This window comes from Citrus sinensis, chromosome 7, assembly GCF_022201045.2.
Source record: "Citrus sinensis cultivar Valencia sweet orange chromosome 7, DVS_A1.0, whole genome shotgun sequence".
NCBI classification, from domain to species: Eukaryota; Viridiplantae; Streptophyta; class Magnoliopsida; order Sapindales; family Rutaceae; genus Citrus; species Citrus sinensis.
Genome location: NC_068562.1, coordinates 25,440,393 through 25,501,328, shown reverse-complemented (window position 1 = coordinate 25,501,328; position 60,936 = coordinate 25,440,393). Strand labels below are relative to the sequence as shown.

The window sequence follows — 60,936 nt, the reverse complement described above, 5'->3', positions numbered from 1 at the left end:
AAGAATACCTCTTTTCGATTGGGCCTCATCACCAACATAGGCATCCTTCTGCCCCATTCCAACCATGACTCCAGTGTGTCGAGGCCTACCAACAATACTAGGGAATACTGCCCTTGGAGCATCATCTCCAGCAAATCCAGCCTGCAATATTGACAAATAAATGAGGTTAGGTAAACTCTTAACACGAGTACCAACAAATAACAGAACAGCTCATAACAGGCACCAGTGAATAAGCATGAAAAAAACAACTAACCTTCACCATTCCAGTTCCATTGTCACAAACAAGGGGTTGAATATCCTCAGCATCGGCCATTTTTTATAAAACTGCAAAAGATACACCAAGCAAATTAAAACATTTCACATCATACCGATCTCTAGCATCTAAACTTTCATGTGCTTAATCTGTATCAAGTAGAAAAACATTCACTTCAACAGGAAACAAAATTTGAGCAATTAATTAGCATTCCACTCAATCTTATTCTGGTATATATGAGTTTTCTTATAAAACTCATCAAAAATGCATGTAGTTAATCAAGTTTTAACAACAATTTATTAATAACTAATAGTCAAAAGAAGCAATTTTCTCTCTCAAACAAAAAAAAAAAAAATCGAGCTTCTATTAAAGAAAGTCTCTTTCAACAGATCTGATCACTCAGATTATCCAAAATCACAGATCCATAAAAAATCAACCCAGATCAAACAATCAAATCAATTAAATCTCATCATCAATCACTCAAATCAATCAAATCACAATATATAATCCAGATTCACTTCATATGCAACAATCAACCATACTGAACTCTAGATCTCAGCTCTAACACCTCAAATCAGCCGTTGAACCCTAGATCGGCCACAAATCAACCTCAGTCTAGCTCAAAAAACGGCGCCGTCTAACATACGAAAACTAGACACGCAACTAAACAGCCTTCTTTATCGAATAAAACATGCAGATCGATGAAATCAAAAGTTTCGAACACAACGTCTTTTTTTTTTAAACATCAAATTAACAAAAAGCCAAAAAAAAAAAAACACTAAAACGAAAAAGCAAAAGTAAAGAGATCGAGAAGCTTACGTTAGATTGAAGAGACGACGAGAGAAAAATTCGAAGATGGAGTCTAGCTGAGAGTGTCGATTCTCTCTATCGCTCTGTATTTGGTACTGCCGAGAGATTAAAAATGTAGTAGTGAGAGAAGCGGAAGAGCCAAGGAATATAAATATATATCATGAGAGGAGGAGAAAAGATTTTTAAAAAAATTAAATTAAATTTAAAAATTTTTTTATAAAATTTATAAATTTAAATTCACATGAAATTTGGACCAAATTTTGGAGGAATCATTGGCACCACGAGAAAAAGATAGGCTGACCTGGCTGACAGCTTTATTCATTTTTATCTACTCATTTATTTATTTTGTCTACCTTGGGATCTTGATTGTTTTTAAATCTCAGCCGTCCGATCGGCTTGGGCGGCTGTGAAAATTTTTAACGGACTGTGAGGAATTATTAGACTCTTGTCTTTGGTTGGTGGTAACAGTAACTGTGAGCCGGTAGATGATTTGGCTAAGCCGAGCCGGGGGAACTAGTGTTTTCGGCTTGCATGGGGTTGGTACTGGGTAGTTTCCTCGATGTTTTCAAATTTCAACCGAGAGTCTTTTGGGCTTGGGCTTCGGCTTTGAAAAATAATGCGTGAAATTCTGATTTTTGTCTCTTTGTTTGATTTTATTTTAAATAAGTCCAAGAAACTAGAGAAACTATAATCTTGAGTTCCTTACAAAAACACACCTAAAATGACGATAAAAATAAATAAATAAATAAAATTTCCCAAAAGAACTTTTTTTTAACTGTGTTTTTATCAAGATTTTTTTAAGGATTAGTTTTTATATCAATGCTCTATTTTCTAAGTGAGGAGAAATATTCCCTCTTAAGTTTATTAAAAAATTATCAAGTAGGTGAGAATATTTAAATACCATCTTATTGAGATCTTTTATTGTCAATATCCCATGAAAAAAAATTGAATACTCATCTAATTCATTAAAAAATTATATTGTTATACATTGAAGAATTCTATCACTATATCTTATCCCTTTATTAAGATTGTTCTTTTTGTATTCATGATTTATATTTTGTTTTAATTGAAGGTTTTTATGCTATAAAATTTTTTAAAAAGATTAATGCGTGAAATTCTGATTTTTGTCTGTTTCTTTGGTTTTATTTCAAATAAGTCCACGAAACTGAATATTCTTTGGAGGGGAAGTTTCAGTAAGCACCCTTTAAGTCTACTATAATCATCAATTATATGAAAATATCAAAATACTAATATATGAATTAGAAGATGAGTATTCTTTTTCATATATATCTTTAGATTAAATTTATCACCTTCATTAACATATGTGCTATCCCTGTTGTTTTTACTTCTCACCAAAATTAACTACTAAATGCCATAATGCAGATTTCGCTTTCCCATGCTTTTTTATTTTATTTATTAATTTTTCTAATTATTTGACTTAATCACTTAACCATAAATAATCCTATTCTCTCTCTATCTACGTTAGTGGCATTCCAACCCAAAAATCTTATTTTTAACATAAAATTTTTTTAACACATTATTTATTTAGATGGCACACACCCCATTCTTCTTAATCTTCATTCTCTTTTAGAATAATAAACTTGAATAATATTTGAGTATTAAACTAAATTTAAGTGTCTAAAAGAATTATAATTGTTTCGAAGAAATCATCTCAAAGCAATGCTCTGATAATATCTTTCTCATTTTATTATTATTATTATTATTATTCTTTTACTCAATTTTAAAAGTACAACTGTTAAGCATTTAGTTGAAGAATACTCATATTATTCATTAAAAAAAATTAAACTATTAAATTGAAGAACTATGTATGTATCTCTTATCCTTTTTATTATGTGTTCATGATTAATCTTCTGTTATAATTGAAGTCATTGTTTCCGTTATTTTAGGGTTAAGTTTATCACCTTCATTGATACATGTGCTATTTATAGATCAACTCCAATAGTTCTGGAATTTGACAAAATAATTCCCTGTTGTTTTTACTTCTCATCAAAATTAACCACTAAAGGTCATAATGCAAATTGACAATAATACATTAAGAAAAGGAAAACAAGACACTTTATAATAAAATCTTTCTCATTATATTTATATTTTTACTTGATTTGAAAATTACATCTATTAAAGCAGTTGATAGACACTCACTACTTTTATTTATTAACCACTCATTCCATAACTATATTATTTCATTTTTCTGTAGCCGTTTGCTAGACAATATGCTAGTTTTAACAAACTTGTTTTGAAATAAAATTTACAGTATCTTAATTCTCAACACCATGCACACCTTAATTTAGAGAGCTTTTAAATAATAATCCCTCTATTTGGTCAAAAACTGAAATATGGATACATATTAATAGCTCATTATGTAATAAGTGCCTTCACTTATATATTAGAATTGACACTTGTATATCATTCTAAAAACGCCACGATTGATGATGATGATTATTATTATTATTTTTATCAGTAACATGATGGTAATTAATTTTTTTTTAATTTATGTGACAGAAATTTGAACTCCAAACTTTTCTTACTACCTAAAAATTTCACCAGTTGAATAGATTATCATATTCACTTATTTCGCATGAAATATTTGATTGCAAATATTCTTAGTCTTAGGCCCCTAAAAGATTTTTATTTTGATTGTTTTTCAATTTTTACTTGGCCGTATACTTTTTTTAATTCGAAAGGGGATGTAGTGATTCCATTGCAATTGATTATATGCACTCGTGAGTGTGGTGAGAATGAATAATTAATAAATTAGTATTTATGCTTTATGGCTCAGCTGCCTGCAAGATTCCATGTGCATACATGTGCTAAATCCACCCATGTCTTTCTACTTATATCAATGAAGTTGGAAAGTGGTTGGTCATATGTTGGCACCTAAAAAAAATAAAAATAAAAATAAATCAATTTAGGGGCACATAATTTACTAAAATTATTGAGAAAATAAAAGTCCAGTTCATTTTAGATTTTGCATTATCTTGTTTAAAGTTGTCATCTTTATGCCACGCCATAATCCAATGAATAAACACATTTTTTCCCCTTTTTTTGATCAAAGGATCATTGATCCTTAATCCTTAGTGGGAGACCATAGTTGTGTGATATGTAAACCCTTTGCTTTTTTGCGGTCTGCAAAATAATAAGGAAATTATATATTAATTATTTTAAGAAAATTCTATCCCAAAAGATGTGGCATTTATTTGCTGATTGATGAAATAATATAATTAATTCACCTAAACTTCATGAAAAATCGTCAATCACTTAATGAATGACAAGTGATCACATACCATATTGTTTGGAATGAAATTTAGGATAAAATTTTAAGTTGCCTATCCATTGTTATATTTTTAAAAGTAATTTGTTAAATGTGAATAGGACAATTATTAAAATTTTCATTTATGACAATCTTTTTTTCTATAATAGTGTCATGAAGGTTAGATTTTAATTTCCATACTCGTATGATGAGTTGTTAGCTACTTAATTAATGTAACATTTACTCTAAAAAAAAGAAAAAGAGGGGCAGTTTCTGAGATTATTGGTATTTTTCATTTTTCAACTCTAAGTTATGTCCATACCTTTCAATTTTCTGACCTCATTGCAACGAACAATTGAATCTATATATATATTGTCAACGGATTAACTAATAACAATGAATAAAGAATTAATTTAGGACCATAAAACGCAAAAGTAAATTCTAAGCGAAGACATAATTATCATCTGCAGTAAGTAGACTCTTATACTCTTGCTGTCAAAAAAAAAAAAAAAAACATTCTAGATTTGTAAAGCAGTTGCTTTTGCTGGCCAATAAAGTCAGTGTACATATTGAAGTAGAGTGCAAGTCTGGCATTGGAAAAATAAAAAGACAGAGAGCAGCCAGCATTCAAAGGGGAAGAGAAAAAATAAATAAATAAATAAATAATTTTAGCATCTTTTAAAAGGATTTTTAAGATATATATAAGATCCAATTATAATTTGATAGAATTAGTGGGGATCAATTGAAGTCGATTAAAATACTATATTGTATATTTTGTTTTCCAATTCATGCAATAACTAAGCTTGATTTCATATGATCATAATTATTAACTTGGAAGTAAGTTTAAACCACAAAAGCAAAAGATAGTGATCACTGATCAAGCAAGCAATGCAACTGAATTTCTAACTAGATTCATGATTAATTATGGTAAGAAATGGTCAATCTTGTTACGTTTCCACTAAGTGAGCCTTGTCCTTAAAATTAATATTCTTTTCTTATACGAACTTTCATTTAGTAAACATTAATTTTCATGTATATATAAAAAAATACGCGAATAAATCATTCTTAAAAAATAATTGGATAAAAAATATATCTTAAAGTGATTATATGTGTTTAAAAATTTACGCTGTTAATTTCTTTACAAGAAGGTAATCATTTTTTTTTTATCACCAAACTTAAAAAGAGTTTTATCACCTTTGTTTGTGTTCGTGATCTTACTTGAGATATCTGTCTTTTAATAACTTTGTCAAGTTTTTTTCTTTCTTTTTATAAGTAAATGTTTTTCTCATTCAAGATTTAGATTTCATTAAGATCTTTGTAATCTATAATGCTTGGGTCCAACGTAGTTCACTTTAACAGCATGATAAAGCAATTATAATTATAAGATTTGATACAAAGAGACTATAAAATGAAAATGCAAGACCAACAAGCGCGTAGATCAGTTGGTATGAGACTGTTCTATCTTAACTACGGATCTCAATTCGAGACTTGTGAATGCAGCTGCGTTAAATTCTTGTTGGAAGAGTTTTTCTACCCTAGTGGTCATATCCGACTCGAATGTGAATTAACTGGGGTCCAATGTGGTCTTCGAATACCAAATGGTTTAATACACAAAAAAAATGTAAGACATATTAAATTGAATAACCTATTTAATTGTAGGAGTGAGGTTTTCTTAAAATAAAGTGATCAACTGAATACTCAAGTTAAAATATAAAAAAACTAAAGGAATTAATACAAAAATTTAACATATATATCAATCACCATAATTTAGAAACTTCTTCCATGTTTGCAAGACTATAATGGCTATATTTACATGAAATAATGACAATGATTTACCTAAAAACGAATTAATAGCAAAAAATTAACATATATATCAATCACCATAATTTGGAAGCTTCTTCCATGTTTGCAAGACTATAATAGCTATATTTACATGAAATAATGACAATGATTTTGGCTTATAATTGACTTAATTGAGAAGCTTCAATGTCATATTTTAAGGATCTCAATGCGAACCTTATCAACATAAATCAACTAAATGACTGATTCTGAATCAGTTTCAATATCCAGTAAGAGAAACATACAACCCCAAGTCAGAAATCATGAAAATGGGTGGCCATTTAAAACCTCTTTCATACACTTCACATTTATTAAATAAATGTAAACAACAGAACTACTATATTTTAATTCTCCTGATATTGACATGGCTCTATTGAGTTGTCCTTTTAGACCGTATCAAAATCTGAGCTTTCCAAAAAATCACCATCGAACAGAACTGCTGGAGCAAGGCTTGCCATATTAATTTAATTTTAAAATTCTTTCAAATAAAAAGGTTTGTGGTGTAACGTGGAACAAATAGTAGCCTCTCTCTCTCTCTCTCTATATATATATAATATCCTCATTTTATTAATATGGGCATATTACTAAAATTAAAAAAATCACAAGTTTTAATATATTAAAAGTTATATTTTTTAATCTATTAGTGGTATCTTTATTTTAATAAATAAAAGAATATTTTTACTATATATATACGGTAATAATCTAGCCCATGATCCTAAAATTAATTAATTAAACTTCAAAAAAAATTAAATCATATGATTTAATAGTATAAAATCATTGTATTATGAAATTATATTGTTTAATATATTTTACAGTTATTACACTATTAAAACATATAATTATTAAAACATATAATGTAATAATTTTTTCAAACTTTAACGTATGTAAAATCCTGAACAACAATAGTTCAGAACATTTATATTGGGTTTATTTATTAGTGAAGTGATTTTGAATGGGAACAAATCAAGCAAATTTTTGGGGTTTCTAGTGCTATTTGTTTGTTGGACCACTGGTTGTCTAGTCGCCACTAACTTTCAAAATTTTATCTTTGCATGGGATTTGATGAAAATGAGACTGGTGGCACTGTGGATTTGTGGCTCAAATTTCCATGGTACGTTTGTCTTGTTTGTGACTTGGTTCGAATTTGGTGTTTTTGAAGTATTTTCGAAAAATATGATGGTGTTTTGATTTTGTTATTATTAAGATATTGGAAAGTATTTCTGTTATGTGTTGTTCTAATTAAGATCACTAGATTCTTTATATTATATATATATTGCATTTGAACCTTATGTAACCTATGATTTATTATTAATCAATTTTATTCTTTTAATGCAATTTAGGATTAAAAAAGTTTTGGTAAGCTGGTTCAAATTAGAAAATAAAAATAATTGGTATGACTATTTCTTTTTTTGAATGAGTGTAATTAATCCTTTAAGAAGGGATTTAATTATAAAGAGAGGGAGGTCGATGCCCTTTCACTTGAGCAACCATTTGTCACTTGTTTCATTAATCAAATTGTTTTTTTCATCACTTAGAAGTGGACCACAAAAAAAAAAAAAAAATTGGCATTTTTGAGATAAACAAATTAAAGGAGATCAGCAATAACCATGTAAATTTGATAATGGTAATGGTACAGTTATGAACATGGTATTCGATAGATTAACCATGACATTTTTCACATCCCTTTGGCTGCTTGATTTGAACATGGTACTTGAATACAGAGAAAATAAAGGGCTTCTTGCATCTTATTAAACAATTCGTTACTACACACATGCACACAAACTAAGATTAAGAAGAAGAAAAATTATGGCCTTAAGAATCAAATTTTGTAAACTGCAGCAATAACAGGATTACAACACTAACTATCAAAATTTTTTTCATGATAACATAAGACCCCTTTCCTTTCGAAGCACTTTTTATAGCTTATAACTAAGCGCTTTCCTTTAGACAATGCATGCACTTCCAATAGGACATGGACCAAGTATAAAACAATTAATGAAAATTAATTTTTGATAGCGAAGACAAAATTGAGTTAAAAGATAATAAAATCTATGGTAATGGTAATGGTACAGTTATGCCAACATCCCAAGATGACGTTATCTCTTCTGATTTCTATATTAATTATCGGTTAAAGAATTAAACAGTCAACCAATCTTACTCTCCATATTTAGTGTAACTTACTTCTATGTTATATTTTGTTAGTATTAACAAGTCCTAATTTTTTTTAAAATTACTTATTTAGTGTAACAAGTCCATATTTAGTGTAACTTACTTAAATGTTATATTTTGTTAGTATTAACAAGTCCTAATTTAAAAAAAAAAAAATCATTAACCGAAGATCTCCAACTCTTCTCCGTAACCGTAGATGACAATCTGTTAGAAAGGTCCCAGCAATTTTATCTCCAAATTCACAATTTCATTACCAACTTCTAGTTAAGAGGCAGTGCATATATATATATAAATGTGTGTGTGTGTATGTGTGAATGAGATTCCGACATTAACTCAAAACATTTGCACTTTCGGATTAATTCTTGTATAATTGAGAACTAGAGTTAAGAGTGTTAAATGGAAATGGTTTCTATTTTAACTCACCTAATTTTTTTATTTAGTTTCTACGCAATTGCTGTGACAGGCAATGAGATTGGCGCAAATGTATTACAGACGTACATTGTTCGTGTGCAAAAGCCAGAGCACGTTACTTTTTCCACGGAAAAAGATTTAGAAAGCTGGTACCATTCGTTCTTGGCAGCTACCATCATAAAATCATCAGTCGATGATCATCATCAATCACGCATCCTGTATTGCTACAAGAATGTGATGTCAGGTTTTGCTGCCAGGCTGACGGCAGAGGAAGTGAAGGCTATGGAAACAAAGAAGGGTTTTATATCAGCCCATGTTGAAACGTTTTTGGGAACACATACAACATACAATCCTAAATTCTAGGGTTTGAATCAAAATTCAGGATTTTGGAAAGATTCAAATTTGGGTAATGGAGTTATTATTGGAGTAACAGACTCAGGAGTGAAACCTGATCACCCTTCATTTAGTGATAAAGGAATGCTTCCACCACCACCAAAGTGGAAAGGGAAATATTAGAAAAACAATCGTGATGATCCTGTACTCAATTATTTTATAATAATCATCCAATTCACTTTCTTGTTTGACATTGCCTATTTATGTATATCATAATTTTCCTATTTTTTATACTTGACTTTCTTTGTAATCCATCAGTAAAAAATAATACAGCTTCTTCATTCTTCAATCTATCGAAGACCATACAGTATTCCTTTGTCTCAATTTTCTTTTTCTAGATCTGACATGGTATTAAAGCGCTACTGATCTTGAAAAACTATAAGCATTTATGGTTAATTTTTCAGAATCTTCATACATAAAAGATTTGGATGATCCATTCATTGTACAGCATTCAGATAGCCCCACGGCTATACTTATTTCACCTCTTCTCACAGGGGACAATTACAACACATGGGTCTGTGCGCTGACTATGGCCTCACGTCTCTAAAAATAAATCAGGATTTGTTCATGGGGCCGTCAAAAAACCTGTAGGTTTCCCTGCAGATTTTCAGAAGTGGCAATGAAGCAATGATTTGATTAGTTCATGGATTCTTCACTCCATCACTAAAGAACTAGCCAGTAGCATTTTGTATACACAATCTGCACATGAGATTTGGATAGATTTAAAAGCAAGATTTGTGCAAATGGATGCACCAAAGATTTACTAGTTGAAATAAGCCATCTCAACACCACGGGAAGCAGATGCTCTTGTTGCAGTCTATTATACTAGATCGATTGAAAATCCTTTGGGAAGAAGTACACTCTCTTATCTATATAAAACTATGCTCTTGCGACCATGCCAAAGCCACAACGAATCTTATGGAAGGAGATCGAACTATGGAATTTCTTCAAGGGCGACATGATAGGTATGGTCTACTCAGAAGTTAGATTTTGCTTATAGATCATTGCTTTCTCCCAATAAGATATATTTTTTAGTGTGCCAAGAAGAAAAACAACAAGAAATTCATGTGTCTTACTCTTTACCTGAAGGTGCTACACTTGCCACTCAAAAAAGGGCCTATAGCAAAAGTCATCAATTTGATGGTAACTAGTATGATGGCAAGAAAAGTAGGAATAAGCCGGCTTGTGAACATTGTGGTAAAGAGGGCCATACGGCCCATACCAAAATTGGTTGCTACAAATTACATGGTCATCCATCTAAACGACAGGGGCCATCATCTCAGTCAAATCAACATGAGTTCAATAAAGCAAAAGCAGCAGTAGCCACGCCTATAATTGAAGAAAAATTTCACCTCTTACTACACAAGAACAGTACAATAAAATACTCGCCAGGTTATCTACAGGTAGTGTAAATTCAACAGCAAATCTATCTGTTATAGCAATTTCGACCCTTTTCTTTCCACTTGGATTATCGACATAGGTGCCACAAACCATATGTGCTCCTCTTTTAGATCTGTTATCTTCTTATAAATCAAATCCAGAGTGTCCTAGAGTATAATTACTAGATGGTACCATTGTTTTTGTTACACATGTTGCAACTGTCGCTTTTTCTTTCGACTGGATAATGTCTTTTACATCCCATCCTTTAAATTCAATCTTTTATTCTGTCAGTCAATTAACCAAATTCCACTTCTGTTCAATAACCTCCTTCTCTGGTCATTGTGTTTTTTAGGACCTACGTGAAGAAGAAGATTGGAGTGGGTAAAGCTCATATAGCCTTTATTATTTTCAGCAATTAACGACTTTACTCACCACCACCGCCTTACCAAATTTCGATCTTTGGCGCTGGCGACTTGGGCATCCATCTTCGAACAATTTGCAAACTTTAGTTCATCTATTTCTAGTGTGCATGATTACGTTTGTGACGTTCGTCCCCAAACAAAACAAACTCGTTTATACTTTCCAGCTAGTGTTGTTCGCACAAATAAACGTTTTCAATTAATTCATTGTGATTTTTAGTTTTTTTCCCCCTCAGTCTTCAATTTTTATAGAGTATTATTTTTTATCTATTGTCGATGATTTTCTCATTGTACTTGGTTATATCTCATGCATTCTAAAGCTAAAACGATAATTCACTTGAAATCATTCTTTGTTCTCATTAAAACCCAATTTGATTCACAAATTCAAGAAATTAGAGCTGACAATGGTACTTAATTCCTTTCTAAGGAGTTGCAATCTTTCTTTTAGATGCACGGCATTATTCATTAATGTAGGTATGTGGCCACACCCCCAACAAAATGGAATGGTAGAGCGAAAGCATCGGCACCTTGTTGAAGTAGCTTGCATGCTATGATTCCAAGAAAATTTACTAATAACACTTTTGGGGGGGGGTGTGTTCTTACATATACATATCTCATTACTAAGATGCCATAACTATTATTGTCAAATTCCCTCATGACATACTTTTCAAGTCCAAACGAAAGTATTCTCACTTTCATGTTTTTGGGTGTCTATGCTTTGCTCATAATCATAAAATAAAAAATAAATTTGACCAGCGAGCCAAAGCTCGAATCTTTATTAGATATCCATGTGGCCTAAAAGGATACCGGGTGTATGACATTGAAACTAAAACTATTTATACTTCACATGTTTTTATCTTCCATGAAAATATTTTTCTATTTCATAATGCATTAGCCACCCATGATCAAGAACCTGTTTTACCAAACCTACTTCAAGACTACTTTGACTTTAATTATCCTCCGTTACCTACACATGATCACCAACTACTACCAGATACAAACACCAACGACCCCCTAACTGAGCAAGTTGAAATACCCATACTTGATACCAATTCTAATACCCAATTTGAACCAATTGTTGAATCACAATCTCAATGTGATTGCCTTCTTTGAACTTACCTTCAAGATTATCATTGTTCATCAGCTTTCCATGAACTTTTTGCCTGCTGCATTCATCAACTTCCTATGAACTTTCGCCTACTGCATGTTCTTCTAAGCAAACAGGTAAGTCATATCCTTTTATCTTATTATATTTGTTATGATAAATTTTCTACTGCACACAAACATTTTCTTTAAGCTATATCTTCCACATGTGAACCAGCACATTTGGCCAAGATGTGAAAATTCCAGAGTGGTGTGAAGCAATGGCTACTGAAATCAAAGCCTTCGAGCAGAACAATACTTGGATCTTAACTAAACTTCCAGAAGGCAAAAATCCGACGAGAGCATAAAATTAACACTACAAGCCGTGTCTTGTGGTAAAGGGTTACACCCAAAATAAGGGACTAGATTATCATGCTACTTTTGCACCTATGGCAAAATTAGTCAGTATTCATGCTTTATTATGTTTGTCTGCAATTAAAGGGTGGCGTTTACATCAACTTGATGTTAACAATGCATTTTCACATAAAGATTCTGATGAAGATGTTTACATGACCCTGCCACTAGGATTTTCTCACAGGAGGAGCCACTTGTTTGTAAATTAAACAAGTCATTGTACGATTTAAAGCAATCACGAAATTGGTTTGCTAAATTCTCAACCACAATTCAAGCAGTTAGTTTTTCTCAATCTAAGGGATATTACTCACGTTTTACGATGATAACTATTCAACTTTTTTTCTGATGTACGTTGATAATATCATAATTGCTGGTAATGATTATTCTGCCATCAACAACTTGAAGGCTTCTCTAGCGTTTCACGTTTACAAGACATGGGCATGCTTGATGTAAGAGTTTCAGCATTTTATATGGAGCAACAACTTCGCTTTAAGCCAACTGATGGTGTTATATTGCGCGAGCCGTCATGATATAGGAGATTGATTGGTAGAATCATTTATCTCACCATCATAAGAGCTGATATTGTTTATGTTGTACATAATTTGAGCCAGTATATGCACAAACCATGGTCTAGCCATATGGATGCGGCTTTAAGACTTCCACGATATTTGAAGGGATCTCTAGACAAAGGAATACTTCTATCTTCTTCAAGCAATTTACTTATTTTATGGTTATTGTGACTTTGATTCGGCAAGCTATCCAACCATGTTTCGATCCGTTAGTAGTTATTGTACAATGCTTGGCTTTGGTCTAATCTTTCTTGGAAGGTCAAGAAACAATCCGTGGTATCTCTTTTTTTTTATTTATTAAAAACCACCAAGATGGTGGGGGTTAGGCCAGACCCCTACTTGTAAAATAAATCAACCAATGAATGAACATAAGGAGGGGGACATAAACCAAAATCTCCCAAGAGAAGCAAATGTTTTAGCGATCAATATACAAACAGTCCAAGTCAAAATGATTAATGTCGAATATATGGAGTCTCAAGGGTGTCCAAATGAAGAATGTCAGATAAGTCAGTTGGAAGTTCCCCAGGATTGAAAAATCGCAAACAAGTCTGATGAGTACAAGCCTAATTGGCCGTAAAATCAACAGCAGAAGTAACCTCTGGAAAAATATGCCTGATAATAATTGCCAATGCTCGAACTCGACTAAGAAGATAACCAAAATTCCATTGTACGAATCTATTTGAATTAGCCCAAGAAACCATCGTGGTTGAATCAAATTCCACCTCAAGAGTAGAAAAATCAAGCTGAGCAGCAAGGTCTAATCCCTCTAATAGAGCCGTTAACTCAGAAAAAAGAATAGGTTGGTGCCCCAAAAAGGAACCAAAAGCAGCTAGCACCACTCCTTAATGATCTCGCAAAACACCACCAGTAGCAGCCATACTAAGGTTTCCCCTAGAACAACCATCTACACTCAACGTCATTACCCTTTGCGGCGGTTTCATCCAAGAAATCAATCGAAGAGGTCTACGAGGAGGCATGATAGTCCGTAATCCCTCCCCAATATGGGTATCCAAAACACCCATCAATGGAGATGACTTGAAACCAAAAGCGTCACTGACCAACTTAATATCTATGAGCACCCTAAAAATAACAACGTTCATATTAAAGGTAATAGAATCGAACCTGAAAGTGTTTTGAGCCTTCCAAACATGCCATATAATGAAGCATGGGAGAATGACTCAAATATGTCTTGAAGAATGGCAACACCATCTCCAGTAATTAAGCAAAGCATTAGGAGATAGAAAAAGAAGATATTGAAGACCAATCATCGCATAAAACTGACGCTAGATTAGTCTAACCATCGAGCAATCTAAAAATAAGTGTCTGATAGTCTCAGCATCTCGATTACAATGACATCAGGAAATCATGTGAAAACCCTTCAAGCATACGGCATCATCCGTGACCAAAAAACCATGCAACAAGCGCCATAAGAAGAAAGAGACCCACGAAGGAATGTGCTGCTGCTAAATTAAGGAAAAAACCTCACTCTTACTACGGGACCTACGTATAAAATCCTAACTACTCCTTAGAGAAAAATTTCCATCCCTAGATAAGGCCCAACAGAGTATATCCGACCCAACACCAGAAATAGGTACCAATAAAATCTTATCAACAACTAAAGATGGCAACATTGATAAAAGCTTCCCCCTGTCCCAAACCACACCACAATAAAAGAAGATATCAAGGCCATAGAAGTTACCGTTATGCTGAAATTTGAATAGTCGGTTCATCGTTTGGAGTTGTCAGTTTGTCGTTTAATTTTAGAAGCTAATTTGTTCAAAGTCAGCTTATCGTTTGCTAGTAATCGATTTGTTGATTAATTCCAGCAACTCTACAAAGGGATATTAGCTAACCATTTTCAATAATCGGTTCACCGTTTTCAATTAAATTACTCTTTAGAATTTGTTAGTTAACTATTTCTAATTAACTGTTCATCGTTATCTTCCAAAATCAAAATTATATGATATACATGTGACTCACATGTGAATGCTTAAGTAAGTTTAAAACAGTAGTGCAAGATGTTGTTTCGAGGAGTTTTAATTTTGTATATCACATGAATTGTCCATGTCTAACTTAATGGCTTTGAATGACAGTATCATAGATGTCAGTTTGGCTTAAAAAACCCAGCAAATAACAACTCATATGAATATTTTATCTCATAACAACATGTGGGACAATTGAGTTGGGTTCATTTTCAAGAAAATGTTTTACTACATTGTCATTTTTTATTTTTTTTAGATGTATAAAATGTTGGAGAAAAATCCGTTTTTTAAAACTTTTTATAAAAACCTTTAAGACAGATTTCATATAATACAAAGGAATTTGTAATATAGAAAATCATATCTTTACAATCTGACTTTGCTTTTACACTGAAATAATCTTGGCTCCCAGATCATGATCTGTCACCACAATGCTTGTTAGATCACGATCCGTCACCACCAATCTTATTAGATCACTATCCACCATCAATGATCTTCCATGTTATGACTCAAGATTAATTTGCACTGGAAGTGTGAACGTCTTTATCACCACTAAAAACAACTAATAGGAGAAAATATTTCTCTAAAGATTAGAGAGAAAAAAATCTCTTTCTCTGATTTGTATAATGTGACTTCATCTATTCTTTTTGAGAAAACAAGCTTTTTTATATCTCTATTTAGTGGAAACCCTAAGATCCATATTTATTTATTATTTTAATTCTATTAAATCACATTTGATTTAAATTAAAAAATAGTAAAACTAAAAGTAACATTACTTTTTCTTGTTATAGGGCCCCACCTTGTAAAATAACACAAGACCCTTTATACAGAAGTATATTCTATGGAGTCTCCCACTAAATAATATATTTAGGCTTTTAACCCAAATAACTAGTTATCTTGCTTATTAATCCAGTAGCAGCGCAATCAATTAAATGAGCTAACTCGGGGATCATTTGGGTACATACAATAGTGGCTACAATAATTAGGCCTGTAATTAAACTACCCCAATTATTTAATTCCAAATCTACTCCTCTAAAAGATTGGAACTAACCTCCATAATTGTATGTTATCCAGGATAGTGTTTTCGAATAATAATTCGACTCATGCCACATTGATTTCTTTACTACGTAATCCTTTGTACCATATCGTTAATTAAATTGATATCTCAACTGTCCAATCAATTTAATTACATCTTGTTCCCTGATACTTACTGGTTTTTCTCTAATGATCATTTTCAACATACTAAATATGTTGACACACTCTGACCAGAGAATTCTATGATCAAGTGCCGAAAATCCATGAAGAGATGTGTTGTACAAAAGTTAATATTGTTAATCTATAACTCTAATACTCATAATTGCTTCCACCAAGATACCGGGTAATCTTAACTGCAAGTATGTGACATGCCCATTTGTAACTCAAATGGAATAACAATTATAATCATGAAATCATAGTTAACTCAAAATTAAGATTACAGTAAAATTAATGCCTATGAGATTTAATAAGTCTGACAGTTATTACAAAATTAATTAAATCTCATATATGATTATGTTCAATGCAGTCGTACTACATCAATAAATTCATACATAATTAAGACAAATCATTCAATGAATTTATTACAGTCTAAATATAAATGGAGCACCCAACTCTATTTATCAACTACGAACTAAATTTATTTAATCATAAGATAACTTTTATTTATGTCTTCTGTGAATCCATATGATGATCACATAAATACATATAATATGATTAAACGGATCTTATTCAAAATATTTATGCAATTGAAAATATCTCAAATATTTTATTAATCAGAAAATTAATATGCTTTAAAGAGCACATAATCCCAACATAAAATCATTTAAATTTCACACCAAAAATATTTAATTATTTACTAAACATGTTCATATCATTGAACACATTTTTTTTTCTTTTTACTGTAATTCCATGGGAATATTTGAAGTTATTTGATTGAACAAAGTTATTTTTTAACAACATTCTATCGATCATGAATAATCATAATAATTCGTATTCACAAGCTAACCAAGAAAATATGCAAGGTTTAACTTTTATGAAGTTAAAAAATTTGAAGTGGAAAGAAAATGGCAAATCGAAGTTTTGATTTTATTAGCGCTTCAAAGAATAATATAAATAAACTCGTCTTAGTAGTAAATTAAATTAATGGTATTTTAGTATTTTAGTAAATTAAACTGAATGAGAGAAATTTTTGTAGGAAGTGCATGATCAGTTGTTGTTTCTTTTCAAATTGATTTTTTTTCCTTTTTCATACATATTAATCAACAATAAATTCTACCAAATGAAAAACTATCTAAAAATTTTTCTTATACAATTTGAAAAATTAAAAATTTAACAGTAGTATTCCTAATAAAAAGTTTATTTTCCATTTGTAATCAACTGTTTTCCTTATAGTATATATATGTTTTACATAATTGATAATTTATGTCATTTATTTGAATTATGCAAAGTCATCGAGGTCAAAAAATGAGAATAGTTATTCCGAACCGAAAAGAAAATGCATAAGTAAGACGTCTTGGTCCACAACACGTTCAAACTTACTTACAATAAAGTAAAAAAGCATTAATGTCGCCTCAATAATGCTCTATTGTGCGAAAGTTGGCCACACCACATCCATCTACAATAGCAACAAATTACCTTAAGCCTAGGCAAATCAGATTTTGGCGGCGGGGGCTAAAATCAGTGTGGTTAGTCAGCTCCCTCTATGATACAACATCTTCCACTTACTGCAATTGCTTCTCAATTCAAATTAAGTACCTAGAGCTAGTGGATGCAGTCTCAGCTTTCATTTGGTATGATACATGCTCTTTCGACTCGCCCACATGCCGACTTATTGAACATTTTTTGCCTAAAGTCCATTTAAGGTCTCGTTATATGAATCAAGCTTTTTCACCACTAGTGATGGGCGGGTCACTCGTATTGATTTGTATTTAAGGCCCGCTTGGAATTTTTGTTGAGAGGGTAAAACATGATGTTGAAAAATTAAAAATTTGATATTTAATAAATTTTTTTAAAAAATCACTTTTAAAAAAATCATTCCATCCAAAAACAAATTTTGAAAAGTTGAGAAGGAGTAGCATTTTAAAATCTGATTTTGAACATCACTTTTATACTTAATATAATTTCATATATATCTTCACATATTTTAAAAATCCAAAATTATCCTTATTAATAAGGGAATAAACTCATTAAATTAAAAAGAGTATTATTATTGTCACTTATATTAAGATAACAAAATAAAAAATAAATTAATAATATAAAATATTTATTTTAGTTTTCAATTATTATATATACACAAAAAAACTATACATACACACATACGTACATACGTACATACATACATGCACGCGCGCGCGCGCACACACACACACACACACATGTAGTAATTTAATAATAAGATTTATGAAATATATACGATTGCTTTCAAAATCCATGGCACTTTCCGAACATTTAACTAATTCTCTTCACAACTGATTATTTCTATAACACAGCTAACAATAATTTTTTAAAAGTTACAATATTACCAAACTTCCTAGTGTTGAATTGAGTTTTGAGCTTAGCTTTTTATAATATTGTAATTAATTGGTAGTTATTGAGTAAGAAATATTTGTTATTAATTAAATCATAATCCGACACTGTTATATAAAGGCAAGTGTGTTAAAAAATTATAAAAAAAAATCAAAACAGCTTAGCTTAGTACTACATTCAAATTTCCCACTAACATATGATATATTGATGTGTTACATTTTGTTAAAAAACCTTTCAATAACCTCATCAAACCATGCACAAATAGTATTGGCCATTCTAAACAGCCCAATCTCAAATTCCTTGAAATTAATTTTTCTTTTTTTAAGATAAGTAATAGGTAAAGTTTAAATTAATTTTTGAACCCCTTACCTCTTACAAAATTTAAATTTAGAAGTCAACTGAAGAAAATTGTCTGAACACCAATCAATGAGAGGCAATTCCTTGAAATAACCGAGTGGTAATTCTTTGAGATAAGTTGTTTTGCTGCCGTCATCACATTAAATGTTGTATCCGAAGGAGTACAAGATATTATTATATTCTGTTGAAATGTGAAACGCATCCTTGACACACAATCTCCCTAACGTAGTATATTATTGTGGTTAAATGCTTTTTATAATATACAATTAATTATGCATGATATATTGAAATTGGTCCAAAAAGTAATGTTTTTAAAAGAGAAAAAAAAATGCTAGCTGCTTCAGTAAGTTGATTGACCTCTCCGTTAACTGGCATTTTTATTTCTTGATTTTGCCTTCACGGTTGATCGTATCGTCAGTCACTATTGAGTAATCTTTCTACTTTTATTCTTTTGTCAACTAAACTAGGTTTTGTCGGGATGCTATCAACTTTCTGGCCCATTCAATTTGAAGTTTTTCTTATTTTAATTATAATATAAACTCTATTACACAATTTGGGGCTGAAAAAAAAAATCAAATAGCTCATCATTTAAATTATTATTACTTTTTCAATAAACCGACAACTAATTGAGGAGACCCAACTGTACAATTTGCAACTAATACCACTACATTTTTTTGAGAGCTTAAGACACAAAGAGTAACTAAATCTAAAACATAATACAATTAAAAGACTAAATTATTATTAAATACTAGCAATCTAAAATATAATACAATTAAAAGACTAAATTATTATTAAATACTAGCTAATTCCCCTATAATTACGTATCAAACCTTCAGGTTCCAGTGGAGTTATTGTAACAATAGTTTCTTGAGCTGTTACGGGGTTTTCTGATGAGCTAGCAGCTTGACTGCAACCAATGATCTTCTGGCAAGTTTCTATCAAGCAATGTCTGCATTTAGGGCAAGATGAGTGTGAGCTAAGCCACTTATCGATGCACCGGACATGGAATCCATGGTTGCACTTAGGCAGCAGCCGGAGACGATCTCCAGCTGCGAACTCCGATAAGCATATGACACACTCTGTGTCCAAACCTGCGAGGTTCAGCTCAGCTGAGTAGCTCACTACCGGAAAAGTCTTTAAGGCCTTTTGCTTGATGCCTTTGTTGGGTAATATGGCTGCCGAGTTGCTGGCGCCGGACCTGGAGGCTACCAAACTTGAGCATCTGACAACACATCTGATGATGGAGTTCAATCCTAGTGAGCAAATTAGGGCACAAAGTAAGACTGAAAGAACCATAACAACATTTGCATCAAAGGTATTATTGCCTGTGTATACTTCTGCTGGATCATGGCTTTTTCCGGGGACCGGAGGCGGAGCAGTTAGTAGCGATCTTCTTGAGTAAAATTCCCCAAGAAAATCCTGAAAAATTTTTCTGGAAGTGGAAGAAGTGATAGACATTGATGGAAGTTTAAAGAATTTCTGAGAGTTCAATTGAATTAGATTAATTTGCTTATATAGAGGGAACAAAAGGTGGAGAGTTGAGTTAGTTGTAACAAGATCATGTGTCATATTATTAAATTGTTAATTATAGTAGGGAATATTCTGAGGTTTTCGCCCGCAATAGGTTTTTAATTAAATATTATCTTGCAGAAATTATAGAGGGTTTCCAACATGGATCTAATGTGATCCTCCACTGAGCTTTTGTGATGTTTAATGGACTTGCTAATCAAAGTGGGCCATCCCACTTTAATCCCCAAGTGAGAATCAGCTATTCAGCTAAGTTGCATTTGATATTAGTCATTTATAAATGCTTTTGGGGACCCAGTTGCCCAGGAAGGAGCCATGAACCTTCTTAATCTGAAAGGACCTACGTCATATATTTATTTTTCTTGATTGCTTTTGATTGGCTTTTGTAACACTTGTGAAAATTTCTTAATGCTTTTTTGAATCTGCTATTGAGGTACTATAGAAATGTACACGCCAATTATGTTTTAGATCACACTACTAATCAGTACCCAAGTTAGTATAGAAAAATATATAGTCTTTCCTTTGTCTCGAGGCTACTAACTGAGAATCATTTCCTTATTAAGAAGGATCTTTAAAAGAGTATATATGTGAATACTGAAATCGATTGCATGTCGAGGAAACCCTATTGATAAACTAGCCAAAGAAATTAAAAAAGAAAAAAGAAAAAACAACAAGAGTGTGAGAGCTTTCGTATATATTATGAGTGTTAACAGGTTTAATTAGTAAAAGTTTTTAGAGCAACTAGCGTGCAATCATAGGCAGAATTTACAGTTATTCATAACTAATTAAATATTATTTTTAGATTAAAATTATAAATACGGTATAATTTTTTTTTAAAAAGTTATAGTTAGTGATAGGAAAAATATCCCACAATAACTGAGGTTAATTAATAAACTTATACTGTAAGTTTGATGTAACTTTCAACTCTTGAACTACTTTTAAAATACAGGTTAGATCATAAATTTTTATATAATATCATATCCAGACTCATGTACGAATGAACCAACACAATCACATCGGCTGACATTAATTATTCATAAAGATTTCAACTCTGTAAGTTAACATTTCAACTTTCAACTTGTTTGATGCCGATTGCCTTGTCATTATCTTTCTCCCTCTAAACACTCTATAAACATTTGCGCGCTGAGTGCTCTTCATATTTTTAATCATTATCAATTTCCGATGATTTGGCAAATGTTGCACTCCCATCTGTAAGCCACAATCCTTCACAACATGTATCACCTTTTATGCCCATCTGTCAATTCTTTTTCAATAATTTTATTGTCACTTTCTTATCTGTATAAGCTTGGCAAATAATATACTGACATTTATATATATGCTGTATCCATCCGCTGCTTTAACACTATAGATTCATTGAAAAGGTTAATTTCTGTAGATATCATGTGTCTTTACTGCTATGCAACTAGCTGATCGCGATCTACTAGAATCTAATCAATTAGGGAAAAAAATAGCGAGGAAAAAATTTAGGCCAGCTTCTTCTTGTGGCTATGAATTAAAGCGACATTCCCTATAAAATCTTTGCTAATATTAATTATTCAAAATTCAATTGGTATATTTGATTGAAGCATTGAAAGGATTTAAGCTGCTTTTGAAATGGATGATAACATTGGTTGATTTATGTGCAAAAAAGGTTAGGCAATACAGTGGAGTGATATTTCTTTTTCTCTTTTGCAATCATTCTGGTAATAAAGATCGGAGATAGGCCAATGTTAAAGGAATTAATGCTTGTACAGTTGTGCTTTTGCATTTGTTTGTATTAGAACTAACAAAGACTGAATTGATGAAATATCATCTTCTTAATCTGGCTGGATTAGTTGGTGCCAGTTGAGATCAATAAACAAATTTGCTGACACTTGCTGATAAAAATTTATATCAAAGATTCTTTCCAAACAACATATTTATGAAAATACTGGGTAAATAGTAGAAATTAATAAGTGATTTCTTCACAGGTAAGGAAAGTGACAATCTCCCACTTGCATATATCCAATAAATTTATAATTTTGGGATCATGAAAAATTTATTGATTGAGTAAATTCTTTTATTACCGATAAATTAATAATTATGAAGATATTTCATATTTTGAAAAATATGACAGAATTTTTATTTTTTATTTCGTGGTTATTATATTGTATTTGAATGGTAGTTAGCTGCCTTGCATTAATCAGTAGTAATAAGAATATTATAGAGTTTTTATTTTTTCGTGTTAAAGATTATAATTATACTATAGAAGATGTCTCGTGTAAAAAAGTACTTAAGTAAACAACACTGAAAACATATTTTACAAAGGCCACATAAACATGTCACAATGATTTAGTTTCAAATTAAGTAATTATTAATTTGTATAATAAATGAGTTCCATACGAAATTTTAACAAATCTTATAAATTTATTGAAGTATAAATTTACCATATTGGCCCCAAATTGGGGCCAAAATTATTATTTGATTGAGGTTATCAATTTATTTAGGTTTTATTACATATGGTTAGAATAATTGTAGGAGATTGACCAAGTGATTTTCAAACCATTTAATTTGACAAGTGACTATAATATATTGAATTAAAGAAGCCAAAATTTTCAAAATTTAAGTAAATTAATGGTAGAAACTAGAAAATCTTCGAGTACTAAAGCACAAGTCGAAAAGTCGAATTAAAATGGCGTCGCCAACATGAGAAAAGAGATTATTGATTACAAGGAGTAAAGAGTGAATATTATAAAAATGTTCCATAAAGTAAGAAAGTTAGAAAAACAAAATAAAGAACCAAGACAAAAGAGTATAAAGCGTTATAAAAAAGAAGCTTATCACCTGAAAGTTTTGAGGATGCATGCACTAAGATTGCTTAGCATATTTAAACAACTTTAATAATTTGAAGCAGGTGGAATTAAAACACACGCTCCAATAACTTAAAAGGGAAGAGGATACTAAAATTCATAATTTATAATCTTTTTAGGGTTGAATGTTAATATTTTGTGGAGTGTACTTTTATTGCTTACGAGTCGTAGGGGGTTCGTGTTGCTTGTCGTTTATAAAAAAATAATACTGATGCATGTTTTTATTACACTTCTTAGGCGGTTAATATAAGGATTTATGCAAAGGATAATATTTAAAAGAAACAAAAATAATCATAATTCTAGCAGATTGTCCTATCTTCAAAGTACTAACTGTTTTTAAAATCTTTGGCTAAGAAATTGTAGCGCGAATCACTTTCTGTGTTGATCAGCAGATTTCCATATTTGCTGATAATATCTATATTTGGCTAAGAATATAACTTTGAGACAACTCTCAATTTATTAGTTAGTTTTGCAGTACAAATAAAGTCTTCAGCTTTTATATGATATTATAATTAGATTTATGCAAAACTGGGCTCATATTATCTTTTCAAGTGATGTGATAAGACTAGATAAAAAAGATGGCCTGCACATTGTTAGAAAATTGACGAGTGAAACAAACACATAACTAAAGTGAAATTAAAAAATAATGATCATACAGGAACGCTACAATTTACGTGGTTCAACTTTTAACTTTAGGTCAACAGGTGAAGACAAAAGAATCAAACATTATTAGTAAAATGGAGATTACAAATATTGAAGTATTTTAGCTTATTACTTAGAACCTTAGTACACCAAATCTGTCACTCACTAATCATTCAAGAGTTCATTAAAACTCTGAATTCTCTAACTCAACTCTTGACTTCTTTATGAAAGGAGAGAAAATGAATTGAAGAAAATAGGATGCTTTCAAATGAAAATTGCTTCTCTATTTATAATTGAAGCTTACCATGCAAGCATTTATTTTCATAGCAAAAGTCTTGGCCATATTTCAACAACTCTTTCAAAATTTTCAAAATTAATGGCTTTAGTGCCGATTTTTGTGGCAAAGACAAAATTTGTATGCTAGCCACATGCAATTGCTTGCCATATTCATACACGTGCTCAATAATTCTCCCACTTGGAGACTTGATTGATACTTGATCAAGAACCAATCATGTCTCTACACCATTCATTTTCATGTTGCTTACGTTTTCACTAGGCCACAAGAGAATCTACTCCAAACAAACTTATCGGTAGTAATTGGTTTTGTCATAACATCTACTAGGATATCCTTGGTATGAATTTTTCGCAAGTCCATGCTTCCATCTTCTACTACTTCTCAAACAAAGGGGTACTGGACCCTATGTGCATTGTCATAGAATATAAGGCTAGATTCCTTACAATATGCAAGGTACTGAGGTAGACTATATTCCTTATAATGTGCAAGGCACTATGACTGTCCCAAAATATAAAATTTTTCTCCGATTTGTGCCTGAGTTCCCTCAAAACCTTTGTATCCAAATAGCTTCTTTACAAGCTTGTGTAGTTGGCATGTATTTTGCTTTTGTATTAGATAATGCCACAACAACTTGTAATTTCAAAACCTAATTTACAGCTCCTCATGTAAGTGCAAACATATAACTAGTAATGGATTATTTTTTTTTCATATTGCGCTGGACAATAAATTCTGATCCTCCATAACATAATGCAACATTCAATTTTCCTCTAATGTATTGCAGAATAATCTTCACAGTTTTCCAATGCTCTCTACTAGAATTCGTCATGTATTGATTGACTACTCTCTCTACTTGTAAAATGACTAGTCTTGTACAAATAATGGCAAACATTAAACTTACTTCTTCTCTGCTTCGTTGATAGGACACATACTTAAAAATAACTTGAAATTAACAAGTGAGGTAAAGATTGGTTTACAATCTTACATGTTGAAGTGCCACGAGATTTTTTTCATGTAATTCTTATGAGAAACCAAAATCTTTTTATTATTTCTGTCTTGGTGAATTTGCATCCCTAAAGCCATATTCACTGGTCTCAATTCCTTCATATCAAACTCCTTAGCCAACTGTGCCTTTAATTCTTGAACTCAATCTTTGTTAGGGCCTGCTACTAGCATGTGATCTACATTTAATTACAAAATGATGATATTATTATCTTCAAACCTCTTGTAATATGCACAATGGTCTAAATTGAGTATTTCTGACACGACTTACCCTTACGCATATGTCAGATTCAAAACAAATCATGTAGTATGATATCTAAAACTCATGATATAAACTTAATTCATGAATATATTAAATGGCCTTCGGCTTTTACTCTAAATATATAATAACATTTATCTCTCATTTGAAAACATATTCAAACTTCGCACATTTCACCTCTCATTATATACATATACAGCTTAAATATTTACATACGAATATAAAGATGCTCAAAATCCAAGTCTAGCAGCAATGTGTGTCATGACTCAACTTCAATTGATTAAAAATTGAATTGCATGAAATCCAACGGAAACTTAGGAGAAATTGGATAAATAGGAAAATAGTGAACTTGCAACCTAGTAAGTGCATATAAGTAGATAAATAAAAATAAATTAACACACTAGTGCACATGCATAATCGTATGACATTACTTCACAGTGAACACATTACATAAGCAAACATAAAATCATACATACATACATGACAAAACAACACCAAATAGTACCCAAGAGATATAACTCTCAATAATCACTGGGATCATCATTGCAGGAGTATAGTGGGGCAAAACATCTCAATACTCGGGAGAATTTAACTACATCACGTGGATAGAGTAACCTAACTCTCAATAAACATGCGTAGAGCGTATGAGAAATCATACACATATAGTGACTGACAATCACATCTCGTGACTTAACCAATCATATAATCTGCGTACATATAATCATAATATGATACTAAATCATATTATCAAATATAAATGTTTCACAAAATACATAATAATAGTAATAATATCCACCCACAACTCATGTTTCTCTTTGGGGTTCGTTACGGCTCTTGTGAGTTCTTGAATTCTTAGATTTCTCCTAAAAGACAAGGTTAAAAAATTGCTATTAGAACTGATATAAAAACTTATACGTATTACATAAATTAAATCATAACTACTTAAATTTGATAAATCTATTGCCTACTAACTCAATTGATATAGATTTAACTGTCTAACTCTATTTCTATAATATTTTCCTTAATTCCTCTTTTAAATTCTTTTCAACTCTTAGCTTTATAATTTTCTTTTCTTTTTTCCCCTCTTTTTTGTTTTTCTTCTTTTCTTTTCTTTCTTTCTCTCGGTTTCCTTCTTGATTTTTCTCTCTGTTTTGCTTCAATTTATGAAAATGGTGGAAGAAACTTTAATTCTTCGCTTTATATACGCCACCACCTCAAGCATGCACGGCAAGCACACAGGTTAAGCATGCATGTGCTTAAATCAAAGCAAGCAACTTATTGTTGCTTTTGAAATCAACCATATGTGCCTCCTTTAAGCTTGCATGTGCATTACAATTTTGTCTTCAAGGTTTACGATGAAGGAATCAAATCTATTATACCAACGTCTAGACTCCTGTTTGAGACCGCATAAAGATTTGTTCAACCTGCATACCAAATTCTTCTTGCATGTTTCAGTAAAGCGTAATAGTTGGAGCATATATATTTCTTTTTCAAGTTTTTTATGAACAAATGCAGTTTTCACATCTAATTACACTAAATATAAGTCAAACGTAGCATATGTCACCAAGATTACTCTGATTTTCATGAGTCGAACCACCAGAAAAATATCTCATTGAAGTCAATTCATTCTTTCTGAGTATATCATTTCACAATCAATCTTGTACGATACTGCTCAACATGATTATTGACATCACAGTTGAGCTTCGAGACCCATTTGTTACCAATGACTTTTCTAACACGTGTTATCAGTATAACTTTTCATGTTTTATGCTTGTGTAGAGTTTCGATTTCTTCCTGCATTGATGTCATCCACAAAGTAACATATGGATTATTCAAAGCGTCATAGAAGGTTGATGACTTTTCATCCACTATTAAAAGACAATATGTAATATACTCCAAGTGTTCCATACTGGCAGTTGTCTTTCACGAATTAACTCAATTGGTTTTGGTTTCTCGTGCTTTGGTACTACTTTAAAAGAATCTAAATCTTCTTTTTTCGAATTATTTTCTACATATATTGGTACAACTTCTGACTTTTCTTTTACAGTACTATCATCTTCATCTTTCATTTATGGTTGCTCTTCTATATAAATAACATTTCTACTGATGACAATCTTATAGATGATACCATTTCACTCCATCAGCATATCTCAAGAAGACACATCTTATATATCTTAGACCCACCCCATTTCTTTCTTGGGCATTTTACGTCACGTACATAAAACAACCAAATACATTCAAATGAAAGTTATCGGCTAGCTTCCTAGTCCACATTTCCATAGAAGTTTTCAACTTTATTACTATAAATGGCAATCGATTAATCTCATAACAGGTAATTTTGGCTACTTCTGCCCACAATGCATTTGGTAAATTAGTAGTCGGCAACATGACTCTCATTCTCTCTGTCTCCCTCTCTATTCTATTGAGGACTATATATAACCATAAATTGCCTCTGATACTTTCTTGTTTACAAAATGCAAAAAATACTCACAGTTTATATATTCTCTGCCATTATCTATCTAAAAAACTTGATATTTTTTCCGAATTCAAGTTCCACACGTGCTTTATAGTCTTTGAATACTAGAAGTAGACAAATCCTTAATGAAAGTCACCAAGTACTTTACACTTTCTAAGGATATATCTGGCGATTCCCAAATATCAGAATGAGCTAAGTCTAGAATACATTTACTTTTGGCGTTAGATTTGTTGAACTTCATTCTATTTATAACACAATGTTTTTAAAATGAGAAGTTCACTGATTTAAGTCTCGAAAGCAACTTTCGCTTAGAGAGAATCTTTAAACCTTGTTCAATGATTTGGCCATGTTTGAGATGCCACATCATTGCCGACTCTTCTCTATGTGATCTATACACTAGCTTCCTGCAATGCTTCCCCTTTAAGTATGAACAGATTGGTGCTGATTTTTTCTACCTTCATTAACACAAGAACACCTTTAATAATCTTCATGACCCCTTTTTTTCACCATGAGTTTTGCAGGTAAGACTATCTATTTATCCTAAAGATAATGTATTTTTCTTTAGGGCTTTAACATTTAATAACTCCTTAATAGTGTGTACTATATCATCAATTATCTTTATCTTGATTATACTAATACTAGAAATCTCCAAGGCATGATCATCATCTAAATATTTAGATCCTCCTAAGAAAAGTTCATATTCGTGAAACCATTCTCTCCGAGAGGTCATGTGTCAGGTGGTTTCTGAGTCGATAATCCTAATAGTAGATAGCCCTTTTCTACCCTCTGCAATAATTGTTGTCCTGCTGTATAAAATATTACCATCATTTGAGGTACTTGCTACACATCTCTAATCATTTGATGACTTAGGATATTTATTCTCTCTTTTGTTCTGGTTGCACTAACACTCTTTCTCGACGTGCCCCGTTTTGCCACATTTATAACACTTGATTTTCTTCTTATTTCTCGACTTTCATCAATCATGACTATAACTCCCACTGGGGCCATGTTTCTTTGATCACCCTCTCATTATTGTTAGCACTTTTCGCTTACTGCGAACTTGCTTGTCTGTCTTTTGTGCCCTTGCACCTACTATGTTCTCTAATTAGAGTTTAAAACATCATTGAAGATTAGGTACTCCATTAAGATATTGTTTGTCAAGTTGATGATGAGTTGATCATACGAGTCAGGTAGACTTTGAAGTAGAAGCTCCACACGTTCAATTTCTTCTATTTTATGCCCTAACATTATAAGTTGTAAAATTAGAGTTTTCAAAATGTTGATATGGTTAATCACTAATGTTGTTTATGTCATTCGAAGAGTATAAAGTCTCATCTTTAAGGAGATTTTATTTTGTAGCGATTTGGCCTCATATAGTTTCGTAAGAGTATCCCAAATACCCTTTGTTGTATTTTCCTTTGTTATATTGGATAATGTCCCATCTACAAGTGCCAAGTGTAGATCAACAATTGCATTGCTATCTATCTCATTCCACTTGTCATTAGCAATTTCTATATAACTTTCTCTAATTGCTTCTAAACAATTATTTTTCTTTAAAATTGCATGTATCTTCATTTTCCACAACGAAAATTACTCCTGTTGAACTTCTCAATTTCAAACTTTACTACCATTTTGTTAATAAACACGAGACACAAGCTATTTTACCTTAAATAGTTGTGAGTGCTTGTATGTATGGTCATGCACATCAGGAAAGTTTCCAAAAAAGACTGGACAGGTTACAACAGTCTCGCTTAATACCCAGACTTCTCAGGCTCATATTGCCTTTGTAATAAAACTTTCCTAGATATGTGCACAACCATATGTTGCTCCATTAACACCATTATTCCCTGCTTTACACAGTAAAATCCTCTGATTGCTTCCACTTTTTCACAAGAATAGTACCATGTACGTGAATAGTGTCATACACGTGAACAATACAATATTTGTAAACAATACCCCAACTCCAAGAAATACAACTAATGGGTTTAATACCATTATTAGAAAATTGATGGGTAAAGTGGAAACATAACTAAAGTAAAATTGAGAAACAATAATTCCACATGAACACTAAAATTTTTGTAGTTTGACTTTTAGCCTACATCCATAGGCGAACTTAGAAAGATAAAACCTTATTAGTAAACTAGAGATTACAAATATTTAATTATTTTAGCTCACTATTTAAAACCCTAATACACCCAATCTCTCACTCACCAATCATTCAAGAGTTTATTGAAACTCTAAATTCTCTCACTTAACTCTTGACTTCTCTTTGAAAGAAGAGAAAGTAAATTGAAGAAACTAGGATGCTTTCAAATGAAAATTGCTTCTCTATTTATAGTCCAAGTGTACTATGCATTATTTTCATAGCAAAAATCTTGGCCATCTTTCAACAACTCTTTCAAAAATTTCAAAATTAATGGCTTCAGTTATGACTTTGGTGCCAAAGTCAAAAGTAGTATGCTAATCACATAAATTGTTTGCCATATGCATGCACATGCACAACAACCTAACTACGGATATTGAGGAGAATATTTCACATTAGCCAATAATAGTTCTTGAACTAAGAATATAAGACAAATAGTTGCCGCGAAACTCTTTTGTTTTTCCCCTTTAATTTGAATATTACATTACGATATATTGTTATTTGGAATAAGAAAATTCAACTAGAAATTTATCGGGACTTTGTTCCGATAGTTCTATTACGCCACAATTCAAAAGTTCTGATGACAAATGAGTATGTATCATGCTGAAAAGAATATGTTTAATTAGTGTATTAATTAGATGTTGGCATACTAAGAATGTGGAATGCATAATATGAAGTAGCAGTCCAACTATGCTTTTGTTGGTGAATATGCTGAAGTGCTTTCTAAACTATTCAATAATAAGTGGAGCGCTGACTTATGCTGGTTACTGTTCAACCATTATCATATACTTTCGGCGTATTAATCTGATTAATCTGATTAAACAATTTTGGCTAATAAATGGAGGCTTTAAAACTGAATAAGACATCGGTGTGCTGGTCCACATTGATGCCTAATAGTGCCTGAGCAACATTTGGAACCCTGGCCTCCTAAAGATTTGTGAAATAAACACCTATATAAGTTGAGAATTTTTAACTTAATTATATTTGTGAGAAAATAATTTAATTTCTATTTCATTCAACAATTCATATTGATTAAACAATTTTGGCTAATAAAAGGAAGCTTTAAAATTGAATAAGACATCCGTATGCTGGTCCACATTGATGCCTAATAGTGGCTAAGCAACATTTGGAGCCCTGGCCTCCTAAAGATTTGTGAAATAAACACCTATACAAGTTGAGAATTTTTAACTTATATTTGTGAGAAAAAAATTTAATTTCTATTTCATTCAACAATTCATATTTCAAGATATGGATAAAAATTCAGTGTTTATTTTATTGGTCAATCAAATATAAATCTTGAGATTAGAAAAATAAATTTAAATTTTGTCCGCTCAGTACTATTTCTTTCAATAAAAAACAAAGATACATAGGAGAATTGAGCATTGTCAATTCAAAAAAATCTCAAAATCTTTCAAGTAAGAGAGATAAATCACTACTTGTGAATAAACATATAACTGCTATGTAATCTCATTCTATAACAATTAGGGATCGATGTTACCTTTTTTGAGTTTCATCAATATGATTTTGATTCTCAATCACTCAAAAACGTTCATACTGATTGACGGTTTTTTAACAAAACTAATAAAGGCCGGTTATATGCACTTATGAGGAAAAGAAAGTACTTGTAAATATCAAACTCCTTATGTTAAGGGATTCTCCTTGTTTCCATGATTCTTTCTCAATATCTATTCCTAAAGAAAGTTCTTACTACATATACTTATCAATATTATCATTGCCAATGGTCCCAAGCGCCAAACCAAGGTTGGCTTTTGAGTAGCTTTATTTGGATAGCCTCTTAGGTTCGAATCCTATAATAGATAGGGAATAAAAGTTTATTTGGGGTTTGTCCTCCTCTTACATTTTAAAGGAAAAAGAAAATCTTTGCCAATGATGTTCGAATAATACAATTCTGGACTAAATTTCATAATTTTTTTTAACTACTTGTATAAAATCTACCTGCTGTCAAAAGTTGTTAACTTTCAACTTTTGTGTCTTTTTCGCTTTCACTTCTAGAATCCGACATATGATTAAAGACAAACTTTTATTGATCAAGGAATCATGATATTTGTATCAAAAAGAGTATAAAATTAGCACAAAAACAATAAGAGATAAAAAAAAAAAATATATATCTTATAGTAAAAAATTTTCATCCTGTAATGATGGTGTGCTATTTTTAATACTAACTTTTGTGCAACTATTACTACTGTCGATCTGTTGCTAACTTTTGTACTGGTACTTGACATCGATTGATCAAGAAGAAAAAAACTATCATAATTAAGTCTGATTTATATATATAGGAAAAGACTCAAGAAATTAAAGTTAAAAAGTAAAGGAATAATTCAGCAGCGGGGTTGTTTTGACTAATGTTTAAATTTTAGTGGAGAAATTAACGATTAATTTCCACAAAACAGGGATTTTAAAAAAAAATTAATTTCGCCACAAGGCGTTATAAATCTTAAAATGTGTTATTCATGTTATCAATCTTGTTACTTCTATTTTTAATTTTTTCATCTTTCACTATGGAACCGATTTCTTAACATATATTGCTTTTTAGGATTAGTCCAATTTGTTGGACTGTAGATAATTAACTAAATTCCATGTCATTTAAAAGAGAATATTAATTGTATATGATTATGGATTTTTGGTCCCATCCATAGATTTTATTCTCTTTATGAATTGGGATAAGTTAATCATTACCTTGACATATTCTAACATATGTCAGTAAATTCTTAAATTTTCAGTAAAGAATACTAGTAACCCTTTTTTACTATAATATGCTTTAAATATAGTAATTTTAAATTTTAAATAAACAAATATAATATAAAATAATTTAATTTGCCTAGTAAAGTAATCATATTAAAATATTTACAATATTTAAAATTTTTTAAAAATACAACTTATTATATTTATTTTCATAATATATTTGTATTTATTATAAATATTTTATATAAATATGTGTTAAATAGATTTTACAAATAATAAAATATATCTCACGCATTAAAAATATTAAAATTATACTATTTAATACTCAAATAATTTAAAATTTTCTAATATTTATTTTAATATTTATTATAAAATTTACTTTAATATAGTAAGATGTGTCTAATAGATTGTAAAATATTAAAATTATTGAAATTGTTTTAAAATGTATATATTATTGCATTTATTTTTAATATTATATTTACATTTTTATAAAACATTTGAATCGACTTAATAGAGCCAAAAAGGTATGAGTGATGATATAATCACAAACTCTTATACAAACTTATCTTGTAAAACGGATGTGGCATTAATTCATTGGTTGAATGAAAATATAAAATAATAGAAATAAATCATGTGGGTCAAAAAATATTTAATTTAACTAATTTTATTATGCTATATCAATTTGTATAAAATAAATTTGTACAAGAATTTGTACATATATTGTTACTCAAAAGGTATTATAGTTAAAAGGGGGTGTTAATATCCCTTACTGAAAATTTAAAAATTTTCTGACTATTTTTTCAAACTTTGAAGATGTAGTTATCCTTTTCACAAACTTTTTCACACTACAAACAAATTTAATTGCCATTAGCAAATATAGCATTGCCTTTTCCATCGAAAGATGTACGAACAAAAAATGAAACAATCATGACAAATGAACCTGGACAGAACAAAAAACTATAATAGAAATACGCGTAAAGACTAAAAAGGGCAAAAAAAAGTGGATTTGATATAAAAAAAAAAAAGGATTAAATGAACAGAATATTGAAAACACCACCAGAATAGACGAAGCAAAATAATATGAATTTCTTTCTAAGTAAAATTCCAACCATAGACTAGCATTAATATAAATCTTTGCAAAGGGCCGCGATTCTCTCATGAAATGATTTTTTTTTTTTTTACATAAAATTTACATGGGTAACTTATGATTAATAGTTAAAATAAAAATTAAGAATAGTTAAATTCCAACCGTATATTATCATTAATATAAATCAACATCGTAGTATAGATTCTTTAAAATTAAACTCAGTAAAAAATTCCTGATTCTTTTGAGAAACTTTATATACATAAATTCAGGAGAGGAATATTCCACCACATAAAATTATAGCAGCTCAATTACGTATTCCAAAAAAATTTGAGAATAATGAAACTAAGATGTAATATTAGTTATGTAAGTTAATTAAATCATGTAAGATCCAGCGGACAGGTTTCATGCAACTTATTTCTTTAATTTTTGTAAGCTTAGTATGCCGTAAGTATACTCAATGAATTTTAAGTTGAGTTGAGTCTGACTCATATATGATACATTACACATTCAACACATTACAAATAGGCGAATTTGAGAAAAGAATATTCTCAAATTGGAAAAAGGAGAGGACACAGTTTCTATTCGTGCACAGATTGGGAAGGTTCTCGGTATCTTCTTGGGCTAGTGGGTTAAGCGCTAGATTTGGAGATATTGATATTTGCTAATTTATTGAAAGCAGCTGCCAAAAGCTAGTGAGATAATTTTTATTAGAAAGCATCTATATTAACAATTGAATAACATTTTATCATGAGTACTAAAAAAATCAAATTCAAGCCTTCGACTTTTGCTATAAATAGATGATCCCCTAATGCTACCACTCTCCACGAATTTCAAACTGAAATGTCTAACTAAACTCCCTCTAAACATGTCAACAACACCTTCCACCACCACGCAACTATTCCAAGATTTTCTCGGAAAATTTCATTCAAGAAAATTACTCTTACAAAATCAACAACCAGTGATAGCTGCTCCTCCATCTAACCGCGGCGGCGAAAGCAGCTTCGACTCAAATGTTCTGATGGTCCTCTCAGTCCTCTTATGTGCCCTAATTTGTGCTATAGGGTTGGCTTCTCTTGTAAAGTGTTCATTAAGGTGCTCAAGATTAGAAGCTTCTGAGTCTTCAGCAAACTCCTCAGGTTCCGGGTCCTGCAGCTCAGGAATCAAGCAAAAAGCGTTAAAGACTTTCACTGTAGTAAAGTACTCAACAGAGTTGAAGCTTCCAGGTTTGGACACAGAATGTGTTATATGCCTTTCAGAATTTGCTCCTGGTGAGCGTGTACGGCTCCTGCCCAAATGCAACCATGGCTTTCACGTTCGTTGCATCGATAAGTGGCTTAGATCAAATTCTTCATGCCCGAAATGCAGGCATTGCCTTATTGAAAGTTGCCAGAAGATCGTGGGATGTAGCCAGGCTAGCTCCTCATCCATGGCAATGCAAGAAAGTGTTTCAAATATTGTGCCACTAGAACCCGAAAGTGCAGTATGCAGTTATAGATAAATAAGCATAGTGTATATATACATTTTAATTATCTGGTCATTATTGTAAATATATAATTATTTAATCCTTGATTTAAGTTGGAGAGGAGAATTATATTATTGGCATTGGAAAAGAGAAAGGCAGAATGAAGGTGGGATTTAAAAGTGGTTCCGGATTTAGAAATGATGCAATTCAAAGGTTGGAGAATTTGGGCGTTCCACTAATGAATATATATAATCAAAGGCACTGGAAAGCAAGGGAACTGAGTGGATGTTTTTGAATTTGATTTGGACTTGGTGCTTGAAGATTATAGCAGTTGGGTCTTCAGAATTCTCTTTCTCATGAATTGGTGTCATTGTCAATTATTTTCTGTAAATTGGCTTTGAATTTGTCTGTTCAAATTTGGAAAAAAAATAAAAAGAATGAATGAATTTTTTTAATTAATGACTGATAGGTGATCATTGCAACAAATGAAAAGTTTGTATTAATGGTACAAGTGTGAAGCAATTCAAAACAATAAAATTTATCTAGGAACTAAATTTTCTCTCAAAATTTTGCAACTTTTTAGTACTTTGTAGCTATGTTCATATGTTTTGCATCTCTTATATTTCAATACAACAAAGAATTCACCTATGCATCACTTTTATTTCAATACAACAAAGAATTCACCTATCTAGCACGTTTTGCAAATCCTATTCAATAGGTGAAGCGCTGACTTTTGTATTTGTTGAGAATATAGTTCAAAAATGGGTCTCTCATCATATACTCCATCCCCTAGTGAGAGACTTAAAATGCTTTCGGTTCAATATGCCTTTGATATAATTAAACTTTTAAACGCTACTTTAGTCTCAAATATTGAAGAAATTAATTATTTAGTTCATATAATTTTAATAATCATCGAAAACGCTACTATTTTATGGGTCCAACTATTTTAATAATCATCGAAAACGCTACTATTTTATGGGTCCAACTATGTTGCAATAGTGGTACGGTACCACTGTTACTTTCAGCCTTTGGATCTTGCTAATGCAACTATACAACTATAAATCCAATGGCTGATTACAACTGTGGTACCATACTATTGTTGCAACATAGTTTTGCTCCTATTTTATATATGTTTTTGTTAAAATTTACTTAAATATTCTCCATTTTTCATATGTTATTGGTCAAATTTTTTCGAATTATAATTTTTATTGAATAAAAATTTATTTTATCTTAAAAAAGTCATGAACAGTTAAAATAGTTTGAGGTATTTTTGAAAAGAAAAATTATCAGTCATATATCCTTAAATGACACCCGTATCAAACGTGTGAACATTTTTCAAGTGTATCACTCGTATACCCTAAGTTGACAAAACACTTCTGCCGTCCACCAATCCGTTAACTTCCGTTTGCAAGCGCTGACATCATAAGGGTAATTTAGTCTTTTAAGATCGACGAAATTTTGATTAAAAAACGACATGTCATCTCATTTACCTAGTAAAAAAGGACATGTCATATGATATATATTGATAAAAATGACATGTCATCCCATTTATCGGATAATTGTTAATAATTGCTAAAAAAAACTATTTTACAACCAAATCTACTCCTCCAAAATTTAACCTAAATTTTTAAAGATCTACTCCTCCAAGCTCCAACTGGAAATTTTTATGGTATAATATGTATAATTGTAAATAATATGTTGTTAATATTTTTTATGGTATAATATGGATATTTTTTATGGATAATTGTTAATAATATGTACCATTAATAATTTATTTTTTTAATAAAAAAATGCATTGTTAATAACAAAATAGAAAAAATTGTGTATTGAAAATTTAGGTTAATTTTTGGGGTAAATTTATCTTTTTACCTTATTTTGAGTTTCAAGGGCAAAACAGTCAATTTGCCACAATTATGTTAACTTTCTAACGGAAGTTAACGGATTGGTAGACGGTAGAAGTATTTTGTCAATTTAAGGTATACGAGTGATACACTTGAAAAATGTTCACACACGTTTGATACGAGTGTCATTTAAGGGTATATGACTGATAATTTTCCTTTTGAAAATTAAAGGACTAAATGGGTTTTAATTTAGTCCAAAGTCTAAGGATAAATATTTGCCTTTGTTTTTTTTTTTTTTTTAAACTAAGTGTATATAAGTTTAGATGTTTAATTTTGAATTTATTCTTAAAATTTTGACACAAATTCTCAAATATTATAACTTGATATTTTGAGCATTTTATATAACCTCACAATACTACATATAATGTCACTTTCTCTTTTTAGCTTGATCATTATGCTTTCTCTATTAAGAATAGTACTAAGAAAATCTCATATTGATATAGGACGGTTCGTATACCAACTGTGTTATGAGTACTTAATAATTTTTATCTAAATTTTGTGTTGATTCTGATCCTACCCTTAAATTTTGGCCTTTTTTTAGACTCTTACACTTTAATTGAATTTGAATATTATGTTGATCTAAGTTGTGCTAATTTTTTTAAAAATTTATACTATGTCCGTATACATTTTTACCTGATAATTTCTAATCTCTTCTTTATATCTTACTCATCAATACAAGGTAGATGATCAAAATGAAACCAAATACCTCAACAGTTAATATTAAATCAAAATTTTAAATCAAACACTGTACAAGATAAGTTGAAAGTAGAAGTTTAACATGCGGGGAGACTGGACAGAAGTTTATTCTATCCATGTTTAAAATGATCCAAATACTCTATTCCATAGTATCATGAAATTTTTTTGCTTAACTTTAGTGTTGCATCAAACTTCCACTTAATATTTGTCCTTTCTAATCAAAATGGCCCATTCCTCTTTCTGGGGGCTACGTAAAAGTGGCATATAATTAATTGATGCCTTTCAAAGAGCAAATAGAAAAAATGAGATTATGTCTTCAAAATCAGATCTAGTTCAAGGGTGGCCTGCTGGTACACTATTAAAGGAAACGTATTCAATGACGATCTCAATCCTACATTAATTTTCCATAAAATAATATAATTACAAAAGGATTTGCCACGTTTATTTCCCTTACTCCAATTAATTACTGATTTTATTGGTAATATATACACCTATTCATAGTTCTCCAATCGCAATACTTTCACTCTTGCGTCTCTTATTTTTGTTATATATGATGCAAGTAGTGGATTGCAAATGTATGCATGTCCAATTCCAATATATAAGCCGTTCCTTGTGGCTCCCCATTAAAGTAACATTTGGCTTAAAATTTTATTAACGCAGTTATAAAATTTCACATTTGTGGGTTATGACTGTGATAAGAACTAAGAAGTTGAAAAGTTTATTCCAATCAATCTGGCCATCTGTGTCACAGATGCTTGCACCTAGAAAATTTCCCAATCATTCTCACACTCGTTTTCTTCTTACAAAATTACTTCCATCGCCATAAATTAAAAACATCGGATGCAAAAGAGTTTTATTTTTAGTAATGGATGAGATTTCTCATCATCATTCAAATTATCTTTTAAAATTAAATAAGAGAATTTCTTCCATCACCATTTGCATGGAGAGAATAGAATATTGGCTAAGCTTGTGGTAAAATTTTCTTAACTTTTTATTTTTACTTTGCAATAAGAATCAATGTTGTTTTGGCTAAGCATTATTCTTTATTAATTTTTGGGGGATTATCAATTTCTCCCTATTGAAATCAATATATACTATTTACCCCTATAACTTTTATAATAGACAATAACTTCCTGACACCAAAAATTTAAAGGAAAAGAGGCGTAAGTAAGTTATTTATCTAATAATTTATCTTGAAAATACAAAATATATGCTTATTATAAGAAAAACGTTTAAAAAATAATAAAAAGAATAAGAAAAATGTTCCAGTATTGTTTTTTTATTCACTCCAAAAAATATATTTTCTTATTTTCGTACTTAGAGTTTTTATTTTAATTTTCATTAATATGATTTGTTTAATTTATAACAAATACGATAAAAATATATTTAAAAATCAAGGTAATACTATAAAATTATTCTGCAAGGGGGATTATTGGCTATTACAAAAACTATAGGGGGATACATGGTACAAATTGATTTTAGTAAAAATTGACAATCTCCCTGATTTTTTTCTATAATTAATTTATTATTCATATTTTGGGAAATCAATAAAACAAAAAGAAAACTCAAAATTAAAGAGGATGTTGCTATTTCATCTGTGGGTACATAAAACATGTTTGTGTAAAGAGATATTAGCAAGAGAATGTATTAAACACGTGACTTTTTTAATTACTTATATCGTGTCTTTGAATGTAATTTCAATTAAGGCTAGAATTGTAAATATGTAAAACGGGTTTTAAGAGAACTCTAGAAGGGTGTCAATAGCTCTTGAAACTGAATGAAGACGCACATCATATAACCCAATGAACTTTAAGTTTAACCAAAGCCGGGCTGTCAATGTTAGGCCTCACTCTGCAGTACTACCTTCCCTTTGGGTCCATAATTTCCGTGAAAACATTTTCGGATCTAACTCTTATTCTCTCACCATCAGCGCCACTACTTGTTGTGTTGCTCTTCGATTCTGACACTTGTCCACTTGACCGACTAAACGGCTCATCACTATCAGTCGTCGTAGAAGAAGTGATCACCTCTCCACGTGGCACGAGTGGCCTTCCCTGATCACTCTTCTCAGCCGCCTCCTGCAGCTGTAATGCAAACTCAAGGCCCCACGCCACGTCACCCATCGTTGGCCGTCTGAATCCCTCCTCGTCCGTACAACTCCCAGCTATCTCCACAAACTTGTTCAAACAGACTGGCGCAATCTTTCCCCTTAAACGTGGGTCCACGATTTGATCAACGGTTCCCCTCGCTCGAGAGACCCGGGCCCACAACACCAAACTCACTTCCTCTTTCCGTACGGCACCGTTGATCATAGGTGGCCTCCCACATAAAACTTCTAATAACACCACACCGAATGAGTACACGTCAGACTTTTCCGTGAGCTGCTGCCTGCGGATGTACTCCGGGTCGACATAACCGAAGCTTCCCTTCACGACGGTGCTGACGTGGCTTTGAGACATGCCCGAGGGGCCCATCCTTGACAGGCCAAAATCTGAAATCTTGGCCGCCCAATTCTCGTCCAGTAATATGTTCGTTGACTTGACGTCCCGGTGAATGATCGTGTGTTTTGCGCCTGCATGGAGGTAATGCAGTCCCCGTGCAGCCCCAATACTGATTTCCAGGCGGCGTTTCCATGTCAGAGGAGAGTTCTGGTTCTGGTTCTGGTTCTGATTCTGCTTCTGCGAGTTATAGAGATGGTCTCTGAGGTTTCCACGCGGCATGAACTCGTAAACAAGAATCATCTCGCCATGTTCATCACAGAAGCCGAGTAAAGACACGATATGAAGGTGGCGAAGCTCGGAGATCATCTCAATCTCTGTCCGAAACTCTCGGGCTCCTTGCATGGATGACGTATTTAAACGTTTAACCGCAACTGTAATCGACCCATCATCTATGTATCCCTTAAACACGTGACCAAATCCACCAGAGCCAATGATACAATGATCTGCGAAATCACAGGTGGCTTGTTTGATTTCGGTGAGTGAAAACCGACGGCAAAGATCAGATGGAAGTGACGAAGCAGTGTTGGTATTTGTTGCGGTCAATGCATAGGAGAATGGAACCCAACTCTGCGAAGATTTGGTCTTAACTTCACTGGCAGATTCATTCACATTAACTCTCTTCTTCTTTCGTAAAAAGAAGAAATACAAAAGAGAAACTAATGCAAAGATACTACCAAGCACAGCTGCAATGATGATAATCAAGATTACCCTCCCTTTATTGTTCTTTACATTCTGTTGTTTCCCTGGTTTGGGTTCGGGTGGTGGTTTAGAAGCAGGGTTTGGTCCAGCAAGATTACCATCCGAATTGTTTAACTTGAATATCTCCAAACCATTCAAGATAGCATCGGCATATTTAGGCAAAGGATCCAGGTCCAAAAACGGATGCAGGGCGAGCCAAAAGTCTTGCTTACTCTCTTTCTCAATAGCATCAATTGGAACCCACACAACGTAATCCTTGAACACTGGAATCCCTGAACCGCCACTCCAGTGGATTACATCCGCATCATTTTCTGCCGTTTGATTGTTGATGAATATAGAAAACACTCGTTGATTCTCACGCGTTATCTCCAATTGAGTCTCACAAAAATGGAGCCTCACCAAGTAATTGAATCCTGGATCGACGGAGAAGTTCCAAGTCAGGTTATATTTCTTGTTGATGTTAGGATCTTTTCCCATTGTACGTGAAGTAGTGTAGACGATAACTGGTGCAATGTAAGCTGGGGTATCACTAGTGTATTTTATTCTGGCACCAGGCAGATGCGGTGTCACTCCAGAAGCAGCCCCGTAAATATAATTTGTATCGTCCAGCCATTCCCTGAACATGCCAGTATCATCTTTGGCAGAGACATGCGCACCGCCAACATTTAGCCGATAAGCTGTTTCCAGGGCGACAGGCTTATCAAAAGAGAAAATAGTGTTGCTGTTTATAAAGGGAATAGATCTATCTCCATCACTTTGCTGAAGGTATAGATTGTCTGGCATGGAAACTACTTCAATACCATTGATGAATGCATAAGAACTTGATGAAGATGGAGAAAAGGTCAGGTTCAACATTTGACTGCTGGACACAGAGATGATAAACTCTTTGAAAAAATAAGCAACCGGAGGAATAATTGCGGAAACAGTTAGATGGGCACTGAAGTTGCGTAAGAGAGTGTATTTATTAGCGGAGACAGTGAAGAAGGAAGTGGATATTGTGTCATTATTATCAAGGCCACCTTGTTGCTGCCCCAGTAAGTATGGAGCTGGGTAGAAGTGAAGGCGGAGAAATTTTGGACCTGGTGAAACAGGGAAAGTGTAAGTGAATTCCTCGGGAAAGACACGGGCTGTCATGTAGGGAACTTGCGGAACCGAGTTTTCTTGGAAAGATGCTCTGGACGTAAACGATTTTGTTGCTGAATTAGAGGAAGAAAATTTGGAGTGAGCATCGCCGTCCCAGTTTCTGCCGTCGGATGATGTGGTGTTAGATGATTCGCCGCAGATGATAAGAATATAGTCTGTAGGAATGTACGGAGGAGAAGTTTGTTCGGCAGCTGCAGAGTGGACGAGACAGAAGAAAGGGATGATAAAGTAAAGAGTAGTGAAGGTGGCCATCGGAAAGTATGAATTACTTGACAAACTTGGCAATGGCCAAAAAGGGAAAAATCTGAAGACAATTAATGGATAAGAAATGAGGCCTTCAAGCTGTTCTTGCCTTGCCCCGTCAATTGACTTGTATCGTACATTTGTTTTTGAATGAGCAGACCTCCACTATGAACGTCTCTTGCAATAATGCAAATTGGATTTGAAGTAATATATTATTTAATTAGGCAAAAAAATATTAGACAAATAACGTTAAATAAGCTTTGTTTTAGTCACTTAATTATTAGCACAATATAACAGACTCGCTTTAATATTATTTTTATCAAAATTCTATCAATATTTTTTCTATTTAGGCATTTTTCTTTGGATTATTAGAATGGTTCAATGGACAACCTCAAGTAAGATATTTTTCTTTGCAACGTCCATTTTAAGTTTGTTTGTTCCCATTTCATGGCCCCATCATATCAGACAATGATATGGGCAGAAGATTTAGATGTAGAAGGTAATTTTCAGACTGTGTACGCGTACACATATATTCAACGTGAGAGATATTTAAAATTTCCATGAACACCTATGTGATGGTCATGACGTGGCGGTGAGACAGAAAATAAAACGACTTGTAAGCAAGTCGTCGCCTGTTTTCAAAGTCTTCGGCAGTAAGCACAGCAATAGTTTTCAATAGTGCGCTTTGTTGTTCATTTCTGATTAGATAAGCTTTCCAATTTGACTTGGATTCGATTAGCAAGCCTAGTTTAAAGACCATCATTATCACCATAATTTCCTAATTTTGTTATTTTCATCTTCATTGATTGTACTTCAATGGGGACTCTTCTCTTCAATCTTATCTTTATTGTTTGTTTCATCAATAGTACATGGACTTTCCTCTTGGAAACTGAATGATAAACTTGAGAAAAATAAATGGAGGGGTCCTTCATTGACTTGGATTACATGACTTGAAGATATATATTTTCTTTTTCAACCGTGAGATATATATAATTAAAAACCATCATAGAGTCGGGGATTAAGTGAGAGCTCTTACCTGTAAATTAAAATAAAAAAAAAAATTAAAGGAAGATATAGATCAAAACCTCCAAATCAAAGAAAGAAATAGCCAATAAGAAAAAAAATAGCAAAAGCATATAAAAAAACAAAGAATAAGTAAGAGAAAACCTTAGGCAAAGTTTAACAAAAGAAACCATATGAACGTGAGCTAATGCCCAAAGTAACTCTTACGGTACTTGCATCCAGTGACTAATTTGAAGTACTTCTTTAAATTAGAGGCACGTGGGCTAGTAACACTAAAGTCAGGGCTAAGACCACGCCCTCCAGTATCCTTAGACTCAGATAAAAAGTATGCATCAGTAATAGCATTCCCTTTAGAGCTAAAATCCGCATCAAATGAGAAGGAATCTCTGCAGAGTGAGAATTAAAATTCATAACCATTGTACGAATCTATCGTAGATCGAAAAAGATAGAGCCCATAGATACCTTTGAGCACCCAGATCATTCAAAAATATATCCATCATAATCACCAGTCATATCAACTAGGCTCTTCAAAGAAAGTCACCATGATCCCGAGGCTCAACAGCTAAATCAAATTGAACATAAATGACAGTATCATCAACAACAAGATCTTTAGTACAATTAGTATTAGGCCAAACCTAGCCAACTAAATCCATCTCATCATCTTGAGCATCCGAAATAGGGATACTAGCACCTGAAGAGACACCCGCAATAACACTGGGCATAAGCTGCTGAGATAAACTAGAAGACTACCCCTAAACAAAAATAGGCTGAGCAACATGCCCCCTAGGCCAATTACCTACAACAACATGCTAAAGTACAGTAGGAGCCTGGGGCTGAACATTTGCAACAGACATAGGTTGCTTACCTTTAACACTAGTATCTCTACTTTGAGGCTCATTGACAAGCTATTGAGGCTTCCGAATCTCAGGATTAGCTATATAGCAACCATCCGCAGAATGACTAAAATGCTTATAGGAAGCACAATAAGAAGGAACCCACTCAAAAATAATATCCTAGTAGAAACTAGAATCACCTTCACCAATCGAAAGGCACGGCAATAAAGGTCACAAAACATCATATTCTATCAAAACCCTAAAAAACGATGGCTTATGAACAGATGCCGTAACGTGATCTATACACAATGGCTTACCAACAGTAGAAGCAATACAGAAAAGAGCTTATTTGCGATTAATAAAATGAATAGGCTAGTACGGAAAAGATACCCAAATTGGCATAATGGGAAATTCCTGAGAGCATAAAAAATCAATTGTCTATTTAAAAATACGTATAACCCTGTTATTAACATACCAGATCTACAGCATCCAAATTCTGGAGTAATCTTCTTCTAACAAAAAAAAAAAAAAAAATTACGGATGACGTCCATAAGTGGGCGGCCAAAAGAGAACTTACCAACAAAAGCTAATTTAAATGGTTCAGCCATTGACTAAATTTTCGCAATAGAAAAGTGACAGCAAGCTCCCCTTGGTGAAGCAAAACTAACTTAATAGGGATCTGAGAAACCGAGGAGTTAGAAACAACATCGACAAAGGATTTTGGAGGGCGGTTGAAGGCGTTAGTATCAAGGATTTTTATAAGATTAACCACAGATGCATATAAAGGTTTTGGATGGGTGCGATTTTAATAATTGGAGGCTGTTGGGCGAGTTTGAATGGTGGTTGTTGTTGATCGATTCTACATATGATCAGAATTGGTTGGGTCAGCAAGGCTTTATAATTGAGATTGGTTATAGTCAGATAGTGGAAATACGGCATCATAATGCATAGGTCGTGAGGTTGGGTTTATTAAACTAGGGTCTTGGTGTTGAAAAATCAAGCTTTAAGCATGCAATTGTTGAGTAGTTGCATGAGACAACTAGCAAGCAAATTTCAAGCATGCAATTGTTGAGCTCTAGCATGTAGATTTTGACTGCAATTGCATGAAAAAGTTGGCACCAATTGCCAAGTTTGCCAATTGGTAAATTGAAGCCAAATTGAAACCGTGTGGTAGGTGAGCAATGCTCCCTATAAATAAAAAGGTCATTCTTCATTTGTTACACATCCCATTTTGTGTTAAGAGCAATTGCAAATGAAGCAATTTGCGAAATTTGAGAGAACTTCTACTTGAGTGTTTTAGTAAGGATCCAATTAGGTGTACTAGGTTATTGGGTTTTGAGAGTTTTTTTCACTTTTTTAAATTCTCATTTATTAGTGAAATTATCTTCCAATCTTTATCCATGGACGTAGGCTTTACATTGAATCACACAAATTATTGTATCATATTTTCTTTACATTTATTTATCACCACATTTATATTTCTCCAAAAGTCTCAGTCATCAGAATATTAGTAATTGCTTAACCTACATTTTCGCAACAATTAGTATTAGAGCCGGAGGTTCGTACTTGGGGTATACGACATTGTTCATGTATATCGTACTGTTGACTTATATGGTATTGTTCACACATATGTTGGAGACAGCTATTTATACTTGGACGACAGTTTATTATAAGTAGTGTGTATTTTTGCCTATCTAGGAAAGTTATGTTAATAAGGCGATAAGTGCCTAAAGAGTTTTGGTTTTGAGTGAGACCATTGTGACCTCTCCATTCTCTTGAGAACTTTCCCGGTGCATTTATTCACACAAAATTAACATCATAGAGGATGTTCTCTAAAGTATAAATAGTTGTTGAAGGCACTGATCATTTGGGTTAAAAAGAATGGCAGAGGCGTCGTCGTCGTCTTCATCAGTGAGGATTGCTGTAACTAATGCAAAATTTAAAGTGGAGAAATTTAATGGTATCAATAATTTTGGTATATGATAATGTTAGGTGTTAGATGTCTTATGTCAGCAAGAGTTGGAGCTCGCTCTTGAAGAAAAGCCTAACGAGATGGATGACAAAAAGTGGATAAATATCAATAGACAGGCATGTGGTACTACTCGCTTATGTCTGACTAAAGATTAGAAATACTCTATCATGAAGGAGACATCAGCAAAGAAATTATGGAAGACACTAGAAGAAAATAATATAAAGAAAAGCCTTAAAAATATGCTTTATATAAAGAAGAAACTCTATTGATTCATATATGCACCTGACATTTCAATAAATGACCATGTGAATTCATTCAACAAGATATTGGCGGATTTACTAAATTTGGATGGCAAATTTGATGATGAAAATAAGGCATTGTTGTTATTGAATTCTCTTCCTGATGAATATGATCATTTCACTACCATTTTGATTCATGGGAAAGAAAGCGTCACATTCCATATTGTATGCAATACGTTGTACAACTCTGAGACCAAAAAGAAAGACAGAAAAGATCATAGAGATACAGTTGCAAAAGCATTGACAGCGAGAGGTCATTCACGAAGCCGCAAACCTTGAGAAATAAGCAAGTCTAAAGGGAGACCTGCCAAAGATGAATGTGCTTTCTTGTCGCGAGAAAAGGGCATTAGAAAAAGAATTGTCCTAAATTACGAAAGGGCAATGCTACTTCTTATGCATGTGTAGCGGAGCATGATAAAGAGTCAGACTTTAGTTTGGTTGGCATGACGTTGACATGTTAATCAAATGAGTGGATTTTATATTCAGGTTGTACTTATCATATATGCCCTAATATGGGTTAGTTTTCTGGCTTTAAGGAGCTGGACGGTAGAGTTGTTTTTATGGGCAATGACAATGCTTATTTAAACCATGGGAATAAGTACAATTCAATTAAAGAATCATGATAGCTCAATCCAAGTCTTGACGAATGTTCACTATGTACCAAGTTTGAAGAAAAATCTCATTTTGTTATGAGTTCTAGAATCTCAAAGGCTCACAATCATTCAGAGAGAAAGACTTTTAAAAGTAGTAATTGGGGCGTTGACGGTGATGAAAAGCACAAGAAGAAATAACTTGTACTATTTCCAAGGGAGTACAGTTATTGGATTAGTATTAATAGTTTCTGGAAGAGATGCAGATTTAGAAGCAACTAAGTTGTGGCATATGCTTTTGGGACACACTAATGAAAAAGCATTGCAAACTTTGATGAAGCAAAGCTTATTGAAAGGTGCAAATTCTTATAAATTGAAATTTTGTGAATATTGTGTTCTGGGCAAGCAGACAAGGGTAAAGTTTGATTCAGAAATTCATTATATTCACAGTGATGTGTGGGGACCTACCAAAATAGTTTTTTTAGAAGGTATGCATTATGTTGTTACTTTTGTTGATGATTATTCAAGAAAAGTGTAGGTGTATCTTACGAAGAACAAAAATGAAGTTTTGGGCACATTTTTGAAATGGAAGAAGATGGTGGAGACTCAGACTAGTCGAAAGGTCAAAAGACTTCGCTCAGATAATGGTGGTGAGTACAAGAATGATCCATTTCCACAAATATACAGAGATGAGGGTATTGTGTGATACTTCACTATTCGAGACACACCACAACAGAATGAGGTGGCAAAATGTATAAATCGAATTATACTAGAGAAAGTTCGATGTATGTTGTCTAATGCTGGATTGGGCAAGGCGTTTTGGGCTGAGACAGTTGTATATGTGTGCCATCTGATCAACTATTTGCCATCAACTATAATTGAGGGCAAAACACCTATGGAGATGTGGACTGGTAAACCTACTACTGATTATGATTCTTTACATGTTTTTTGTTCCACTTCTTATTATCATATAAAGTAATATAAGTTAGACCCAAGAGTAAAGAAAACATTGTTTATGGGTATAACTAGTAAAGTAAAAGATATCGTTTCTAGTGTCCTGTTACAAAGAAGATTATTTTCATCATAGATGTAATTTTTGATGAATTAGCCATGTTAAAACAGGAATATTCTCAAGAGGATGACAAAACAAATAGCACTTTGCAGCAAGTAGAGTTTGAAAAATGTTAAAGATGATCCAACTAGTGTTAAAGAGATAGATAGCGATTCTCCATCGACCGAGGATGAAAAAGAGGTTCGGACCTAGGAACCTTCACAACAATAAGATTTAATTGCATATAAAAGATTACGAAAAAAGATTCGCAGACCTGCTCGCTTTGTTGATATGGTAGCCTATGCACTTCCAATTGTAGATAATAATGTTCATTCCACTTACAGAGAAGCAGTAAGTAGCCCTGAAAGTATACAGTAGAAGCTAGCAATGGATAAAGAAATGTCGTCTCTTCATAAAAATAGAACTTGGGAGTTAGTTACACTGTAAAGAATGAAGGATTTTCTTGTAAGAATGAAATTTGATACAATACTAGATTGGCAGCGAAGGGTTACGTTCAGAAGAAAAGAATAGACTAAAATGAAATATTTTCTCTAGTTGTTAAACACTCGTCTATTCGAATTTTACTAGCCATGGTTGCACAATTTGATCTTGAACTAGTTCAGCTTGATGTAAAAATCACTTTTTTACATAGTGATTTGGAAGAGAAAATCTACATGACTCAGCCAGATAGATTCAAGGTTGCTGGAAAAGAAAATTGCGTTTGTAAATTGACAAAGTCGCTTTATGGATTGAAACAATCTTTGAGGCAATGGTATAAGCGATTTGATCGGTTTATGAAATGACACAAGTACACAAGAAATAAATTTGATCATTGTGTATATTTTCGCAAGCTACAAAAGGGATCACTTATATATTTGCTCTTGTATGTAGATAATATGTTAATAATATCTAAAAACAAAGATGAGATTAAGAAGTTAAAGACTCAACTCAATCAGAAATTTGAGATGCGAGATCTGAGTGAAGTTAAAACAATTCTTGGCATGGAGATATGTAGAGATAGAGCTCTTGTATGTAGATGATATGTTAATAATATCTAAAAACAAAGATTAGATTAAGAAGTTAAAGACTCAACTCAATCAGAAATTTGAGATGCGAGATCTGAGTGAAGTTAAAACAATTATTGGCATGGAGATATGTAGAGATAGAGCTCGTTGCAAAGTTAGCTTATCTCAGAAGTAATATTTGAAGAAGGTACTACAACATTTGCATGGCTGAATAAACAAAACCTGTGAGTACCTCTTTGGCTTCTCACTTCAAGCTTTCTGCACAATTATCTCCTTCAACAGATGCAGAACGAGAATACATGTTACAAGTTTCGTACTCAAATGGAGTGAGTAGCTTGATGTATGCAATGGTGTGTACAAGCACTGAAATTTCACATGCAATTGGTATAGTGAGTATGTACATATATAATCCTGGAAAAGGGCATTGGCAAGTTGTGAAATGGATTCTACGGTATATTTAGAAGACCATGGATGTTGGTTTACTGTTTCAACGAAATGATACACTTGGTCAAGGTGTGATTGAGTACGTCGATTCTGATTATGCTGGTGATTTGGACAAACGATGATCAACCACTGTATATGTATTTACTTTTGGCAGTCTACACTACAGTCTACAATTGCACTGTCGACCACAGAAACTGAGTACATGGCAATTACAAAGGTTGTTAAAGAGGATATTTGGTTACAAGGCTTACTTGAAAACTTGGGATTGGTACAGGAGCACATTAATGTGTATTGTGAGAGTTAAAGTGCTATTAACTTAACAAAAAACCAAGTTTATCATGCAAGTACGAAACATATCGACGTACGATTTCACTTTGTGCGGAAAATAATAGATGAGGGAAAGATTCTTCTTTAGAAAATGAAGACCACAGAGAACCCTGCAAATATGTTGACCAAGGTGGTGACGACAATCAATTTTGAGTATCGTCTAAACTTGATCAATATCTTACAAGTTTGAAAGCAGTCAAAGAATGCAGAGACTAGAGGATGGTTTGTTGATAGTCAGCTCAAATTTAAAAAATTTTGTCGAATTAGAGAATTGTTGAAAAGTCAAGCTTCAAGCATGCAATTGTTGAGTAGTTGCATGAGATAGCTAGCATGCAATTGTTGAGCTGAGTAGTTGCATGAGACAACTAGCATGCAATTGTTAAGCTAGCATGTAGACTTTGACTACAATTGCATGACAAAGTTGGCACCAATTACCAAAATTTCCAATTTGGCAAATTGAAGCCAAATTGAAATCAGAAATAGAAGGGTCATTCTTCATTTTTTACACATCCCATTTTTGTTGAGAGCAATTGCAAGTGAAACAATTTGCGAAATTTGAGAGAGCTTCTACTTGAATATTCTAGTGAGGATCTAATTGGGTGTATTGGGTAATTAAGTTTTGAGAGTTTTTTTCACTTTTGTAAATTCTCATTTATTAGTGAAATTATCTTCCAGTCTTTGTCCATGAACGTAGGCTTTTATGCCAAACCATGTAAATTATTGTGTCCTATATTTCTTTGCATTTATTTATCACCATATTTATATTTCTCCAAAAGTCGTAGTCACTAGAATATTAGTAATTGCTCAACCCGCGCTTCCGTAACAATTGGGAAACAGGGTTTATGAAAGGTGGATGCGCAACAGCTCCCTTCGAATCAGTTTGGTGGCAAAGAGGTTGTATAAAGGTGGTAGGGAGATTGGGCAGCTATGTAAAGAAGCCATTGGTGGCGCCCAATAAGTGGTGGCTTGAGTTTTGGTTGTGCTCATGCATACTAGGGTTTAAAGAGTGTGGGTTTGAGGGGATTGGTGGCAATTGGTGGGTAAGAGGCGATTGTTGGGACTGTTTGAGGTTCATGGTGGTTCCATTGGCAAGCAAACACCACCAACAAAGATAGGCAAGGTGACAATGGCATGGAGAGACTTTGAAAGGTTTGTTACGGCCTAGGGTTTATGGTTTGAAGCGTTAGCGGCTGTTGTGGGGGCTGTCGGTCTATAGGGATGTCGTCGACATTGAGAGGAGGTTCCGACGGTGGTAAATCACCACCACTTGTGGATGTTGTGCTCATGGGAGTCCAATCAAGGTTCTATCCCTCTCATGCCCCGACAGTGGTTGACAGAGCGATACCTTAACAAGTTTTTTTTTCCCACAATTAGATTGAGACCGAATATATAATTGGTACAAATAAAATATATGATTTTATCACATGATTTTTTTAGTTATATCCTACTGGCAAATTAATATTCTTCCCAACCATACGAGTGAGATTCGAATCTCCGACTTACTATTTTCACTTAAGAGATTTTACTAACTAAAATAACTAACACACACTTATTACATGATTTAACTCAAAAATGAAGCTTTTATGTTTCTTCAATGACCTAAAATAATTATATTCGTTTTCAAAACTTAAGTACCCAACTATAATCTACACGATTGTTGTAGAATCAGATAAAAAAATGGTCTCTTAATGATCATTTCTTTCCAAAGAAAAAAATAGAAGATCAAAGAATTTGATAAAAGATTTGTTTGGTAGACAAGAAAGCAAAAGGGGAGTGAAGGAAAGTTAAGGAGAGAGAATGAGCAAAAGGAAACAAATTTATTAACCCAGCTCAATGACAAATCTGTACAAGCATGGTATTTATTTTAGCGATGGGATAACTAACATACAAATAGCTACTATTTGGATATAATAAACCCAATAGCTACTGTTTCTATCAAAAACTGCACGCTCCTCAAAACCTTAAATGGAAATATTGTTTTATTTAATAATGTGAGCATTGAGCTAGGGCCACCAGCCACTCATGGATGTGAAGTGGACCCAAACCCAACAATGTCTTTAAGAGAGACTGGTGCTATTGACACCGCCATAAAACTCAATCAAAACCCCATTTTCATGTTCGTAGCTCCATCAGTCACTTAAAAAGACAAAAATAAATTTAATTAAAATCAAATATAATTTCTTTTTATTACTAACTCTTCATACCCCATCAATTACTTTAATGGAGTTTTTTATTTTGCTTTTAATTTTTATACGAATTTCTGCACAGAAAAAATAATTGCACACTTGGTAATGAAAATTCAATAAATTTTATAAATCTCATTTTTATTTATTTATTATGATTAAGATTTGAAAAACTACTTACAAGTTTTCTACTTTATCACTTCAAAATCTTTTTGAAAATATCGAAAAAAAAAAGTAAATTCACTCTATATTATGTAGGTAAAACAAGGAGTTCATGATGTGGGCGTGAAGAGATTTTTAAAAAAGAAGAAAATATATGAACGGAGGTTTAATTAATTTGTATATGTGCTTTTGTTTTTCATGTAATTTCAAAACAAAATTTATCTTGTAAAAAAACTATTGGTGCAAAAATGGGATTTTATAAGGATAATGAAGGCTTGAACGAGAGCCAATAATATCACTTTTTAAGAAAAGTGGCAACTATCTGACCCTACATTTTATCCTCAATCCCACTTTTAAATTGCTCTCATAGACCAGTAGATTTCAAATGTGACAATAGGGGTCTCTTAGGATAAAAATGATGGGGTCAAGTAGGGTTACTCTCTTAAGAATCCCACAATAATTTGCTCTCAATTATTGGTGCAATAGTTGATCTTATGGCTTTTCCTTTAAATAAATAAATACTGCCTCTCTATGCACTGGGCACCAACAATTCCCTCTCCCTAACAAGTTTATCCAAGCACTAATAAGAGAAAAAATTTGTTTTCCAAACTCCACTTTTACAGACAAGAGACCAGTAAATAAATAATGAGATAAGCTTCGTCATGTAATTAATATTATTTTATTTCCTCGATCACTAAAAATAAATAAAGAATTAAAAGATCATTTTATGATCTAAACATGACTAACAAGTCGAAACTGGGCTTTGTCCAACATAATTTTGTATTACCCCTTCAGGTTCCAGAGGCACAATACTTATAACAACAGTTTCTTGTACCGGGGCCGTGGATGATGCTAGTGAGCTAGCCTGCTGCTGGCTGCATCCCACGATTTTCTCGCAAGTTTCAATCAGGCAATGCCTGCATTTTGGGCATGAAGAATTTGATCTAAGCCACCTATCGATGCAACGAACGTGAAAGCCATGGTTGCATTTAGGCAGGAGCCTCACACGTTCACCAAGTGCAAAATCTGAGAGGCATATGACACATTCTGCGTCCAAGCCTGGAAGCTTCAACTCTGCCGAGTATTTTACTACTGGAAAAGCCTTGAGGGCTTTTTTGTTGATACCTTTGTTGATCGCTTTGGTGGCTGAGGAGTTGGTGCCAGAATCTGAGGATAGTAATAGTCTTAAGCTACTTAATGCACACTTGATTACAAAATTTAATACTATTGTGCAAATAACTGTGCACACTAGGACTGAAAGAACGATTAGAACATTTTTGTCCAAGTTGCTTTCGCTTGAGAAAAGAGAAGGATGAGGAGGAGCTGTGGCTGGAGGTTGGTTAAGGGGATTGTGGGTGGGTAATAATTTTCTTGAGTGCAATTTTCTGGGAAAATCTTGGAAGAGTTGAGTGGAGGAGAAAGAGGAGGTTGTTGACATGTTTATCAGTTTAGGGCTAAGTTAAGAGACTTGTTCGTTGAACTTATTGGAGATGGAAACCAAAATGGCCTAATGGCGTTATAAATAGAAAAAGTTATTAGATTATTATATTTGTTTTTATAATGATATGTAGTACCGTATATGATTTGATAATTAAGTGTATGCTAATCTAAAAATTTTATATTGTTTTTATATATTAGCTCTTTTGTAAGATTTCTATATTAGATAATTATGTACCCACTTGTGGGAGTGGGACTGTTGAAAAGATTATTCTATTTCCTACAACTCAGAGAAATGGCACAAGATCATGTCTATTTTAATCACAGGGATTAGGATTTGTTGTTGATTTGAGATTCTCATGAACTACAAATGATTTGGTTCTTTTGGCGTTAATTAGTGAAAAAGTAATGTAAAAATCTCAATGAATAAATATTTGATAAATTAAGAACTTTGATTAAATATTAAAACTTTTAGAAGTCGGCATGGTCAAATTAATAATTTCTCTAGATTTATAAGATAATAATTTTTTTTAGGGAATTGTTTAGGGCACAAGAAAAAATATATATAAATTGATAATTAGTGAATACAAAAAAATGATAATAAATAAAATATAAAATTCATAATATTTAAGAGTTCTTTTTTTTCTTGTCAAAACTTCAATTTTCTCAGTTCAATTCTTTTTTAAAATATGCATCAAATGATTTGAGACTAAAATAAAACTAACGACTGATATATTTATAAAGTTTATATTATATTTTTAAGCACTTGAAATACTTTATCTTCTACGGTATTAATTTTGAAAAGTATATAATCAATTTTATGTTTATGTACAATGTACTTACATTAATTTTTGAGCTTCTATATACCTGTTCATATTCGTTTATTAATATTTTTTTGTATATGTATGATAGATTTCAAAATTCATATATGAATTGATCAGAGGAATATTGCACATATTAAGATGAGGTAAGTAATTAAAATAAAAAATTCTTCTTAAATTAATAAATATCTATTTACCAATAAATTAAATTTTCAATTATTGATAACAGGTAACCTGGCTAAGATAATAACCTTTTTTTAGTTCCAATAATACTATTTCATATAAATTTTACGATAGTTAATTTTACAGCATCAGTAATATACGCATGATAACAACTCTTTAAAAATTCAGGAAATCAAACTTATGCTATAATAGAATCTTAATTCGCTAAGCACACATATGCCGACAGCACTCCACTCAGTGGATTAAAAAGATTTCCCCTCTTGTTTATGACAAAAGATCAGAGCATGACAATTTTGCCATTCAAGTAGCCCGATTGCAATCTAAACATAATCCTTTCTCGTGGCTCCTAATTAAAGCAACATTTCTACTAAGATCATCAGAAAATCTCTGCTAGTAGAAAAATATCAAGTTGGTAGGTTTGTGGATCATTAAGGTAATTAAAAAGGTGTTCAAAAGTTCATCTCAGTGACCTGGAAGCAGTCGTTACTGGTCAAAATCTCAAGATCGTATCTGTAAAATATATATATGATAGCATTTTGCTTGTAGGTATAAGTACAAAAAGTAACCCGATATAACAAGTGGGATTCCTTCCATTGTAGTCTACATACACTTTATACGATGTATCTTATATAAAGATTTAATGACAAATTAGCTGTGATCTATATTTTCATCTAGTTGAGAGACCACAGATTGGCTAGGCTTGGAGACAAGTGGTTTGCTGGGAAAATAACTATCATTTTTTTTACCAAATCTTATGGGCTGGATAACACTAGCTAACTAGGATTTAGCGAGATGCAGGTTTAATGGTTTATCCTTTGATATGGTAGCAAGCACTAATGAAATGAATGATGCATAAAATAATAATTAATAATGATAATGGTTGTCACTTCGGCTTGACCCTCCCACTTCCGTTTCAAGGTTCGTTATTTTTTTTTTTCATACAATTCCAATTCCTTAATTCAATTTTAAAACCATGCACAAAATTAGTTGTTTTATCTGTTAAGTCCATTATTTATAAAGTTAACATCTTATGATAAATCTAATTAAATTAAAATTTTATTTATTACATATCTTAAAATTAGTTGTTTTATCTGTTAAGTTCATTATTTATAGAGTTCGCATCTTATGATAAATCTAATTAAATTAAAATTTTATTTATTACATATCTTATAATAGGGATTAATCATTAATTTCTTATTGGTTGAGAATAATTATTGAGTTAATAATATAAATTTAAAATAATTTTCAACCTTAGAATTGACTTTGCCTTAGAATTGACTTTTGAGCATGAATTGAATTTATGTATTTATATAATAAAATATAATTAGATAATTATACGATAATAAGATGGGAGTGGACTCAAATAAAATTTCTCATCATAATCTTGTAGTTACCATATAAAACACACAAAAAACAACTCGAAGCACACAAATTACTAACAATTTAAAAGTGGCTTGCCAGTGAAAAGGTTTACATAGACATATGCATAGATTTTCGTGTGATAAAATAATTGAGGCCATGACCTTTCTGGCTTTTTGCCTAACAAGTAGTCCGATTGCAATCTAATAAATTATGTTCAATATATAAACCTTTTCTTGTGGCTCCGAAATAATTAAAGCAACAATTGTACTTAGATATCGTGAGAAAATCTCTGCTAATATAAAATTTCAAAAGTGATCTATGAGTAATCAAGGTAAATGGAGCTTGAAAAATTGATTTTGTTGGATCTTTAATTGAGTATTGTTGGATCTTTAATTTAACATTAAGCTTTTATGTAAATAATTATATCTTGTGAACTGTCATATAATTTTTTTTTTTTAAAAGAAAGTACACCTTTCATTGATTCAAAGATGGAATAAGATACAAAACATCATCTAGAATTTCATCCAGCCAAATACAAGGGTCTAACTTCCTTAGAGCAAGTTTAGCCAAATCATGAGCTATGGTATTAAACTTTCTAGGAACATGTTGAGCTTTAAAATTCTGAAAACTTCTTTTGCTTTCCAGAATGTCAAAGATCACTCAAAAAATTTATGTTAAAGAACCTCTCTTGTTGTTGATGAGCTCTATTACTCCTTTTGAGTCAGATTCTAAGACTATTGAAATTGCCCCTGCCTTAAAAGCTGCCTGCATTCCCCACAAAACAACTCTTGCTTCATTCATCTCCATATCCCCGAGGCTTTTTACTGTGTTAACAGTAGCACCAACTAATTCACCTTTATGGTTTCTAATTGCAGCCCATAAGCCAGCTAAACGATTCTCCCCATCAATTGCAGCATCCACATTTATTTTTAGCCATCCTTCTTCAGGTAGACTCCATTTATTTTGCTGCATCAAGGTTGGAACTGCAAGAAAATCAGCTTCTGGTTGCTGTATTCTTTTGATCGAATCAGCCACTGCAGCTGCTCTGGCCACCAATCTCACTGGATCTTCGTGTCTACCATTAAAGAGCAGATTGTTCCTAGCATTCCAAATAGTCCACAAAAGAAATGCAACTATCTTGCCACTTATGTCATTTTGCTGCCGTTGCAGAGAGAGAAGCAGAGTGATAACATCTGGAAATTTCTCCTCTTGAACAACACTTCCAATTGGTGAAACTCTCCACACTTTCCTCGCAATTTTACAGTCCAATAATGCATGGGCTGAGTTCTCCAACTGATGTGTACACACTAGACAAGTAGCTTCTTGCAATACTCTCTTCCTCCATAGATTTTCAGCAGTAGGCAAAATATCCTTAGCTGCTCTCCAGAGAAAAATCTTCACTTTTTCAGGAATCTTCAACTTCCAAATGACGCTCCAGTGACTTGGATTGAGGTTTGAGCAGTTAGGGATACCTTGATGCTTATGGTTGACAGCCACCTGATAACCACTCTTTACAAGATATTGCCCTCTCTTGTCGTAGTGCCAAATAATAGTATCCTCACTTTGCCTTCTTGACAAAGGAATATGCACAATACAATCAGCATCATCTTTGCCGAAGTGTTGATATATTTTGTCTTTCTTCCAGCAGTTATTCTCGTCGATTAGCTCAGCAACACAAGTATTACCAGGCAGATTCGGGGGTGTTATGGGTTTGAAAGTTGAAAGTCTGGGTATCCAGCAACTACTGAAAATATTCATCTGCTTTCCATCACCTATTCTCCACCTATAACCTTTTAACATCACTTCTCTACCCCATAATACGCTTCTCTAGATGTAGGATAGTTTCGAACCCAAACCAGCTTCAAGAAAAGATGAGTGCTTGAAATACCTTGCTTTCAAAATTTGAGCCACTAATGAATCCGGGTCCTTAATGATTCTCCAACCTTGCTTGGCAACTAAGGCTTGGTTGAAACAAGAAAGGTCCTTGAAACCTAAACCTCCCCTAATTTTGGCTTGACTCAAGATTTCCCACCTTGACCAGTGAATACTTTTCTTCACCTCTGTTGAACCCCACCAATATTTAGCTATTGTTCCTTGCATGTCATCACAAAGCCCCAAAGGGAGCTTGAAAACACTCATGGCATAAGTTGGGACAGCTTGTGCCACTGCTTTGATAAGAATCTCTTTACCACCGCATGAGAAGAACTTGTGATGCCAGCTGGATATTTTCCGCAAGACCCTTAGCTTTATCTCATTGAAAAAACTCTTTGTCCTCCTCTCTATCATTAAAGGCAGCCCAATATATTTTTCATGCTTTGAAACGACATTTAGCTGAAAAATCTGCTTGATTGCTTGTACATGCTCTGGTTTTGTGCTACTATGTTAGAGTGCAATTTATGCACTAGTTTTGCATTGTTTACTTCCTTTACTATCGATGTTTTGCACTTAATAATAGTGATTTACTTGTATTTTATTTTTGTACGTGCAATTCTATTGATTGGTGCTAAAATTGAGCTACAAGATGATGTTTGAGGATGATTATTTTCCGGAAGAAATTATGAGCTTCAGAAGAACTTTGTTGATAAGGCGTGGGCGCGTGCTGTCAACTAATGACCTGCAATTTTTATTTTAATGTGTTGTCTTTTTGGTTATTTTTGTAATTTTAAATTTAATATTTAGATAATATTTTAGATATTAGTATTTTATGTTTGGAAAAACTCTAGAAGAGAAATGAGACGTGAAAAATAAAAGAGGAGAGAATTTTATAGAGGAAGGGAAAGAAACCCTAGATCTAAATTTTTCTCTTCTCTTTATGAAGAACTAAACCTATTATTCTGGTTGAAGGTTAATAAAGCTTTGATTCATCATTACTGTGAGATTTTTCTTATGTTTTAATTGTTTTATTACTTTTTGGGTATTTGTTTATTCTCTAAATTATTGTCATGATTATGTTTGTTAACTAGATAATTGGCCACTATTTAATTATCAACTTAATCTATTGTCAATTAAAAGATTCATCGTATAAAGATTTTAATGTTTGTGACAAATAGCATAGCAGTGCGTTGTGTTATGAGAATGAACAATCTAATTTAAATTAACCATCGTATGCGTTTGTTGATTAGGATTTGGGTTTCTCTGATTTTTCAGGCTGTCAATTGATTAAATCATATGATCGTATCTAGGGTTGTCTATTGATTAGGAAAATAACTAATGGTCGTACATTAGTTATCGACTAGTTAAGGAGAGATTGGCTATTAAAGGTCTCAGTAGCTATAACCGGTCTATTCATAAGTAGTAATAATTTATATTTGAATCAATAATCAGTAGTCGAATCAAGCTGAGTTAATTCCTTCAACCAAAGCTTTTTCCAATTTGAATTACAATTTTAATTTGCATTCTTGTTATTTTAATTTGATTTTTATTATTGTCAACAATCCTCCCAATTTGCATTTTACATTTTAAAAGGATTTAAATAATTACCGATCTCTGTGGACACAATCCTGCTCAATCACTATACGCAATTTATTTAGAGTATGTATTTATTTTTACTGGCTTCGACAATCATCAAATTTTGGCGTCGTTGCCAGGGATTAGTGTCGTTTATTTTATTCTTTTTACGTTTTACTGGGTGTATGGTTCGTTCTTCTCGTATAGGTACACTTTCGTTTGATCCCGAAATTGAGAAGATAGATCGTCAGTTGAGACAGCAGACGAAGGGGGCTAAGCAATGATCCTCGTCGCCTCTGCTTTCTGAAACAGATACGGTGCCTGATTTGGTTGAATCATCTAGTGATTCAGAAGAGCAAGTGATGGATAGAGCTGCACCTGTAGAAAGAACTCTTAGAGAGTTAGCTAAACCAGACTTGAATCAGCAACCACTCTGCATTCAATATGTAGACTTGAAGGTAAATTTTGAATTAAAGTCTGGTCTTATTCATTTATTACCCAAGTTTCATGGTTTTGCAGGTAAAGATCCTCATAAACATCTCAAGAAGTTTCATGTTGTGTATTCAAGTATGAGGCCATAAGGCGTGACTGAAGAGCATATTAAGCTACGTGCTTTTCCTTTCTCTTTAGATGGGCTAGCTATAGACTGGTTGTACTACTTGCCTCCTGGATCGATTACAACGTGGAATGGTTTGAAGAAGCAGTTCCTTGAGAAGTACTTTCCTGCTTCAAGAGCTGCCAACATCAGAAAAGACATTTGTGGGATCAGACAACTTCTTGGGGAGACTTTGTATGAGTATTGAGAGCGATTCAAACAATTGTGTGCCAGCTATCCTCAGCATCAGATTTCTGATCAACTTCTTATTCAATACTTTTACGAAGGACTGTCATTGATGGATAGGAGTATGATAGATGCTGCCAGTGGAGGTAGTGGAGGTGTGTTGGTGAACAAGACCCCTACTCAAGTAAGGGAGTTGATCTCAAATATGGTTGCCAATGTACAACAGTTTGGCAGTAGGCAAGATCCCACTTCAAGGAAGGTGAATGAGATAAATATTTCTTCTATTGAACAACGTTTAGATAAACTTACTTCTTTTGTGGAAAAGTTTGTTGTAGATGGTGAAGACTTGTGGCATTTGTTCCAATATGGGTCATTCAACTGATATGTGTCGTACACTTCAAGAAGAACCCACTGAACAAGCCAATGCAGTTAGAGGATTTCTAGGCATGCCTCAGAGGAGGTATGA

At 32.6% G+C, this 60,936-nt stretch overlaps 5 protein-coding genes across 5 annotated transcripts in view; 1 reads left to right on the top strand and 4 right to left on the bottom strand.

Moving 5' to 3' along the window:
• Window positions 1-1,239, bottom strand: part of LOC102577980 (actin-7) — a 2,841-nt gene extending 1,602 nt beyond the window's left edge. The window contains exons 1-3 of the mRNA XM_006464503.4: window positions 1,073-1,239; window positions 254-324; window positions 1-141 (exon numbers count right to left, since the gene is read on the bottom strand). The exon at window positions 1-141 is cut by the window's left edge and continues 253 nt beyond it. Coding sequence (XP_006464566.1) covers window positions 1-141; window positions 254-313 — 201 coding nt within the window. The 5' untranslated portion in view covers window positions 314-324; window positions 1,073-1,239. The remainder of the gene's footprint in view (window positions 142-253; window positions 325-1,072) is intronic.
• Window positions 1,240-19,465: 18,226 nt separating this feature from the next.
• LOC102620381 (RING-H2 finger protein ATL78) lies at window positions 19,466-20,541 on the bottom strand. The gene has a single exon (XM_006464502.4). The coding sequence runs from the start codon at window positions 20,472-20,474 to the stop codon at window positions 19,704-19,706; it is 771 nt and encodes a 256-aa protein (XP_006464565.2). The 5' UTR covers window positions 20,475-20,541; the 3' UTR covers window positions 19,466-19,703.
• A 14,118-nt stretch (window positions 20,542-34,659) lies between these two features.
• LOC102620102 (RING-H2 finger protein ATL78-like) lies at window positions 34,660-35,901 on the top strand. The gene has a single exon (XM_006464501.4). It carries the CDS (start codon window positions 34,694-34,696, stop codon window positions 35,381-35,383), a length of 690 nt encoding a protein of 229 aa, XP_006464564.1. The 5' UTR covers window positions 34,660-34,693; the 3' UTR covers window positions 35,384-35,901.
• Window positions 35,902-39,509: 3,608 nt separating this feature from the next.
• LOC102619827 (putative receptor-like protein kinase At5g39000) lies at window positions 39,510-42,752 on the bottom strand. Its single transcript, XM_006464500.4, has one exon. It carries the CDS (start codon window positions 42,537-42,539, stop codon window positions 39,804-39,806), a length of 2,736 nt encoding a protein of 911 aa, XP_006464563.1. The 5' UTR covers window positions 42,540-42,752; the 3' UTR covers window positions 39,510-39,803.
• Window positions 42,753-53,121: 10,369 nt separating this feature from the next.
• Window positions 53,122-53,907, bottom strand: LOC102613785 (RING-H2 finger protein ATL78-like). The gene has a single exon (XM_006464803.4). The coding sequence runs from the start codon at window positions 53,875-53,877 to the stop codon at window positions 53,182-53,184; it is 696 nt and encodes a 231-aa protein (XP_006464866.1). The 5' UTR covers window positions 53,878-53,907; the 3' UTR covers window positions 53,122-53,181.
• Between the last annotated feature and the right edge of the window lie 7,029 nt (window positions 53,908-60,936).

Excerpts from the sequence above, each read along its gene's own strand:
- LOC102613785 (XM_006464803.4), bottom strand. The coding sequence starts at position 53,877 with ATGTCAACAACCTCCTCTTTCTCCTCCACTCAACTCTTCCAAGATTTT.
- LOC102620102 (XM_006464501.4), top strand. The coding sequence starts at position 34,694 with ATGCTACCACTCTCCACGAATTTCAAACTGAAATGTCTAACTAAACTC.
- LOC102620381 (XM_006464502.4), bottom strand. The coding sequence starts at position 20,474 with ATGACACATGATCTTGTTACAACTAACTCAACTCTCCACCTTTTGTTC.
- LOC102619827 (XM_006464500.4), bottom strand. The coding sequence starts at position 42,539 with ATGGCCACCTTCACTACTCTTTACTTTATCATCCCTTTCTTCTGTCTC.